The sequence below is a fragment of the Amblyomma maculatum genome, chromosome 1 (assembly GCF_055883805.1).
Source record: "Amblyomma maculatum isolate TAMU_Amacu chromosome 1, ASM5588380v1, whole genome shotgun sequence".
In the NCBI taxonomy this organism is placed as follows: domain Eukaryota; kingdom Metazoa; phylum Arthropoda; class Arachnida; order Ixodida; family Ixodidae; genus Amblyomma; species Amblyomma maculatum.
Window position 1 is genome coordinate 434,673,536 of NC_139344.1, and position 72,089 is coordinate 434,745,624.

The following is a 72,089-nucleotide window of genomic DNA, read 5'->3' on the forward strand; positions in this document are numbered from 1 at the left end:
AAAAAGCATCAAAGTATTCTCTGTCGCCTTAAAAAGAAATTTGCAGCTAACTTCCTGAATACGTTGTGGACAAGTGTGAGTTCCTAAGTGTCGACCGGCATTATTGGGTCTTGAAGAAATTAATATCACACATCTCTCTCCTATGCAGTGCTTCAATATGTCACATTTCTGTTGTTATTACTAGTGTGTTTTAGAGCTTTTCAGTGACTTTTCATTAGTAAGTAAGGAAATTTGTTTTCAATTTTATTCCTTTCATTGTTTAAACTTGATTCTCCCTAATTTATCCCCCACCCCACTTTTTGTAAAATGGCTTAGGAGAGGTTTCTAAGGCAGAAATAAATTATGAAAGTGATGGGGAGTGCTCCACTCCAGCCAGGCTCATGTCAGTCCTCTTCTCTCCAGTGGCATCATTCATGGGCCGTGGCCACGGTCTGTATCAGCGGAGACTTGATTGCGCCTCTGCTGCCGCATCTCCCCCAGAAGTCATCGAGATCGATGTCATAAACGGCCACGGGCACGAATCCCATGTCGTCCTCATAAGATGCATTTACACGCTGCTGCAAGGCCGGCACGTCCGCGAAGGTCGCCACCTGGGTAGTAACGATTACCACCGGCGTAAGACGACAGTATGATGAAAGATCGACATTTTAGGGACTTACTGCGAGGATATCATGGAAATCGTTGCGATACCTGCCTATGACACCGAATGAAAATTTAAAGGACGGCCCTCAACGACGCCAATATAAGAAATCAGTGAGCTCATGGCAGTAGGCGGCAGCAAAACCGTCGTGCCGAAACCGTGCCGAAGAAAATGAGACGAGCTTAGACAGTAGTCCACGAACGTCACGAAAGCCGCCTCATACACACTGTCTCGTTGTTTTCATCTCGTGTTTTTTGTTGTTGAGTGACCTGAACGTTAATGATTGCCAACCTGGTGTCTCTTTATGGTGCCCATATTAGGATGCAGTTAAAATGGCAGTCTCCTTCACGCACGCACGCACGCACGCACGCACGCCCCCCCCCCACACACACACGCACGCACGTTCACGTATTACTAATATCTGTGATTATCCAAGTAAACATTAAAAAAAAGACATAAAGTACCATCCCCAACGCTTTCCTTGGCCTCGCCGACTGTTGGCTTCTTGCCTTCATATATATATATATATATATAACCTATGAGTCGCATCCTATCGACACCCTCCTATGGAGCAGTTCAAATTTGAAGGCTAGCACAAAAATGTTCTACCTAAACTGGAAAAAACGGAGAATGCTATGCAACTGGAAATTGTAGCTGTAACGTTAAGAGTAGGGAAGTAAAAGTTCCAGAAATTTTAAGGCTACCTAAAAGGGAAGAACAATGTTTCGCCAGAAAACAGGTGTTTTTAGGAAATGTTGGAAAGTTTTGAAAAATAACAATTGTTGCATGTAACCATGATGTATATTTGCACTGAAACCATTAACAGTCCTTTTTCCTAGCATTTCTCTACTCGAGAAAATGCTGCGCCACTTTCACTTGGTGAAAGGGACTGGTCAAAGTTAGGCTCTGTGCCCACCAAGAGCAGACAGAGGCTTAAAGGAGACAGAGGACAAATTCAGTGAAACTTTGAGCTTAAAGTGTTTAGTTTGATTAGTAGTCAGGAATGATAAAACGATTCAGAATAATGCGAGTGAGCAGAGTTCTGGCCCTGTTTTCGTGCCTCCTCTCCCTAGTGCTTTTTGTCTGGCACATACATAATTTTCAGTTGTGATTGGTTTCTCAAAATCAAGGATTAGTCATGTAGAAATAATGTGTCACACGTTCTTGTGTTTTCTGCTTTCTGCTTAATTTCAGTTGTTTATTTTGAAGGTCAAATGTGCTTTTTGATTCGAGGCTGTTCGCTCTACTGTTAGATGGTAATCTCCCTCTTGTTTACATCAAATACGGGAGCAAAATTACAGCCCACGTCTCTGTATGTTCCTCATGTATTATTATCTGTGCTTACTCTTAATTAATTGTGCCCTATATTTTCCACAGATAAAAGATAATAGTCAGCCTATCCACCTAAACGGCGGCTGAGGTCCTTGGACCCGGGCGACGTGTTCGGTCAGTCAGATTTGGCGTTGCTGAATCTCAGGGTGTTGGTTAAATTGAGTGCTGAGCAGCCCAGGGGGCATTCGTTGTTCGACGACCAGCGAGTCCAATACTGCTGTCTGGGCCGCTGATATATATATATATATATATATATATATATATATATATATATATATATATATATATATATATATATATATATATATATATATGTTGCCATGCTACTGACGACGACGAAGGAGTCGGATTGTGTGGCAGAAGAAGAAGAGGCGTTGGCGTTTTGGGGGCTAGTAGGCGTCACCTTGTCCTTCTGCTCCAGCACCGTAGGTAAACACCCCCTTTCTCATAACACCATAACAGGTTAGTGGAGGGTGCTCCGTTCGATCCCTACCTACGGCACTGCCACACAAACTAGAGGTTCGACGTAGTCGCCCCCGTGTTGGACTGCCACCACTCCCGACCATCATGGTTCACTCCTTCTCCAACCGTGGACGCCGCGACGCTGCAAGCCAGGCTGGCGACAGGCCTGCCCCCTCCAGCCCTATTCCGTCCCAGCCCTACCGGGAATCGCGATCGTTTGCAGGAGAAGAAGCTGACGATGTCGAGAAATGGCTAGTTCATTATCAGTGAGTTAGTCGGTACTACCCTGCCACCATGCTAACAAATGTTGTTTTCTTTCTAATTCACACTACGATGACCTCGTTTGACAATAACGAGGACAACCTGACGACTTGAGAACGGTTTGCCACCGACTTAAAAGAGCGTTTTCGCGACTGTGTTCCGAGCAAGAAGTGGGCTGAGCGGAACCTTTGCTCGAAAAGGACAATTTCCCGATGAAACGTGTACAACCTATACAGAAGAGATCCTCAAAGTCTGCAAAAGTGTTAACTCCAAGATGCCTGAGGGCGACAGAGTCGGCTACATTTCGAAGGGTATCGCGGATGACGTGTACAAATTCTCAATCGCCAAATGCAAACTTGACAGTGTCTCCGATATCATTAGACACATCCGCGCGTTTTATCAAAACACGTCCTATTGCACCGAAATTTCGGTGGCTGGCCGACATGCCTACTGTGTCCAGCCTTGATGACTATGCCCAAATCGATCTTCCCTCGACTATCCGGGAAATCGTGCGGGAAGAACTTCCACGGCTTCACCCACTCCCCCCCCCCCCCCCCCACTTGAATCTGATGATGTCTCTGTCCAGAGGGTCACCAGACGGTCAGCTTCACCACCGCTAGCGATTGCAGTCCAGCCTTTCTCCTAAGCACCTGAAGTTACAGCTTCAATTTATTACCCGCCTATGCATTTTCACAACCCAACTGCGTCAATGCTCGATGCCCGAAGGTATGACTTCGCCCCAAATGCACCTCGATCTTCAATTTGATTTACCAGGATTCCTGAGCAATATGCGCATTCGACCAGAACCACGGCGCGCCCTGCTCTTCCTGGCTCTTATCTACAACAGCATTTTCTACCTTCCCCACCGATCTGCTACCCCCGCGGCGTCGAAGGTCACATCGCCAGGTACTGCCGTAGTAGGGGATCAACAGTACCAACATTCGGCAATACAGCCCCGTTTTCCAGCTCCGCATGGATATTACCGAAACATTCCGAACGAGAATCTCCGCGACCATTCGCCAGCATCTGATCAAAGTGGTACTCCTCCACCCGCTTTTCGTACGCGCCGTTCTCCATCACCACGGCGGCGCTCCATGTCACCTCGTCAGGAAAACTAACCAGCGCGACCGATGGGGGTGAGGCCGCTGGCAATGTGTTGTGTGCCAACATTCCTCCTTCAACTGTAATGCTCAGACAAAATTCGGGTGTACATTGATGATGTGTGTACATTAGCTTTGGCAGATGCGGGTGCGACTTTGTTTGTGCTGAGTAATCAGCTTAGGCTCTTGTTAGGACGAAAAGTGCAGTTTGAATGCAACCGCATTTCAACGTTTTGGGGAGTGAGTGGAGAGGCGTCCCCATCTTGTCTCCAGAAGCGTGTCCCAATCTGAGCGCAAAGTTATTCATGAGCAAGTGGAGGCAATGGAATGAAAGAATGTGATACAGGAGTCATTTAGGCCTTGGGCAGCCCCTCCCCGTTGGAAAAACTACAGAACATTTTCTGTTACGACAAAAATTCTGTGCGGTTTTTGACGGCAACCCTGTTGTGACCACAGAACATTCTGTACTAACAGCAGAAATTTCTGTAGTTACGACAGCAAAGTGCTACAGAACTACAGACAACAGAAATATACTACAGAAAAACTACAGAACTACAGAAAAATTTGACGTTTACGACAGAACTACAGAATATTTTGTCGTATTTTAACATGGTTCTGTAGTCTTTTTCGACTGTGCTGTTATTCTCGTACACAAGAAGGCTCGTGGGTGGTGCAATTTTTCAAGCCGAATTCGTCGTCTTACCCCACTTTACGCATGACATTATTTTAGGAATGGACTTTTTGAAGCTTTGGGGCGCTACCATGGACTGCCGAAGTGGAAAGGTTCATTTTGACGGCTCTTATAGGCCGACTCTTTTTGAAAGCGGCAGTATAATGAAGAAACAGTTTTTTGTATTACCTAAGACACAGTAGTTTCACCCTTGCCTGCCATGTTCGTCCCCGTGTCAGCTCCACTTATGTTCATTCAGGCCATTGTGCACCCAGCTCACTTAGCATGCCTGAGGAAAAATGTTATTATTCCTCATTGTCTGATCTCCTTGCATCACGGTAGTGCCTCGTTATGGACAATCAACACGTTGTCCGGCGCCTGCAGGTTTACCAACTGGATTGAAGCTTGCCTCATGTGGATCCGATGCGCCCCGCGTCTTTGCTTTCATCCGATATGCTACGGATGTCACTGTATCTCCGGTCTCTGTTGAATCTTCGATCTTCCACATGATCAGCGTTGATCTGAGCTCACCACAACGCCGTACTCTTGTGGATATTCTTCGGTCCTTCTCGGCTAAGTTTGACGTTTATCAAACAGATGGATCAACCTCTCGCGCTGCCCCTCAGACACATCATACCATGAGCACTGGTTCTGCTCGTTCCATCCGTCAGAGGCAATATCGCGTTTCCCCATCTGAGAGCAACGTTATTCATGAGTAAGTAGAGAACATGCTACAGAAGATGGTGATACAGGAGTCATGTAGGCCTTGGGCAGCCCCTGTTATTCTCGTACACAAGAAAGACGATTCATGGCGATTCTGTGTCAATTACCGACGTCTAAATTCTGTTGCTAAAAAGCACGTCTACCCTGTTTCTAGCATAGATGATGTCCTCGACTTCCTCTCTGGTGCGTCCTATTTTTCGTGTCTTGATCACAGACCTGGCTATTGGAAAACTTCAATGTACCCTGTGGATAAGAAAAAAAAAACAGCCTTTATAACGCCAGATGGCCTTTATGAGTTTAATTGTATGCCATTCGATCGGGCTGTGCAATGCGCCTGACACATTTGAATGATTTATGGACACAGTTCTGCGCGGCTTAAAATGAGACATTTGCCGTTGCTATCTGGACGATGTCGTCATATTTGGGAAGGTCTTACAAGAACACAATAACCTTCTGGTACGCGTCTTGAACGGTCTGCACAATGCCGCCCTAATTCTAACAGCAAAAAAGTGCCGCTTTGGAGAGCGCCAACGGCACGACAAACGAGAGCATGTCATTGCGTACGCAATGTTTGTCGTACCCTGAGCAAGTCTAGGCTTACCACCAGGCAGACATCTCCTGTTGCCATTAAAATATCTCTCCCTCTCTCCCCTGGGCAAGTCAGAGCGAAATTACAGTCACCTAACAGGAATTCCTGGCTGTTGTTTTCGCTCTGCTGCGTTTCCGTTTATATTTGTACGGACAGTCGTTTACTATCGTAACTGACCATCATTCACTTTGTTGGCTGCGCAACCTTCGAGACGCATGTGGTCACCTAGCACGCTAGGCCATCCAGCTTGCCGTGGTGTACAAAAGCGGGAGGCGTCATGCAGACTCAGATTGTCTTTCTAGGGTGCCAGTGGCCACAACCGGATTAGACAGTGACGATTTCGACAATTATATATCCACCCTCGAGATGGCGTTCCCCAACACGATTGTTTTCAAAACGAAACAGCAAAGGGATAGCTGTCTGCAGACTCCCTCTGCCGCCGACCAAGCCATCGCAGCTAAACCCGTTTTTGTGTGCGTGCTGGCCTCCTATGAAAAAAGCTATTCCCCTGTCGGCCAGCGATACCTACTCGTAGCTCCCAAGAAACTTTGCACTTACGTATTGCGTGTCAGGCATGATGATCCGACGTCTGTGCATTTGGGAAAGGTTCGAACACCCCACCATGCTTAAGGAAGGTTTTATTGGCCCAGAATGCGCTTGACGATTGAGCAATACATTGCCAGTTGCAAGCAATGTCAACGCCACAAACGTCCCAATGCAACTCCATCTGGCTTGCTGCACCATAGGAATTCTCCGACAGCTCCGTTCGATCAAATAGGCATTGGCCTCTTAGGTCTTTTTCCGAAGTTCTTGCATGGAAATCGCTGGATTGTAATATGCGTGAAATACCTCACACGTTACTGTAAAACCACCGCTATTCCGTCTGCTACAGCGTATCAAAGCGTCGCTTGTCGTGCTGCACTCAGTCATCTTACGACACGGGCCGCCACGAATTGTCATCACTTATCGCGGTTGACAATTCAATGCTGATGTTGAAGGGCTCATGCGTTTATGTGTCGTAACTTCCCAACACTCGATGCCATACCGTCCTCAGAAAAAAATGGCTTGACTGAGTGCTTTAAGAACGCCTATAAACATGCTAGCCATGTATGTGGATGCCGGGCATAAGAAATGGGACACTATACTACACTTCATCACATATGCATGTAAGACCGCCACGCCTGAGACGACTGGGTACAGCCCATTTTTCCTGCTGTATGCCAGACCGCCACGCTACCCCCTGGATCCTATAGTGCTCTTCTCAAACCGCCAAGATCTCTGCTTGGCTGAGACTTTATGGCTCGCTGAAGAAGCTCGGTGATTCGCCCGCGTACGGTCTGGTGCTCCACAAGAACGTTTCAAAGTACGATACGATGCCAATCACCGGCATGTCACGTACTCTATAGGCAGTTCAGTCTGGCTGTGGCGTCCAATTCGGCGCCGCGGCCTACATCAAAAACTCTTTGCCCACTATGAAGACCCATACGTGGTTGTCAAACGCATCAGTGATTTAACTTAAGCAATAGCGTGCCTCACCGCATCGGGTCGTCGATCTGAAAAAAAAAACGAACTATGTCACGTTGCACGCTTGAAGCCGTGTCAGCCTCACACGACTCAAGAAGACGCCAATAGGGCTTCGCTAAGTACGGGGGAAATGCCACGCTACTGACGACCGTGAAGGATTGTGACTCTATGGGAGAAGATGAAGAGGCGTGGGTGTTTTGGGGGCTAGTAGGCTTCACCTTGTCCTGCTGCCATCATCACATCATCATCGCCATCATCATCAGCCTGACTATACCCACTGCAGGGCGAAGGCCTCTCCCATATTTCTCCACTTAACCCGGTTCTGTGCTAGCTGCATCCACTTGACCCCTGCGAACTTCTTAATCTCATCCACCCACCTGCTACGCTTTCCTTCCCTTGGAATCCAGTTTGTTACCCTAAGCGACCATCGGCTATCCTCTCTGCGCCCTACATGTCCTGTCCATGCCCATTTCTTCTTCTTAATTTCCACTAGAATGTCGGTAGCTTGAGTCATTTCTCTCACCCACTCTGCACGCTTCCTATCTCTTAATGTTACTCCTACCATTTTACGTTCCATAGCCCTCTGGGTTGTCCTCAACTTAAGTAGAACTCTCTTGGTTAGCCTCCACGTTTCAGCCCCATAGGTGAGTACATAAACACCCCCTTTCTTACCAATACTGTAACAATATGTATATATACCATATATATATATATATATATATATATATATATATATATATATATATATATTGTTGTAGGGACTCTGAATGAACCTCAATTTCATCTGTACATATTCACCATCACCAGTCAGCTCGTCCGGCAAAGCTAAAGTGCGGATGCATCCCTGCGGGTTGATAGCTGCTGCATCGGTTTGTCTGGCATTATGTCAGTGAACCTGCCAGCGCACCATCCTGTCTCACAAGTGGTGGAGGTGTCTGTTGGTCCCAGCGTGCTCTACGTGGCACTTATTGGAGCTCCGTTTCAATCGTATTGCTGGCGGCACATCAACTGTCATGGCCGACGCCGATTCACCTCACCCTGCTGTAACTACCGTCTCGGCCCCTGCCACTACCGACATGCATTCTCCAGGTTCTCGCTACCTCTATGAATCTGACGTCCCATGCAACCCTTGGTCCTAAGCCCCTGAGCCAGCCTACTTGGTCAGTAAGCTCCCTTTAGCGCGGCCCCTCTGTTTTCGTAGGTCTTCGAGGCGACGACGTGGATGACTGGCTACAACAGTATGATCGTATGAGCGCATTTATACACAGGGACGCCTAATATGAATTTCATCAACGTAGCATTCTGTCTCAGTAATGTAATCAAGACGTGGGTGCTCAGTCAGCATCCAAGACGTGGTTGCTGTGGCGGTGTGGCTGGACCGATTCTGCCACTAGATAACAAACGATTCACTGACGTGTCATATGACATCAGTCGTTTCTTTAAAGAGGCGATACAAAAGTTACGTATCATGTTGTAGAAATGCAAGGTTCAGAGACATATACCCCACGGATCTCATTGATTTACTAACTCGTAAATTCCGTTAAGCCAACAGTTCCGTTCTTCGTCATTGTCAACTATGTGCAAGAATAGTGCAAAACTATCCCCACTATCTGCGTAGCAGCGGCTTTGAAACCTTTATATGGTGTTTAATGTGGGATGGTCATCATTAAAAAAAAATAGATTTCTGGGTTAGAAGCGCAGTTTTGTTTCATAATAACGTTAAAACCGCACTAGTGCACCGACTGGGAAGGGCATGCTATAACTAGGTCAGGCGAACTGACAGCGAAGAGTTAACGTTTTGACTACATTTGATACGCCTCGACATGTACAGAAATTTATGACCCATCGCAAGTTATATCCTTATCAGATTTGTTTTTCAATTTCGAAAATATCACTTTGTTCATTGCTGGAGCGGTAGCTAAAGCCGGGCTGAGGTGAGATTGAGACCGTGGGCTCGCTGACTGTCTCTAAGCCTAGAGCGCTTGGCTAGTTAGTTTATAGTACAGCTGTGAGACATACCAGCAGCCGTCCTTGTATCTCCTCTATCTTCGCCCGTGTACGTTTTCCGTGCGCCGGAATAATGTCTCACAACTGAGCTGACTGTCGCCGGCTGCCGGGGGCAAAACGCTTGAGTTTACCCTTTCATACTGAGCCAACCTATCCAATATCAGGCTATAAAGGAGATCTGTTTGGTTTAAGATTTCCCTTTCAGTAAATTGCTAACTCATAAGGCGTGTTAACTCATCAAGTGTCACAGGATGCAGTCCGTAGTAAACGACACAATTCATATTGGAAGGGCACAGTGCAAGAAGACACGGGACGAAAGGAAGAAGACGTACACACGTCTTCTTCCTTTCGTCCCGTGTCTTTTTGCGGTGTGCCCTTCCAATATGAATCGATACCAACTCGCCCAATTGGCTATCCTTCTTTAATGCATAAGCGACACAACTCCTAAATATTTGCCGTTTGAGGCTGGTGCTATGAGCCTGGAGATGTAAATAAATATGCGAAGGATCCGTCAGTAAAAGAAAAACATTCATATTTTAGTCATCAAAGCTATTTTATATGCAAGTATAGCGGCGCGGCATGGAATTTCAAACATGCTCGAATCTTGATACTCTCGGCGCTATACTTGTCACGGTCGTTCAAAAGGAACGGGCGTGGGGACAGGGAGGAAAGAAGACGATAGTGTCTTTGCTAGCATGTGAGGCAGCCTTTGCGGTTTGAAGTACTGCACTTCATTGCCTTAACATCGAGGTGAGCGAAAGGGCACTATATTCCGGCGAACAAGTACGAACACGCGGTGTGGGGGCGGTGATTAACAAAAGCGCTTCACGGAAACCTTAAAAGATGACAAGAAGTTAGTTTGAGACAACACACCTAAATCTGGTTGCACTTTCGTGAAATAGAAATTTGTGAAGGGGGAGGGGAACTTTCGGAAGTCAGTTGCGATATGGCGTAGTTATCTCACTTCACGAACAAATCTGTTGTCAATATTACACATTAATTCTAAAATGAAAAGTGATCATGAACTAGGATGTACCCCTCAAGCAAATATGTATATTTGTCGTGTCCTACGCTCTATGATCGATGTGCCCATGCGCTAAAGCTGCAACTGAAGGGAGGTGGTTGCCTATTGTACACCGCCGCGTCTAGCGCTGTAAGACAAAGGTTTGTTAACGCACCTCTACGGTACCATAAGGACCGTTCCTGGATACCATCAGGCAGTGCGGGCGCGACGGTGTTCGGATCACCGGCCTCCGCCTGCAGACAGCAGCGTAGGTCGTTCGTCCGGGCTGTAAGGTATCTGGTTCCCACTGCACTGGACCGTAGCTGGGAGCGCCAAGAACTGCCACAGGGGCTCTGAATGTCTCTGCTCCCGCCTGGAGTCCGCAACAGACACTAAAGATGCGTACACCTACCACAATATTTTAAAGCAATGGAACTATTAGTCCGGTATACATAATGTAAATAAGCAAAACAAAGACGCAGGCAATTAGGGAGCTTAGTTAGAAATTATTCTTATACCGTACCTGCCCTAAAGAAGTCCCAGAATCACGACTGACGTTAGGTGCGCCCCCACGGGAACTTTTGCGAATACGAACCGGTGTCATTGAGCATGTTGCTTTGAAGACTACAGAAATAGTATCAAGTGCCTGATCACTCACGTAGAAAGGATAGCGGTTTTGAGCAATAAGCAAGTGACTATTGGCTCCACATCCAATAAGAACAGCGCCGTGCCTGCTCAGCAATAGCTGCTTGCAGTATCCTATGCCGTGCGTGCGCTGCACTAAAAAGAGTTTTTTTTTTAGGAGTGAATACAGCGGGGTTGTCTCTGAGACGCAATTTGGCGATAAAAAAACGAACAGTGCGACAAAGCAGAGTTGTGCAGACGTGAGAGATTAAATGTTAAGCTGAAGCAGCTGTATACGTCCACAAATTTGATTGCCTCTACAGCTTATATAATAGTGTATCTTTTCAAACGATATACGTAAGAGTGCGCAAGAAATGAAAAAAAAAGAAGAAAGCTGGTCAATAACTACGGTACATGGGGATGCGAAAGGTCGCAGTTCTTTACGTTGGCATATTACTGTCCTGTCGTTATGTACAGTTACGGAGCGCACTTTAGTTTCCACATATGCTCGTTCTTGAAGTTATAATTATTTCTCAGCCCTTGATTGCGATGAAGGAGCCCAGTGGATAGAAAAATGAAGAGATGTATGTCCTACTTGCTGCATCAATGGATCGTTCTGAGAGAAGGTCTGTAGAAGTTTCGCGAGGTCGCAACTGCAGTTGGAGAGTTAAGAGATGAGATCGGGGCTGCTTCGCACATAAGTGGCAGTTAGTTTTTTTTTTTTTTAAATATAGATTGAAGTCTTACATTGCTAATCTTCCTGAGGATCTGACACTGGTTAAAGCGTGGCGCAGAAAGAGTCCGTCTTTGTAGAGCGCGGTAGGAAAGAAGTAACCAGCCACTGCCAACGAGCCAGTTTTCAAATTTGCAGCACAAAGCTAGAAAAGTGCACCGAGCTTAGCAAACAGTTACATGGGTGGTAAATATGCTGACCCTTATGGAGGTAAATGGCTACTCCTGCTACTGTGCTTTGGTACGAGCGAGCGTCCAGCTCTACTTGTACTGTATAATTTCTGCGGGGCACTTCTCAATGATTTTCTGTCACAATGTATTACCGCAGGTTTCCGAGCTCAAAACACGGTAGTTGGAATCCACTAGTTCTGAATTTCGCTGCGAAAGCAACACTACGCCAGCAAGCTCGGCTCGTCGCGTAAGCTCGTATGTCATAGCCGAAAATGGCAGGAACTGCGAGCGGGGGTCTCTCGTTTCACATGGGACGGTTATGTCAGAATCAGCCTTCCAAGACCCTGGTATTCACGTCACCCCTATAGGTCACTAAGGCACGTTCATACGGCGGTTAAAGTGGGCTTTATATGTGAGCTGATAGCCTACGCAATCGCGTCATACCCTTAAAGGCGGAGCTTAAGTGTCCCCATAATTAGATGCACTAAACGCCTTTACCACCACCACCTGAAATGCCGGTGAAATTTGATACGTTCAAGATAATGCTGGTTGTATTCAATGCAATGCTAGGTCGCCCGCAACCAAAGCTTTCGCTCCCCACTCGTATGCCGTAGCCACAAATGGCAGGCGCAACAAAACCCCCAGGAGAAGGCGTGCCGAAGAAATGGATGACGAGCGCCCTGCAGGTCTCGAGAAAAGAAAGAAGAAGGCTTTGGCCGGTTTTATCTTTGAGCCTGGAGGCGTCGAAGGTGGTCGGCACGTAGACTTTGCACAGAGTGGGCGAGCACGATTCCGCCACGCGAGAGTTTCACCGCCGCTTCACGAGAACCCCTTTGGAAGTGTGTGGTCTGTGTACGCCCGGCTGTGGGATAACAATGATCTAACACCGATGAGTGAACTTGTGCAGCCGACTCCTTATTTGGCCACAAGCGTAGCCATGCAGCCGTTGCTTTTGCAATTCAACTAGGGTTAACCAGAGCTAAACCGCAACTACTTTTTTTTTGCATTGCTCTACCGGATATTGATCCAAACGTGTAACAAAAGTTAATGGCATATGTGAGCTTCGGTTGCGTGCACGACGCGATATGATTAAGAAGTCACTTACGGTCTACGTTGCCGTTCATCACACTGAGACAATGTTTCGCATGGCCACTGAGGGTTGCCCGGAGCCCTGTAGTTTTTTGTGCCCCTGGTTGACCTTTGCTACTTTCAACAGGGAAGCTACGTGGTACACCGTGTTTGCGGTACACCTCAGCTTGGCCATTGAGTGGAGGAAGCGATATGGTTAATGGGCCCTCAAGATGCTAGAGCGCTACCGTACACCAGTCTGTCCGAGACGTCTGCATTCCAGATCACCGGAGGTCAAGCAAAATCTTGCGCTCCATATTCGCTAGTACCAGCATTCGTGGATAGTCTCCAGTGGAACCATATGGCTGCCTACCGATTACGCTGACGACGCTCGAGCAAGGAACGGGCTCCTAAGCGCCGCACTCCAAAAACAAAGACGTCAAACAAGAGCACACTTACTATCCGTATCCACAGAAACAACGTCTACGGAATTTGTCCTATAGAATATTGCCGCACATTGCATTTCAGCGACCCTTTAAAGGTATATCGCTAAAGCAGTAACAAACATTTATGACCACAAGATCCTACGTTGAAATCTATGGTGAAGAAAAAGACGACGAAGACGGACAGCAAAAACATGAACAAGTGCGATCATGTTGTTCCTCTCCGTAATCTTCGCCTACTTGCGGCTTTAGATTTCATTATGAACAAGAAGAACTTCGCCCGAGTAGTGATGCCGCCAACTGTCATTACTAGTGCGACACACTTCACCGGTAGATACCGTGATTTTTTAGAAACCGAAAGTGGAGTAAAAACAGGAAAATCTACAACTGTCAGAATTATCTGTTATTGCCACATGCCGGAATACAAACTTACAGGATATTAAGCCATCACATAGTCGCTATGTAATGATAAATCCTAAAATGTTCGTTCCCGTCTGTAGTATTTCACAGTTTATATTTTCACGGCCACCAATGCAGTGTAGTGTAAGTTGTGACAGCGTGTTAGCGCCCCAAAGTTGACGAAGATTAACGGAGCGATTACTTTTGACGTCCCTCACCCCCGATGTCACTTAATGACATTAACCCTCTAATACTGCGTACAATGCCTCTTCCTTCTGATATCGTTTTTGAAGCGGATTGAAAAGCAGGTGTTAGATGCTATCGCTGCAACACACAAAGCTCTTACTTAATCACCAGGTTCAAGCTATGCTTAAGACTTCACATGGTTTACTTAAATGGGTTTAGCTCTACACACCGCTCCTTTTTTGTTTTGTTTTAAGGGGAAAGCCCTTAATGGCTCATCGTTGTCATCAGCAAAAGTGTAAGGCTTTTGCGGCGGCTCTGATACCTAAAAACTAAAATTCATAAACCTTGTCTCCCACAGGAGAATCAAACCTCCATCTCTTCGATCCCCAGCCCAGCGCTTTACCACTGCGCCACGCCCGGATTAGTTTCTTGATTGCCTGGCTTTGGCACACGATATTACACAAAAGGAAACTTCGATGAAAAACATGAAAAAAGACACACAAGGCAATGTACATGAATGAATGTCATGATCAGCCAGAGTTAGACTGGCCTCGTCGTTTTAAAACTTCCACAGCGACAACAAAGGCCCTTAAAAACCATTCGGGATGTTCTGCAGCTACTTTTTGAATGGCAATAAACCACTCAACACTGTCTAGCAAATAAATTCGAGCATGTATGGCATCCCTGTCACAGTGAGCATGCCATTCCGGAGCGCCATATACAGTGGAGGCCTATAAGCGTAATTACGTGAAATGGAACCTCATCCTCATTCTCTATGCTTAAATATTGAATGCCGTGCGAGTCTAGTGAAAAAGCCTTCTTAATAGTCCGTTGTAATACATCCCAAAAATATACCTCTTCCCAACAATGTAGAAAAACATGATCTGTTCTTTCCGGCTGCTTACAGATTAAACAATGCACTCCCCACGGTTACAAAATACACCTTTTCCCCAAAAACTTCCCTAAAAAAAAGGCGCAATATCGGTCACAATTATCTGCGCACACATGTACCATGCCATGAAGGAAGGGAGGAATGTGAAACAGTAGTCACCCTCTTTACTCGAACCATCATTCACCACACCATTCGAAACAAATGTTTAGCAAAATGCGGCACTCAGGCTTTCCCCTTTCGCCACTTTAGTCGCCAAAGTGTCTCGTAATTTTTCTTATGACTTTTCATGCCACGTTTTGTAACTAAGTGCAGCAGGCTGTTCTTCAACGTTTCGCACATGCCTATTCCACTTACAGGTTTTTCCATTCTACTGCCGTATATGAATACGTTGCTCTCTTTTGGCATACTGATGCAGTTCGAATTCATGGACCGTTCAGATTACCTGTCAGTTTTTCTACGTCATCTAAGCGGTAATACGCATTCCAAGCTCAGACGAACACAGATGGCAACTCACTGATATACTGTAGCCCATCTTCCACCAGTCGGTTGCGTTGACGAAGCTCCGCATACTCTTGACAACGTCGACCGCAGCACGATGGTCACCGCTGCACCTTACCACGTTACGCCGCCCCGGGCCCGGCGTGTACGAATGTGTCTTGGCAATGATGTACTCAGCTGCAGAAGCCATCGTGTTCAGATTGTAATGTCTCACCCGGTTTACAACCGGGCTAACGCTGACAATGAAACGGATGTGATGGCGTTGCAATGCTTCTTGCAGCCTCATGATGAAATGACGGGAACGATTAGGATAGCACTTGTCCCCAGGAAAATTCCAGTCCAGGTGTATCCCCTGCAAACCATATTGATGCAGCTTGACGCATTTATTTAGGATTATGGGGCAGAGACGTATTATTCAAGAACAGAAATTATTCGCTTTGAAATATACCCCCTGGTTGACCAAGGCCTGCTGGCTTTACAGCTATGCTGACAGCCAGGCGCTCAAAAAATAGGGGGCGAAAGGAACATGATGTGCGGAGTAGAAAGGGCGGCAAAAAAGAAGGAAGGGCTGTGTTTCAGATTGGATTATCGCGCAGAGCAGCTAGAATAGAAGGACGTCTAACGAGTACGAAATTGGGATATCCGGGAAGATGCATTGATATATTCGGGAAGGCTGGGGTAAACGAAGCGCACACATAGGAGACATGACAGAAAACATACTAGCCGGTTGTCCTAGCATGAGTCCTGTCGTCTCTCTTTCTGTGTGTGTGTTTTTGTGTGTGTGTGTGTGTGTGTGCATGCGTGCTTATGCGTATGAACTTGCGCTATAACGCGCTTGATTAGTGCCTGTGTGTGTGTGTGTGCGCGCGCGTGCGTGTTATTTATACGATAGCCACAATGTGTGAATCTAGTAAATGGCTTTGCGTTTGGATCTGTCGCCACATCAAGCATCTCCATGACTTTAAATAATCATTATTTTGTTAATCAATCTACTAGAAAGAAACCAGGACAGTTGCGGCTCGAGTCCTTGCATTTCGGGCTCGTTCTTTTCCGCTTTCAGCGCACTCCGGTGCGGCCTGAATGGAGTAAAACCTGTCTCCAGGCAGACTAAGTTTGCGGTCTCGAGCCACTTGAGAAAACCAATTAGTCTAGCGTTACTGCCAAAACGCATAAGCAGCCTGTCTGCTGTAATAGCGATGCGTAGAGATCACTGTCACAAGAAAGTATGTGACTTCACTCAGCCGACAGTAAACGCATAGTTCAGCGTATTTCCACAACATATTCTAGACTAGGCGACGTGATGCCCTCCAAAACGAAAAGGGATTACCTGGTGCCTGTTTCACCGCAATGTGCACTTTGTCGTACCGGGCCTTAGCACGTCTTGGTAATGACGACCCAGAGACTTTCAAGGCGCAAAAAATATGTAGCGAGACTTTAGGAAAGCTAATAGTGGGTAAACTGTGTTTACAAAAGTGAGCAAGAGACGCCCCTACAAAATAAAAAAAGGAATACAATACCCCATACTTCGTAGTGTTGTACGCATACATAAAGAAAATGGCATGACGGCAAGCAAATTCTTTTGATCGGATGGTTCATGCACGAACATCGTGATGTTTAGGGCTTGACTGGTGCACTGTGATACGCCATCCGTCTGTTGATGGTGCGGTGTAGAATAGCGCTAGCCTGAACTGCAGATGCGGTGTAATTCGTGCACAACAACGGAAGTGAGCTGTCGCCTGTGATCGCGGAAGATTACGAAATGAGTATGGTGACGAAGGACGTTGTGGTTAAGCAGAAAGTGGGACACTTCGACTGCTTTAAGAAAAACGAGCGCAACAGTTTCCTCAAGTGTATTCGGGTTGTCAACCGTCGCCATAATCTAGCGGCGTCTAGCAGGATGCTTCAGAAACGGACCTATCACGATACTAACTACACATGCAGGTATTTCACATTCGCGTTAGCAAAACTTACAGCTGGTCACTTACCAGCCTCACTATATAACAAGCACGGGGAGGCGCCTAAGAGTGAGGGAGATGTGTGAAAGCAAAGGGAAATGCATTAAAATGTGAAATAATGTCACCGCTAGGGCATTTTTCGAGACTGTACACGAAGGCGAAACCTTATTCCCCCTACATCGATCAATAGTTGAAAACGGCCTTGCAGAATAAGATAAGTCGCATCAAAGAAGGAACAAAAAAATAAATAAAAAAATAATGGCAACGCCCTCGCTAACTCGGCGGTGGCGAAAAGACGTGCAAGATGAATATCGATCATGTGCTATGGTTTCTGAGCTACTGAACTCTTGTCATTTAGTTTTTGGATGATTAAAAGGCGCGTTTTTTCATATCAGACAGATAGGAAGGTGGCCGCAATAAAAGCAGCTTTTGGACAACCTAACAGCGCTCATGGTACGCTGAATGCGCTGCAAACTGGCTGTTTTCGACGCACAATAACATAATTGGGGTTTGAGATAGCGTTTCAAAGCAATCCGATTTCTTCAAGATATAATGAGACAATATACTATTGACTGATAATAACCTGGAGCCTAATTCTTCTTGCGGCATTCTTCATTATTATTAGCCGCTGTCAACGCAGTGCACCCTTCGAAAACTTCACGGTTGATGAGGAAGCCAAATCGTGCGACCCTTGAGTCTGCATTTCCCAAGGCTCGCCTTTACTTAAGCTTGCTTTAGAACTTGCTCATTCCTGCATGAGCCAGCCTTCGCGTCCAATTTACGTGCTGCAAGGGATTAGCATATGGAATCAATCAGCTTGTTCCTTTAACGGTTCGAAATTGTATACTCGGGCTAGAGTTATGATAGAGGAAGGTGATTTCTCCTTTTTGTAGTTTTAGCACCAGCGTTTTGAAGAAAATAGGCTATCGCGTTTTGAACTTCAAGAATTACGTTAACCCTCTGGATTGTTTCTTTTTTATTTCGGTGCCCTGAAGCACCTTCTACCCTGACAATGTTTAGTGGTGTCTCCGGTAGATATCAGGTGAGAGTGTTAGTGCGCATAGCTGTGTCATCATATGCAGTCTACGCGGACGTGGCAGACACATTTACGCGCAGGCTACTCTGCACCGAAATACAGGGGAAAACGGTGAATTCGATAACAAAATAGACGCTCATCGTTGTACATATAGGTGCAATCAATCAAATTCCCAAAATATGTTCAGAAAAATGCATGCTTTTTATGGGAGCTTCTCCGCACCGTATATTAGTACGCTGGTCAAAGTTGTGTTCCTGCATGCGCCGTGCCGTGATGACAAATTTACCTAAAATTAGGTAACGCAGAAGGCTGTCCAAGCTGTCTGTACCTGCCCATAGCCCTACTCTTACACGCAGAGCCCTCTCGGAGCTTTTATCGCTAAAACGACCCGCCCTCCGGGTGGAGTCTGAATACTTTTCATTGTTCTAGGTGCACGGAGGAAGGAAAGCTGAAGAGGCACTTTGCCCGTGAAACGCCCTGTGAGAAAAATGTGGAGGCGATAACGTCAGTTTTCAGGCGTGTAGTCACCTTGTTCGGGTACCAGCTTAACAATGACCTTGCACTGTACTTGCTGTTTACGGACTGGGCGCAGCATCGGACAGCGGCGCACAGAAGCGCCCCCCCCCCCCCCCCCCCCAGCGTGTGCACACTTTCACTAACTGCTCGAGCTGCTGCCTTTGGTTGTTGGCAAATCGCCGACGTTCAATGGGGATTGAAGATGACAAGCTACATTATTCGTCATTTTTCTGAACTTTGCGTATCGGCACGAACCCGGCGCGCACTCGGCGTGCACTCGGCGTCTGCGGTTATGGCAATCGCTAGCGTGTGTTGGCTGTGGAAGCTGTCGCTGTTCACTGAGTGGCCTTCGTGCCCAGGATTCAATATAGTACGCGTTGCAGACTGATCGTTAGCTTTGTGCGTCCGCGTACGCCACCTTGAGCTGCTGGTGCGTTTTTAGGCCGTTTCTGCTCGACGCTACTTCTCTGCGTGTATTCGCAACGCTCAAGTAATCGTATCTGGTCATAGGCATAACAGCCTATGACCACAGCCTGTGACCAGTTTTTATTTTAGTAACCGAAGCTTCGTTTCCGCACAAGCACAGTGCACGTAGTTTGTTCATCTTGTTTTGTATTATTCCAGTTTTGTATGCGCTATTTTTTCGAGCTTTATCGGCATTTGAGGGACGATTGATTCGCGACTATATGATAAACAGGATGTAAGGTTACGCCCCATGGAATTTCTCCCAAACACGTCACATTGAAGCAGCAGGAACGCATATATATATATATATATATATATATATATATATATATATATATATATATATATATATATAAAATAATACAAAAAAGTGAATTGATGTGGTGCTACAAAAACAAAAGACATAAGGATGATATCAATCATTTGATTGCAGCACCCTGTCAATGGAGTCAAGCGATGTGAAGGCAATACTCAGGTAAATCATTCCAGTCATGAATAGTCCGGGAAAAGAGCGAAAATTTGAATAAGTTTGTCCTAGCAAAATATGGTGCAAGAGAAAGGGGGTGGGTATGGCGGGTTATGCGCGTTGCAAGTGGGAAGAGATACGGGTTAGGATCAAGAGCAAGTTTGCGGTTCATTAATAAAAATAAAAATTTCAGACGCACAAACTTGCGTTGGACTGCAGAGTTCTGATACCATCATCATGCATAGGTTTTGAAACAGAGTCAGTGCGACTGTACTTTGAGAAGATAAAACGAACAGATCCTCGCTGAATTTTTTCAAGCGCATCAATGTTTAACTTTGTATGTGGGTCCCAGATGATGCATGCGTACTCGAGTTTGGATCTTATTAAGGCTGTATAAGCTAGTTTTTTATTCTGTAAAGAGGCATCTTTAAGCTTATGTCGCAGTAAACAAAGCCTGAGAAAGGGTCATCATGTGACGGTCTGAGTGACATTCGACGTACCTTATCGCAGGCTATTCACCAGGCGAAAAGTTTTTACTTCAATAAAACTCTGCCTAGTTTTATTCAAAATGACCTCCCAAAATTTTGGACCTTTTTAAGCGACCGAATAAAACAGGTTGAGCGGATTTTAGACAATGGTACTATGATTGACGACCCCGAGCTTATAGCACATCATTTTAATACTCACTTTAGTAGCGCCTTTTATTATTCATCCGATCCTCAACGTGAGAGTTCATCACATGTTCCTGATCTTCATATCTCATATCAGGGCGTATTAAATATGTTTTGCGACTAAAAGTTAAATCGTCGCCAGGGCCTGATAATATTCCGAATGCCCTCCTCCGTCGTTATGCTGAGCCCATAGCCAGATTCCTCATTATCATCTTTCAAGCATCAATAACATCAGCAACATTGCCCCTAGAGTGGAAATTGGCTACTGTCGTATCGGTATTTAAAAAGGGGGACCGCCTTTCTGTTCTTAACTATCGACCAATTTCGATTGTTTCATCTTCCTGCAAGCTCCTGGAGCACATATTGACCAATTACACTAATGACTCTGGAAAGACCCCACATTTTATCCCCATTCTAGCATGGCTTCCGGAAAAGGTATTCTACCGTTACTCAAATAGCTACAGTAACTCATCATATTGCTTCGATTCTCGATAAAGGTGGTCAAGTTGACATGATTTTTCTAGATTTTAGTAAGGCCTTTGACCGCGTTCCGTATGACAAATTAATCTATAAATTAGAAATTATTGATCTTCCTAGTTTCATAATTGCTTGGGTATCTGTATATCTGATTGGCCGTAATCAATATGTTGAGATCTTTGTTGGGTCACACTTCTAACGTCTTACCAGTTACTTCCGGTGTACCCCAAGGTAGTGTGCTTGGCCCCTTACTTTTCCTGATTTTTTTGTAATGATATTGTAAATGCCATTAACGAACCTACTAAAATGCGCTTATTTGCAGACGATTGCATCGTTTTCAACGAGGTACAGAGTATCTCTGACCAATATGCCTTAAGCTCTAATCTTACCATTATTGTAGCCTGGTGTAATGAGTGGGAAATGAAAATTAACACCGAAAAATCTGTCCTACTTCGCGTTACCAACAAGAAAAAATCGTTTATATTTTCTCATTCGATAGAGGGCATGCTGTTAACTGCGGTCACTAAATTTAAGTATCTGGGCGTGACGCTAACGAACAACTGGAAGTGGAATTCCCATATTGGCGACATCTGGGCCCGCTTGCACAAAACAATCTTAAGGCTGTCTTAGCTAAGTCCAGACTTAACTGGAGTCTAAAGAATAGGCCACTAGCATGGACGCTTAAGACTGGAGTTAAGAGTGGGCTTCAGTCCTGACTTGAATAAGTCGCTTGTATGATTACGACTCTAGTGCTGTCTTGGTTAAGACACAAGGACGCCAGGTGTCTAAGTAGAGAAATTAGGGAAATACAGGGATGCGCTGGCACTGTCCCTGCTGTAAGATGTACACATTCCGTCAATTTTGCGTTGTGTAAAATCTGTGCCATTGCTTTTTGCGGCTTAAGATTGTGTTATGAGGAAAAATGCCCCAAGTGGTTGCTGAGGCGGTTTTGGGAAGCCACTCTGGTGAACATGAACCCGAAGCGTTCGACGTCCGGAACACGAGCCGTCTTAAATAAGCTTGGTCTTTCTAAAGACACCATTTAAGTCTGGACTTAGCTCGGACTTTATCGTGCAAGCCGGCCCTGGTCATTCGAGTGGCCTTGTGGTCTTGTGGTAGCGTGGCCTTGTGGTAGAGCATCCGCCTCGTGTTCGGGAGGTGCCAGGTTCGATCCCTGGTGCCGCCGGGTACCCACCGGCTCTTCAATGGGAGCAAGCTTTCCCCCGGCCTTGTGCTCGGCTCTTTGGGGTGAAATGTTTGGGAAGGGGTCATAGGTCTCAAATAGTTGCTCCGATGTGGCAGTGATCAGTTCCGCCATCGGACAACAATAAGCCCACCTTGTGCGGCAAAAGCCCATTATGAGGCCCTTTTTTTTTCCCCAAGAAATCTTGTACCCATTGGAAACCGGTGGGTACCCGGCGGCACTGGGGATCAATATATATATATATATATATAGATACACATTCTCAATTCTACCCTGAAGCAGGTCGGTCTACCCTCCGAAAATGTTGTTAGAATAAAATAGGTCGTCGTCGGGAAAGTTGTGTGACATCCTGTTTGATTTTCCCTGGCTCATTAGTCAGAAGCAAAATATGGTTGAGCAGCAAGCGAATATTTTATGTATAACTCAAAACCGCAGTTTCGATACGCGCCTTCGGCGGATGCCAAATTAAGACCTAGACGGCTGCTTTCCATGAGAGCGAGTACGATACGAAGGCCACCCATACTAATGCAACAACTGAAAGAAGCCGACTTTCTCGCACAAATATTTCGACGTTAATAAACGTTTAAAGGTGAACATCGATCAGAAACCAGATAAGATAGAGTTCATTTTCTGAAATCCTGGGTAGAAAAGCAGATGCTGAATGCGATTCTTTAAGTGTGCATTGAATAGCCTGACATGAAGATGCGTTCTCAGAAGCCCATGCAAGAAAATGGTTGAACTTGTCTGCGACCTCAACCGAATCGCCTGAAAAAAAGGAAAGCGGGGAAATATTTGCAGCGTTGTTGCCACGAAGGTGGTTAATCAGTGACCATGTTTTATCGGCATTCGTCGACCACTGGCGAAATATTTAGAAAAAATACTGGTGCCCAAGAAAATAACAGACCAATAATAATAATAATAATAATAATAATAATAATAATAATAATAATAATAATAATAATAATAATAATAATAATAATAATAATAATAATAATAATAATAATAATAATAATAATAATAATAATAATAATAATAATAATAATAATAATCAATCTTTATTGTGCGCAGCAACAACCATGCGGTCTTCGTGCGTCGAAAGCTACTGGCTACTCGCGACTGTCTTGACACAGCGACTGCCAAGAAAGCTCCAACGAGCAGCACTGCATTCGACGACGCTCAGGAAGGGCTCCCCCGACAAGCGGCAGCGCCTTCTTTTGTAGGCCCCGAAAACAGTTGGAATTTGAACTGTCCACTCCGGAGGCAGGAGTTGCCGGCGGCCCAAGAGGTCCATTAGCGAGTGCGCTGGCCTCCCGCCGTGGTGCGAGAAGGAAGAGGAGGGCGCCATCCAAGCGGCGGATTTTCCGGCGCGTGTTGTGACATGCCCTTTGGTGAGGCTTCTCCTCGGTGCACCAAAGCACAGTGGCGCAACACCTTGGCTTGGAGAGGGGCAACCGGAGCTTGCCGGCATGCGCTCCACTCCAGTCTTCGACCGCTGCAGGAGCCACGGCTATAAGCCCGATCATAACAGCTTGTCCGCCGCCCGAATAGGTCTAGAAAGGGGTCAATGTATTAGTGTACCCTGAAGAGGCCGTATCAGCTGGCTCGTCTCCGGACAGGATCCTGTCCAGAATGGAGACATCTGCAGGCCGAGGGCCTCAGGTAGGGCATCAGTGATGAGGTCTGCACAATATCTCCATCCCCCTCCCGGCCAGGCCTCCACCTCCACCACCTCCTCATAAGCCATGCCAGGCAACTCAACAAAAAGGCTTAAACTATGCTACAAGAATAGCAAAGAAGCTTTACCTGATCTATTCCGCAGCATAATAAACTTTACTACCCTAATTGATAAGCACAGGTGCTATGCCTCCCCTGCAGTTTGTTAAAGCGCTTACTTTTAAGCGCGTCCTTCGGGGTCCCAGCCTGCTTCTTCGTGCTTCCCTATCACAACAACGCGGTGTGGATCCGTTCGCAGGCTGGTAGGTTGCTTCCAAGCACTCTTAAAGCACATGGTTGTTTCTAGCCATTGCGTCACTGGCAGGACGTCTCACGGAGTATGTCATCGCTTGCCTGTTCAGCCGCTATGGCATCCCCATCTACCCTCGTCAGCTCGGGAAAGATGCACGATTGGGAAGGCGATAGAGGTTTCAAATCCCTCACGTAGCGGGGCAGAAAGCGTCTCATGCTCGAAAGCAGCTGTCACATTTTCTACGGGAGTATTCCTTTCACCGGGAGAAAGCTCTTAAGCTTCAAATTAACGTTGTGAGCGGTCCGCGACGTCTGCAGTCGGGTGGACAGAAAGCATCTCGTTCTCAAGATCAGCGTCGCATTGTCTACGTGAGTGTTTCTTTCGCAACCAGCATGCTCTTCACCTTCAAATGAACGTTCTGACTAGTCCGAAATTTCTTCACTCAGCGGTCCAGAAAGCGTTTCCTTCTCGAAAACAGCTGCTGCTGCGTCTACCTGAGCATTGTTTCGCAGGGAGCATTTTTTTCAGGTTTAAGTGAATGTTTCGACTGGTCCGTATTTTCTCGGGCTTCTAAACACGTGTGTGCACAAAGTGGACCCGTACCTCAGTCTCCTTTTCTCCAGCTGAGCCACTGAATGGGTACGAAAAAAGGTAAGGCAACTGCTCTGACAAGGCGACCGACACAGCCGCCTGTGTATGCAGTGCGCCAAACGAAACTTGAATTGTGACGCGTGCGACCGGCAGACAAAACGCTGCCCCTCTCCGCCATCTTTCTGATCCGCACGAACGTGACGGTGAATTTCTGAGGTAAAACAGGTGAAGGGTGCACCATATCCACTGTGGCAGAGGAGTCGCGCAGAACATACACCGTTTCCTCTTCGCTGTCAGTTCGCGTGTGTAAGGCTCCAGGAGCTCATTTTCTCGGCGTCGAGCTTCGACGGTGACGAGTGAAAAAACTACCTTTTTTCTTGGACACCCTGCCGCGATGAGCCCTGGTTTGTTACAGCGGAAACAAATTGCCAATTTCCTTTTTCTTCTGTTTTTTTGTTCATTTTTCCTTTCGCGACGGGCGCCTCACAAAATTTGTGCGGGGGTCTGGACTTCCCGCAAACTCTTTTCCTTCGTCGCGCCTGACCTGAAACTCTTCTGTGAGCTCGGCTTTTCCTTTTCGAGTTTCTTGCGCGTACATCCATATTTACTCACTCGGAGTGTTGTAAAACTGCTCGAGGCTGATTTCTTCTAGAACTTTTCCCGCTGCTCATAGACCTCGGCGGCTTTTATCCACTCCCTATTTGTGACCGCAAGTCTCTTAGAACTTGGTGAAATGTAAGTTTCAAAATAAAATAGACATCTACGACGAACTTTCCCCTCTAGGAAGAACACTATACGTTAAGCCTGGTAAAACGAAAGGAGAGTAGGTGATGCACTCACCCCGGAGCAGGAACCCCACGCAGACTATCCGACCGCTGCCGACCACGTGTCACAATTCTGGTCCGCGTCCGAGTATCATTACCCCGAGTCAGTAATGAGTTGAACGACAGGTGAATTTATGCAGTATTTACAGTCAGCGTACAAGACACAACAATATCGGCACAGGGCCAAATACCGCTTGCTACTCGCGGCTGTCTTCGCACAGCGATGGCCATGAATACACCGCCACCTCCGCTCCAGGCGAGCAGCACTGCACTCGACGACGCTCACGAAGGTCTGCCCCGCCAAGCTGCACGCCTTCTTTATAGGCCCAGAAGATCGCTGGCATTTCAGCTGTCCGCTCCGGAGGCAGGGGATGGCGGCGGCTGAAGAGGTCCAATAGCGAACGCAGTAGTCTCCCGCCGCGACGCGAGGGGGAGAGGTTCTCGGCCCAGACGCCGGATTGTCTGGCGCATGTTGAGACATGCCTGCCAGTAAGGCTTCTCTTCACTGCACCAAAGCGGTGCGCGCAGCCCGTTGGCTTGAAAGTGGCATTTGGAGCTCGCCGTCAACCGCAACCGCAACCGCTCGGCTCCAGTCGTCGACTGTTGCAGGAACCGCGGGAACCGCGGCTAAAAGCCCGATCATAATACTAGTACTTTCGCAGTAATCGTTCTCTAAGTGTCTTCTTGACAATGCCAGGCGTTTTCTCTGTTAAACTGATCAGAGGGAGAAAGCACGGGAAGCTAGTTTCAGGAATATAGTCGTCAGCATATCTGTCTAGACCCAAGTAGCACACATTACGTGGCCTACCTTATGGGCAAGTTGGGCTTGGGTAACCACAATAACACCCATGAGGGCCCCCTTTAGGGATCAAGCGGGCAAGCCCAAATTGGGCTTACCCCCGCGTTTTCCATCTGGGCATCATATAGGCGCGGAAAGGGCTAACTGATTACATATTCCCACATCTGGCCCTCAAGGGTCCCGCTTTGGAAATTTTAGGGCCGATGCAAATAAAATTTGGGCTCTGTGTAGGAAAAGCCTGGGCTAATCTAATTGGGGCTGCCCACTCAAAAGCCGAATAGGTCCCGCATGGGCTGCGGCGGGGCTAAATACGGGTACGCCCGCACATTCCCTGCATGGGACCCTTGAGGGGTACTTGAGGGAAGGTCAGACGAAAATGTGGAATTCATGCAGAAAATTTCTGGGCTGCCCCAAATAGGGCTCCCCACCAAAAACCTAGATAATTTCCGCATGGCCGTTAGCGGGGCAGGCAGTACACTTTCCCGCTTCTGCCCGCATCGGTCTCTTGTGGGGCAATTTAGGGCAGATGCGATGCAAATATGGGCCTAAAGCAAATAGATGACGGGCTAGTCCGATTGGGGCTGCCCACGCAAAAACCGAATAGGTCCCACATAATTTGCGGCCGGGCTGAAAAGCGAGCACACCACCACGCTGCCCACACGGGTATTTCTTGGGGTACTTGCGGGAAAATACAACATATATTCGTAGTCCATGCAGTAAAAATAAGGTCAGCCCAATTGGGGTGGCCCATGAAAGGCCTCAGTGGGCCCCAAATTGGCCGTTTAGCGGGCATACCGCTCTGAAACGTCTCCACCCTGTCTTTAATGCACCATTTTATTTATGTAAATCATGTTATAACGGCCACTAATTGCCTCTTCTGGAGGTTTTACATAACTGTCCTAAGCATATCTATGCAATGAATAAAGACTATGTTTACTCTACAAACTACGTTAATTATGCAGTATCGACAGGAAATATGCAACAGTAATTGTTCCGCCTTACGAGTATGTACTGAACGACCTCCAAATGTTTCCTACGGCATTACTATTCTGCACGCAGCACCGAAATAAATATTCAGACCAACATGTTGGGGTGACGTGGGCCAGCCCGTATTATTGTAGTGTTGGGAATAAATTTCTCTCGTGTTACTGAGTGTAGCATACAAGCAAAACAAACATAGTGCTTAATGTTTCACACTTGATTATTGGAACTTGGGCAACCCTGAAAATGCCCGATTCAACCCATGAGGGCAGCACGTGGGTTAACTGGCTTTCGCAAATCCCGCGCCTGTACAATTCAGGTATTGGAGGGATTAATCGACCTAAAAATTAAAATCTTGATCAATGGATGTCACTGCCTGCACAAACGTGGGACCCATTAATGGTTCTGGTGTCCTGCCCACATTCGTCTACCTGGGCTGAATGCGGGCAGCCCTATTTGGGCTGAATGCAGGCAGCCCCATTTGGGCTGCCCACGCGGATACAGTTTGGGACCGATTGCGGCGAAATAGGGCAGCCCACGCGGGGCCCCTCTGGGTACGTGTTGCAAATCCCGCATGGGGCCCGTGTGGGCTGCCCTCACGGGCCCAACGCGGGCCCCCACGTAATAGCCCACTTTGTGCTACTTGGGGAGCGCTCGAGCGATCTAGAAGGAGCAAACAAGGCGAAGTGTTGGCTTTTCGGCTCTATAAATGGCGCCGTGAACTTCTCACAAAAAAATGGTTCTATGCGTCATTGTTCTGCCTGTCTACAACAGAGCACCTGCTGCAGAATTTCCTTATGTTTGTTCCACAGGGCGGTGTTCGAGCGCTCTAGACATACATGTAACGCCATCAAGCAGCTGCTGCGTCAAATGGTGCTAAGATTAACCGCGGACTCTGCTATCAGCTCCGGTGCAACGGCGTGCTCGATCGCGGAGGCCATGACTTTGTGCGGCCATATGGGAGCCGCCAAAACAAATGTCTTATGTGTTACTGTAATTAAACCTGTTTATAACTGCGGAAAGAACAGGCTGCGATGCCTATGTGGTTAAGATGTTCGGCTACTGGATCCGAGTAGCCAGGTTCGCATCCGACCGGTTCGAACCCAATTTGAGTTTTTATTTGATTAAAAACACATGCTAGAGGCCTTGGTCAGACATTGCTCACTAATCGGCTATATCACTCTCTCTCTCTGCCAGAACAGCAGTTTGGCCTGTTAGGTGATTCCTCCTTAAAGCGCGAAACGTAGACGGCTCGTTGTTTATTGTCTTCTAGTCCAAGTTCTTCTCTTTTATCTTAGGGACACTCTATTTCAGGTTGAATTACCCGGGCGAGGCTACGTGGTTGTGACATCACGAAAAAGCTTAGCCAATAAGAGTGACAGCATATTCTTAGTCGGTGGTTTGATCATGTGTGTGATTTCCTATAAAAATGTCGAGGAGGCACAGTAATGAAGCCTTGATGAAAAGCATCTGTTCCGCCACTGTTTGTTTCCAATAAAAGATATGAGGCTTCAGCAGCTCTAGAAGCACTTTGTAGAAAGCAGTTGCTATTTTCTAAACTTCAAACGTGTGCAACTTCATCACTGTAAATATTGCGTGGTAGGCTCTTATGGTTGTGGCGAGTGCACTGAATACGAAAAGGAGGGTTGGGCATAACTCGATTTGCAGTCATACACACCAAGCCATTAAAATTGTTCCCCCCGCAGCTTTCATTCTGCGCAGGCAACAATGCATTCCAACTTTGTTTTTTCAAGTGCACTAAAATAGAACACCATCCATCGATGTAGTTAATTCGTGGCTCTTACACAGGAAGAGGGCGTACCGAGTGTAATGAGATTACAAGACGCGGTAGTGGAACCTGACTGAGCAGAGTGTCTGAATACACAATAAATGATGGACCCAACATTTACCACGTAAAAATAAAGCTGTATCACGTGCGCATAAACTGTCTCTTAAAAGCAAGGATGCCTAACATGAGATACTTGAGTGATAACACTGGACAGTTGAGGCAAAGCGTCTTGGAATTGCTTTTTCATGGTCATTTAGACAGCCCTAGCATGAAACTGCTTGCCAGAAGGTTTGTATGGGGGGTCTGTAATGATCATGAAATCGACATGTTTGTTTTTTTGAGGAAGTGAATTTGCCGATCCTTCAGCCATTTATGTAAAACCCTATGTGAGGCCTCGTCAAGCCATGAGAAGTGACTAAGCCAATAGAAATACCGTAGTGGAGGGTTCCGTAAATGAAACACCTAGAGATAGCAATGAAACTTGCACTGCCACCGTACATCGCATCGGTGCCTTGCGTTTAGTCTCGATCCAGAAGTGACTGGTGCGGACGGGATTCGATCCCGCATCCTTAGATACAGCAGTCGAGCGCCCTAACGACAGCGACCTCGCGGCGGGTTAGGGCGCAGAATAATGTCCCTAGAACTTGTGAAAGGCAGAACTGAGCTATATATTCAGAATGTTTTTCTTGTTCACATTCTCATTGCGCTTTTGTGTGCACATATCATGCCCTGCTACAGATGCACAAGCCCTTTGGTTCGTTTTCTATCCACAGTTTCTCGCTGAATATTCGTTGTCTTTGTTCAGAATCAAACAAAGTTTTAACGGCAGTATATCTGAGCTCCCATGTTTGGGTTGTCCCTGCGTTGGTCCTTTTGAGCGAAGTATAGCGTCAAAACCAACCCAAATCACCCCTTTTGTAGTACCTAGTTGGTGTAAAGCGTGCCATGCTAGACGAGGCAGAGTGCAGGGCGTATATCCCGTGATGAGGCGGCGCAGTTCATTGGTATAGAAACTACGCACGGGAAAATGTGTGGAAGGAGAAAAGCAATAACTTGCGGGCGCAGCAGCAAGCGGAAATCTGCGTGTGCTTCGATTAGGGATCGCGAATAAACTTTAGTAATGGAGAGCTAGATGGCAGTAAAAAACACGTCACCAATACCGTAGCTTGTGTGTGGAAGTGAAAGAAAAAAAGTGTCGAAGGATGGTGTGAATAAGAGATAGCATGGTAACGAAGGGAGGTTCTTGATTGTTGTGGAAGGGCTTAAATGGATTGAAGGGGTGAGACAGAGGGAAAGATACAGGGAGGACGGAGAGCGGGTACTAGATAATGGAACGTAGGTGCTCTATCGCAGTGAGCTAAGGCGTGTGCAGTTCTCGATCATGATGAGGCTGATCGAGTAGGAAACCGCGCTGGTTGATTCATCTGGATGCCCCGGTGTGTAAGAAGCACATTATTTCTGCTGGAAGAGGACACTTGCAAAGTAATGTTTATTTCAAGGCTCTAAGACGGTTACATCTGGTCAATCTCAGCCTGTAAAATGCAATTAACAGAAATAATGAATTGGCCGTGACTGACAGCGCATCGAGCTTCGTATTTAGCGGGGTGAATAAGGTTCTGGTAGGATGATACAAAAAATAGAGCAGTATTCCGTTAGGCACTGCAGGGTGACATTATGGCTGTGTTGAAAGGTAGGAATAGGATCCGACGAGAATTGCTAAAACGTCGGGCGTCCTTTTCTAACCTTGCAGGGATGTGAAATCAGTTTGCTGCTCACTACTCTGTCTTGTCGCGTCCAGAAGCTGTGAAATCTCGGGTGAGGCTTCGTCATGTCCAGGCGTATTTTAACGAAAAATGTGCTCGTTGCTTCCTGGACCGTCACCACCGAGATTCTAACAAGGCCTTTGCATCACCTTCTCTCCCATCAGCGAACGTCACGACAAGCAGATGAGCGATAAGGTGTCAGCCACTGAATCTGCGCGTACAGGCTTGGGTAAAGGGGCTAGATGACATCATGTGACTAGACTCAGATTCGCGCTCGCACCTTCATTTGCTGGTACTTTATGCCATCCGCCTGTCGTGACGTAGGCTGCTGGGGTGCGCAGGCCTTGTCAAGATCTCGGTGGTGTCGCATGGACCCGTTGCTCGATAAGATACGGTTAGCCTGTGCTAATAGGCACTTTGAAGCAAGCATGATAGCAATATGTAACGTCGGATATGGCATTGGAAAAACTGTATTGAGGGCAGATCGAAGATCAACGTCGTGTTTAGAAGGCCGGGAGGGGATGGGAGGTGGTCGCCTCAATCCCTGTGGAGAGAAACTTCGCAGATTAAAGATAGCGCTTTTTGAGATAAACGTCGCAAGCACATTTTGCCATAATATGAATCAAACCCTTTCTTTACTTACCCTTGCAAAGTACGCAGTTACATTAGTAGCATAGGTAACGTAAAAAAGCACTCAGGGAACTTTTGCTGTCCTAAGTTAATGACAACATTCTTGACAAATATTTCGCCAAGTTTTGGCTCTAGCACTCGGTAGAAAATAAGGTGATAAACGTACAGAAACGATACCAGTAAACTGGCAAAATAGAGAGGCGGACCTGCCACATAGTTCCCATCATGGAGGCCGCATTCCGGGCGAGCCTCTGCCGCTTCCTCACGTCGCGGGCCACTCTGCTCAGGTTTGCGCTGTCCTCACGTTCTCCGCCGATAGTGGCGAACACGTCAATGTTGCGGCTGCTGTGCTTGAGCTCTCCACGTATCTGCATACCTTGTAAGGCGTCCAGGTAGCGTGACGCGCTCGGGTATTTCCACACGAGCGAACCGCGGTCACTGTGCACGCTGAAGCCAGACACAATCAGCACCGTGCAGAAGGCCACCGGCAGCAAGGAAAGCAAGTACGGGTTGTCGACGCGCCAGTATCTGCGCATGCGTCGCGCAGATGGGTCAAGCATCGAAAACGAAAGCCAACCCAGAAATGCATGCATGTCCACCCGCCCGCCTCCCTTGCCCGCTTTGCTCGGCCCCTGCTCCTCCCTTGCCTTACCATACCATACCCTGCTATTCCATGCCTGCCTGCCTGCCTTCAAGGTGAAAAAAATAAATAAAAAGGAAGCACAATATACTGTAGACTACGATAGTCGTCTCTCAATTGCTTTCTGGAGGCTTTATGGGCTATAGACACAATATTTTATACTAGTATGGTGGTTACATCTAGATTGGACACTCTGTTTATAGTAATTAGGTATATTTCTTAGCTATATATTCCAAAACCGGCACCGCTCTTAGAGGATATAAGGGGAGGGCTGGGGGGAGGACAGGAGGCGAGAAAGACACATCGTTAGAGCTTAGATGTGATCTCATCTTAAATTTCGGATAGAAATCAGATTAATGAAATGCAATATTATACCTACATAGTGCCCGTATAGCTCCTTCTATTACGTAATAAGGGATTACCTGGGACAACGCGTAAAATATTTAGCTCAAATTAAAAAAAAATAATTTTCTTCTATTTTGGTCAAGACAAGAGGGAGAGCCGGGTACAATTTGTTTTCGCACCTTGCTGCACTTCGTGCCCCATATTGCCACCTAGCGTTTCCAGGTGGCGCATGATTGAGTGAAGCAGGACGAAGTTGGAAGGACGACGAAGTGTCGCTTGCGCGTTTGCGTTTGTGCTGCTCGCTGCCGTTGTGTCTGGGCTAACCCTTTGCTATTCTTGGTATCCTCAATCACCGTGTACGTGACATTCTGGTGGAGCTGCTGGGTACGATCACCTATGCAAGTCTCCATCTGAAAGACGTCGCGCCAGCCCTGTGCGATTGGACACCCCAGTGCATCGCTCCAGTCGACGGCTCCAGAGATTTTCAACGGAGTTTCAGCCATTAGCCGCCGCCATGACATCCAGTACTTCAGCTCAGCAAGTAACGGGCGCCGCACCGGCCTGAAACTACACCTTGCAGGCCCCTCGGGTACCGAAGTCTTTCCATGGGGACCTCTTTGAGGATGTGGAGGATTGGTTCCTTCAGTTTGAACGTGTCACTGCTTTTAACCAGTGGGATGATGCTGCCAAACTAAGGAATGTCTACTTCAGCCTTGAGGATGGCGCCCGTACCTGGTTCGAGAACCGAGAACAAGTATTAACATCGTGGCGGGAATTCTGTAGTCAACTGCTGGAGGCCTACACTAGCGCGGATCGTCGTGAACATGCAGAGCGTGCTATTCACTCTCGCATCCAGATGCCGAATAAATGTGTCCAAGCGTACGTCGAGGACATGACGCGCCTCTTCAGGTCAGCCGATCCCGCCATGTCCGAGGACAAAAAGGTCAGGCACTTGATGCGGGGATTGAAAAAGCAGCTGTTCGCAGGCCTTATGCGGAACCCACCGTCGACTGTAAACGGATTTCTTGCTTAGGCTACCACAATGGAAAGGGCACTACAACAACGTTCCGTGACTTATAACCGACCTTTCCAGACTGGCACAATCGCGGAATCATTTCCATCTTCCGAGCGGCATCCCGATGCTTTGCGCGAACTGATTCGCAGCGTCGTGCGCGAAGAACTCAGCAAGTTCTGCAACCCCCTGCAGCCATCGCCAACTTCCGTTTCTGCTATAGTGTGGGAGGAGGTGCGACAGGCGCTCAAGAGCCCTCTTTCGCCTGTAGTTACGAGTCCGCCATTGCTGTCGGGGACCGACAACCGTCCCACATATGCGGAAGTTCTACTGAGTCAGGCTCCCCCTTCACCGCTGCCTATTCTCGCGCCGCCTACTGTTCCGCTACCCTCGTTGCAGCCAGCGCAGTATGTCGGCGAACGTCCCCTGCCCCGACGCAAAGCCGACATTTGGCGCACGCCTGACCGCCGTCCGCTCTGCTTCCACTGCGTTGAACCTGGCCATCTCAACCGGGATTCTCCGTGCCGACGCCTCGGTCTTCACGGCATCCGCATCAACTCGCCTCCTCCCTGGTTTGGTCAACGACCCCGAGTTATTGAAGAGTACCTGGCGGAGCAGCGTTCTTCATCTCGTTCGCAGCGTCAGTCCCGCTCCCCTTCACCAAGGCGCTCCTCGACGTCCACCCAAGGCTCCTCGCGAGAGGGGCCTTGAAAACTGAAAACAGCGACCTTCGGGGGCAAGGCCGCTGGTAGTCACTGCGTTGAAGACCTCCCGTCGTTGCCGCTTCGATCCGAACGAGAGCTGCTGGTACGGTCGCCCAGGGAATCCAAAAGCGTTTCTCCGGACATTCCTGTTATTTTAGACGGTCGTATTACAGTCACTGCATAAGTGGACACAGGTGCCAATTATTCGATTTTGAGTGGCTGCACGGCAACTGTTTTGAGAAAAGTGCTCACTGCTTGGCCAGGTGTGTACTTACGAACCGCCGGCTGTCATATAGTTACTTCAAAGGGGATGTGCACGGCTCGCATTCAGATCAACGGATGTGCGTTCGTCGTTAGTTGCGTCGTTTTGAGTGACTGCTCCCGGGACCTTATCCTCGGCATTGACTTTCTGCGACAGTACGGAGTAGTTATCGACCTGCGAAATAGACTCGTCACATTTTCGATGGAACAATCTGCCGAACCAGATAGTAGCAGTCCTTACAATGCCGCACTTCGCGTTTCCGCCGAGAGCGCCTCGCTGCCGCCGCGAAGCAGTGCTCTTGTGGAAGTTACCTGTGACAATTTCCGTGCCGGCGATGCTGTAGCGGAAGCGAACTATTCACTCCTGCTTGCTCAAGGCATCTTCGCTGCTCGAAGTTTATTGTCGCTTCACAATGGCCGGGCTGCACTCCTTGTCACAAATTTTTCTAATGAGCACTGGCGCTTGTTTCCGGGAACTGCTATCGCTTTCGCTGACCCTGTTGCGCACGATCCGGTCTGTTTTGCATCCACGGCAGTCGAAACTAATGAGCCATCTCTTGACAACATCGACATTAACTGCCACTTGTCGAAGGAGAACCGACGGGCCTTAGAGCTACTGTTGCTGAACTTCAAGCACTGTTTTGCTTCTTGCTCGAAGATTCGTCAAACGCCCATCACACAACATCGCATCATTACTTATGAAGAAGCTCGCCCTATACGACAGCAGCATTATCGTGTGTCTGCCAAAGAACGAGAAGTGATCCAGACGCAGGTTCAGGAGATGCTGGATGATGGTGTGCAGCCTTCACAAAGTCCGTGGTCTTCACCAGTAGTCCTGGTCAAGAAGAAAGACGGCAATCTCCGATTTTGCGTCGACTATCGGAAATTGGATAATGTGACAAAGATGTATACCCGTTGCCGCGCATCGATGACTCACTGGACAGATTGCGACGTGCTAAGTATTTTTCATCTATTGATTTCGAAAGCGGCTTTTGGCCAATTGAACTAGACGAAAGAGACCGAGAAAAAACCGCATTTGTCACTCCAGATGGCCTATATGAATTCAAAGTACTCCCATGTGGATTGTGCTCTGCCCCAGCTACATTCCAAAGGATGATGGACACCGCCCTCATTGGCCTCAAGTGGCAGATCTGTCTTGTGTACGGGCGTGAAGTTCAGAGCATGCTCGATTCCATGCTCCCGTGCCCAGATGATGACCAGCTTCCCCCAGATGCCCAGCAGTATGCCATCCGCGCTGAGGAGGCCCGCGAGCTCGCCCGTGTGCACATCGGGTGGCAGCAGACCTCTGACGCCTACCAATACAACCTCCGGCACCACCAGGTTCACTACAAACCTGGGGACCAAGTCTGGGTGTGGACACCAGTTCGCCGTCCAGGCTTGCCAAAGAAACTCCTTTCCCGCTACTTCGGGCCGTACAAAGTGTTGCGTCGTATGAGTGACCTCAGTTATGAAGTTATTCCAGACGGCTCGGACAGCTCAGTTCGGACATTGTGCACATCGTGCGGCTGAAGCCGTACTGCCAACGATAACGTACGGCCACCCCCTGTGACCACTCTTACTTTTCACACCGTTCTTACCGGCCGTCTTCATCCTTTTTTTTCAATTTTTTTTTGGAAGGGGGGTAATGCCACCTAGCGTTGCCAGGTGGCGCATGACTTAGTGAAGGAGGACGGAAGTGTCGCTTGCGCGTTTGCGTTTGTGCTGCTCGCTGCCGTTGTGTCTGGGCTAACCCTTTGCTATTCTTGGTATCCTCAATCACCGTGTACGTGACTATACACGCCAGAAAACCACACTTATGCATTCCTATTAAAATTGCATTCTCGGGTTTTAGTTGAATTGTCGGTATATATGAGCGGATGCAAGCTGGTTTTTTCAATTATCCTGCTTTGATGAACCATAAGCACAATTATCCTTCTAGCAGAGACCATTCATGACCAGTTTTCAAATATCGCGTAACCTTTCGTAGATATTACGCCATTCGTTAGTTCACTATAAATCAAGTCGTCATGATTGAAAATTGTTCTAGTAATCATTGGCATTCATTTTTATTGTCTGCCGTTGCGCATATTCAGTGAAGCATAGCGTTTCGTTATAGCAGTCAGCGCGGTAATTATCTCAGCAGCGCTGAGGCCGACCTTAAATGCGCACGCATGTGGAAATAGAAATTGCGTTTGAAGCCCGAAACTATTATGCGTTATGGTATACAGGCCAAGCGAAGGCCAAATTACTTGTCCCAACATCAGCACTTTTATCCAGCGATATCATTATTCATATTGAATAACGTTATAAACAAGGCACACGGTATGGCTAAAAAAAGGTAGATATTTTGTGAAATTGTGCTCGCTACAGAAGAGATAAATGCCCCAATTCGCCGGTGCGCTGCATCATGCCAGTTAAGGGTTAAAGACAGTGAGCGTGCCATGCCTGTGGGAGCTTGCTCTATGTTGTCAGCAGGCGAGTACATGGGTGGAAGAATCTCAGCGCTTATGATAGTGTCACTATCAGAGGCTCTGTGGCCTGCTTTAGGAACATAGGTGTTCTGACATCCCCTGAGATGTACTAGGATCGCAGGCAGACGTGGCCAGAGGGAAGAAGACTAATGCAGCGTTGTATTCGTCTTCCTCCCTGCGGCCATGTCATTCTGCGCTGCTAGTGCATCTCAGTAGACCAACAAATAGCCCAACAAAGGACTATTCTAATGACGTCCCTGGGCGCTCAAAAAAGAGGCCGGTATCGCGTATACATTCAGAGCCCCCAGATAAACACAGGAGAAGGCTAAAGGGAGACGCGGCTTTGTATAATTGTTACATACGTGAAGCACATTGCATAGTCTGTGCGTCACCGAACCTCTCAATCATCGAAGCTCTCACAGAAAATCTAAAAAGAAATGTGAAACGGCCTAATTTTTTCCCCGGTCCAGTACGTATAAGGATCGGTGAGAGCGCTCACTTGGCATCGAAGACGCAGAGGACTGGTCGGTACTGTGTGGGCTTGAGGTACATGGACGTAATGTAGAGTGGGTGGTCAGGCAGCGGTGTCTTGATCGGAATTCTCACATCCAACTCCATGCTTTTATTGCAGAACTCTTCCTCGCTTAAGCCAGCCGGTAGGACGAAAGGGTCGCGCCGATCGTAGGTCACCCGCGGTGGTCCAGCCTGATTGTTGTATACATGTGAACGCCGTGCAGTTATATTACACATTTACGTCTCTCTTGTAATGTACTCAACGGTGATATATTAATACTCTGGTGCAAAATAAAGCGAATCTTCTTTAAAAATACAGACAAAAATGGCTCGCTTAGCAAGGCTAAGCCCGGTTATGCAAGAGAAATCATTGTTATGTTGTTTTTCTATTCCAGGTTTGACTCGTATGGTCAACCATATGTTTTGCTCGCTTATTCCAGGGTAGTCTTATTAATTCCAGATGATCAGTCTCGCCCTATCATGTACGGAATGAGGATATATATATATATATATATATATATATATATATATATATATTGTGAGCCTTCCGTGGATGCTCTTTCATTTGTACATGCCATGATCTTCCTCTTTCATTTGCACATACCATCATCATCGTCCCACGGCGCCGGCTCCGGCACGCGCCTGGGTTTTGTCACCGGATTAAAACGCTAGACAAGGCATCGCTGGCCTTGCCGTCACGACCTTGCCGTCTCAACCTAGCCTTCTTTCACAAGTGGTGGAGGTCGAATTCGATCCCCTTGCTGCCTCTCGCTGGAGCTACGTTCCGGTCGCCGTTTGGCAACTACCACCATAATCATGTCCACCGAGAGCAATCCCGACCCGGCCGGACCCTCTACCTCAGCTGCACCGATGCCTCCGACTCTGCCCACACGTCAACGCGACCCACCGCTGTTCGCTGGTCGTCGTGACGAAGACGTGGATGACTGGCTTGACACATATGAACGCTGCAGTGCCTATAACCGGTGGGACGATGCTTTAAAATTCCTCAACGTTTCGTTCTATCTAATTGAGGTCGCCAGAAACTGGTTCATTAATCGCGAACCCCACACTACTAACTGGACCACTTTCAAACACTTTCAATTCCGCCAATACTTCGCCGACCCAGCAGTTCGGACTGAGATCGCGAGAAACAAGCTCGCTTCCCGCCGTCAAGGTCCCGATGAATCTTATGCGTCTTACATAGAGGCTGTTCTTGCACTTTGTCGGCGCATTAGTCCCACCATGACGGAACCTGAACGTGTGCACCACGTCTTAAAAGGGATCAATGCTATGGCATATCACACCTTAGTTGCCCAGAATCCTTCAAGTGTTGATTCAATTATTACGACCTGTCAACGCCTCGACCAGCTGCAGTCCTCTCGATTACAGCCCGGCTTCGCAACTGGTCCGACCTCTGCTGACCTTGATCTGCGGGCAATGATTCGAGCAATCACCCGCGAGGAGCTTCAAGCCCTCAATCCTTACTGTCGACATGGCTGCCATCATTCTTCCGCACCTCCTAATGACGCCGTTCTCCGTAGCGTGATTAAAGAAGAGTTAGCTACCATCAGCCGCCCTGTGACATCCGAACCTTCTGCAATCCGCCCAGCGCCGATCTACGCGCACGTCGCTGCATCCCCCTCTTCTTTGGTTCCCCCGCCCCAACCAGCACCAACATACAATCACGTCAATGCAATGACGATGGCTCAACCTACACAACCCAATTACGCACCTTGGCGTCCCCCCCGACCAGTCTGCTATTACTGTGGTATTAGAGGACATATATCCCGCTTCTGTCGTCGCCGCCTTCAGAACGAGCGCCGTGGTTACGACACCTTCGAATGCGACATGCCTTCAACCTCATACTATCAACGCAGGTCTATTCCAAGCCCACCTCGACGATCCTCCACACCTCCAGGATCTTCCTCTGAGCCTCGTGGGAACCATGTATCCCGACGCCGGTCCACATTCCCATACCGCCGCTCAGTTTCCCCACTCCGCCCCGCAACCGTTCTCCCTGTCCGCCATCCGGAAAACTAAGTGTTGCAGTTTCCGGAGGTGAAACTGCACTCTGCGAACTTACTAAAAGTCCTCCTGATCGCCCGTATAACGTGATTACTGTTATCGCTGAAGGTTTACCGGTTGAAGCTTTGATTGATACAGGGGCTGCAATTTCTGTCTTTCACGCTGATTTGTGCTACCGTTTGCGAAAAGTGACAACCCCATATGATGGGCCTGAACTCCGTGGAGCCAATGACGTCCCTTTGCGCCCTTCAGCGAAGTGCACCGTACGAGTTGTTATCGACGGCATCCGTCATCATGTGCAGTTTGCTGTGCTCTCACCTTGTGCGCATCTCATAATTTTCGGATGGGATTTTTTGTGAACCGCTTCAGCGTTAATTTCTTGTGGTGACCGTGTTATCCATATGACCGACAGCGATTTTTCACCTGACTTTTCTGAACATCATCCCCTCGTTGCCGCCGCTGATACTGTTTTGCCTCCTCAGTGCGAAAAACTGCTTACTGTTGTTTCTGACCACATCACTGACGGGGACGTACTCATTGCACCATCATATAGTCATCTTCCACGCGGCATCGCCTTCCCGTCAAGTCTTGCCCGGTTCCACAACGGCTCAGCGACAGTAGTGGCCACTAACACGTCGCGTGAATCCCTCGCGCTCCCAAAAGGAACTTCTCTGAATTGTATGGTGGATGTTCAACCTTTTTCCCTGATGGTGCTCACCGCCCCTCCGCCTCAGCAACGTGTTTCGTCAGACGTCTCTCTTTCTGTTCTCGCAAAGACTATTAATCCTAAACTCCCGCCAAACCAACGCCAAGAACTGCTGACATTGCTTCGACACCACCAAGCCATTTTTGATGCCACTTCCACACCTCTGGGACGGACTAGTGTTGCGCACCATCGCATCATTACTGAAGGTAACTCTATCATTCGCCGACGGCCTTATCGGGTTTCCCTCTCTGAACGAAAAGTAATTGAAGAAAATGTAAATGACATGCTCCATCGCAATATAATTCGTCCTTCAACAAGCCCATGGTCCTCCCCAGTAGTGCTAGTTAAAAAAAAGGACGGCTCGGTACGCTTTTGTGTTGATTACCGCGCACTCAACAAAATTACCCGCAAAGATGTATATCCGATGCCGCGAATTGATGACGCCCTTGACTCCCTCCAAGGCTCTGAATATTTCTCGACCTTGGACCTTCGCTCAGGTTATTGGCAAATACCTATGCACGAGGACGACAAAGAAAAAACCGCTTTCGCAACACCCGATGGCCTTTACGAATTTAATGTTATGCCTTTCGGACTTTGTAACGCACCAGCGACATTTGAAAGAATGATCGACACTGTACTTCGTGGCCTAAAATGGAGAACCTGTTTGTGTTACTTGGACGACATTGTTATCTTTTCGGCAACCTTTAATGACCATCTCACGCGCCTGAATGAAGTCCTCACCTGTCTCGCTTCGGCAGGCCTTCAGCTCAACACCAAAAAGTGCCACTTTGCACAGAAGGAAATTAGAATATTGGGACATCTGGTCAGCCATGACGGCATTCGCCCAGATCCTGAAAAAATAATCGCGATCCTAACTTTGCTCGTCCACAACAGACTACAGATTTGCGCAGTTTCCTCGGCCTCGCGTCCTATTTCCGGCGTTTTATAAGGCATTTTGCAACTATTGCTGCACCACTTCATGAGCTACTAAAAGCACGCAGCCCTTTCGTGTGGACTGAGCAGTGCGAAACTGCTTTTAATGACCTCAAGCACGCCCTCACATCAGATCCTGTTCTTGGCCACTTCAGTGACAGCGCTCCAACTATCCTGCACACCGATGCCAGTGGTCACGGTCTTGGCGCTGTACTTCTGCAGCGTGATGCAACATCGCGTGAGAAAGTGATTGCCTTTGCCAGTCGGACTCTCACTCCAGCTGAGAAAAACTACACCATTACCGAGCAGGAGTGTCTTGCTGTCGTCTGGGCTGTCCAAAAATTTCGCCCTTACCTATACGGTCGGCACTTCACAGTTGTGACCGACCACCATGCTCTGTGCTGGTTGTCTTCACTCAAAAATTTGACAGGCCGACTTGGCCGCTGGATTCTACGCCTGCAAGAATACCATTTCGACGTCACTTATAAATCTGGTCGCCAACACCAAGACGCCGACGCTCTCTCTCGCTGTCCCCTTTCGGAATCCACTTGCTGATTTCCTTCCCAATTTATTTCCACCTCTGACCAGAGCCGACCATCTCTTTGCCCGACTTATATCACAACCGTTTGTTTTGACGACTCTGAGAACAAGCACGCTCTCCGCTCACAGCAATTAGCCGATGCCTACTGCCGTCCTATCATCGACCGCCTTATCGGCGCTTCGGACCCTCCCAATGCTAGGCTTCGCCGACAGTTTCGCAATTTCAAGCTCGAAGATGGCATCTTACTCCGGTACGTGTATTGCCCTGATGGAACTCGCTGGATCCCAGTCGCGCCGCGTGTGCTTCGCCCACGTATACTGGCGGCTCTCCACGATGACGCTACTGCAGGTCACCTTGGTTTTGACAAAACCTACGACCGCGTGAGAAAACGATTCTTTTTGCCTGGCTTATCTTCCACCGTTGCCAAGTACGTCGCATCCTGCCCTCTGTGCCAACGTCGCAAACGGCTGACTTCTTCGCCCGCTGGCCTTCTACAACCTCTTCCTTGTCCCACCACGCCATTCGACGTAGTCGGCATCGACTTATATGGTCCCCTACCTCTCTCCTATGGGGGTAACCACTGGATTATAACAGCTGTCGACCACCTCACACGCTACGCTGAGACAGCACCTGTACCGACTGGTTCCGCTGAAGAAGTAGCAAATTTCTTTTTGCGATCAATTGTATTGCGTCATGGCGCTCCTCGGGTGCTCCTAAGTGACCGCGGTACAGCCTTCTTATCGAATGTCGTTGCCGAAGTTCTTCACGCCTCATCCACCCTTCATAAGACAACCTCAAGCTACCATCCCCAGACTAACGGTCTGACTGAGCGATTTCATCACACCTTGTCGGACATGATATCAATGTACATCACACCAGATCATCGAAATTGGGACACTATTCTACCATTCGTCACATTCGCCTATAATACAGCAGTACAGCGAACTACCGGTTTCTCTCCATGTTTCCTTGTTTACGGCCGTCCTCCCACTACAATTCTCCACGCTTCCTTCTTCTCTACGCCCGACTACTCCACATCAGTACCTACCCATTTTTTATCTCGTGTGGCCAGATGCCGTCATCTTGCCCGCCTCAACACGGCAGCGTGCCAGGAAGTCCGCAAAACTCGCTATGATTCTACACATCGAGTGGTCTCTTTTCGTCCTGGTGACGAAGTACTTCTTTACACACCATTACGCAGCCCTGGCCTTAGTGACAAATTCCACCACCGCTACGTAGGTCCCTATGAGGTCATAAGCCAAACTTCTCCAGTGAACTACAAAGTGGCGCCTGTTGATCCCCCAGCTGATCGACGCCACCGTGTAACTGAAATTGTTCATGTGTCTCGCCTGAAACCGTTTGTGCGCCGCGATGCATCGGTTAGGTAAAAGCGGCCAGGCTGGCCGCTTCCGACCCCCCGGGCAGATTGTGTGAGCCTTCCGTGGATGCTCTTTAATTTGTACATGCCATGATCTTCCTCTTTCATTTGTACATACCATCATCATCGTCCCACGGCGCCGGCTCCAGCACGCGCCTGGGTTTTGTCACCGGATTAAAACGCTAGACAAGGCATCGCTGGCCTTGCCGTCACGATCTTGCCGTCTCAACCTAGTCTTCTTTCACAAAATATAGCAAAAATGACGATCAGCGACTTAAACAATGTACTGACGTTTCAGCTGCAGAACAGCCTTCGTCATGTGATTCTGGCGAAGGCTGATCAAGAGCCGAAACGTCAAGAAATTGTTGCATGCATTGGTCTTCATGTTTACTACAATTGACCGTGCCCAATATTTCTTTTTGCTTTATTATATATATATATAGATACACACACAAAGTATAAAGCCAGGTACAGGCTTCATGAAAGGAAATATCTGATTTCAGTCGAAGTTCCGACCGTCGGAGGACAAGTGTTTTAAAGAGTGGTATGAAAAAGATCGGTCCTCCTTGTAAGGTCAAGTGCGCATGCTTGTTCGTATTTTCTTTTGTGTGTGTGTGTGTGTGCGTGCGCGCGCGCGTGTGCGTGTGTGCGTGTGTGTGTGTGTGTGTCTGTCTGTGCGTGTGTGTTGGTTGTGAAAATATTCCGAGGGTAGAGCGGAATCTACAGTGCAGAACTGCGAAAGCCTAAGCGGTGCTAGTGAGCACGGTGGCTCACGTTTGCTCTCATAATCATTATCAAATAAATTAAACGTCATCGTCATTGCTAATGTCATTATGACTAACTGCAACTTCACTGACATCGCTAGTATTATTCTCAAGGATGACATTGGGCGCCTCCTCCTCTAACGGATACAACTAAATTTTGCGTGTTTAATTTCCTCTTTATCGGTTTAAGGCCGCCACAAATTTTGAGGGAATGCACGATTTTTTCTATTTTATACTATCGTATGTCGGGCAAGTTATGTTTATTGATTGTCTTCGATTGCTGGGCCAGTTCTACCCTGTTTATTGGGCTGAAGGCTTTCATATTTAGGCGCTCATTATTGAAATATTTAGTCTGTTTATATAATATACACTATATCCCCACTAACCGTTATATCGCCTACTTGTACTGCGCACTAAGTAATTCTATCTCTGTAGTTATCTTTCATTGCTTCTACACTGTTGTCGTCTTGATTAGTTAAAGCTGACTATCTATTCTGTAGTGAGATCTTTAATTCTTCTACCTCTTCTGTCATCCCTCCATTCTATTTATTACTTATTATTCCTCAAAAGTCGCTCTTGGGACGACATTAGATGAGTGGTGGGAGTAACATGGCAAAACGTAAGATAGATTGGTAAACATCATGGACAGAGGATTACAATCAAGAATGTGCTTCCTCGGTGGCGGCATTGAATTGCTGGTGGTTGCTGATAATGGCCACCTCTACCGGCAGGTCATTCCAGTCACGGCAAGTTTTTAAGAGGAATGATTGCTGGAATGCGGTAGTAGGAGTTCGTTCAGGGTACATAGCATTGGGGCGGTTATGGTAAGAAATGCGATGCGAGCGTGGGGTGATTTGATTGTCTAGTGGAATAAATGTGAAATAACTTATGAAATAAACCTAAAGTGCTGTTTTACGACGGATGACTAGAGCAAATAATTGAAGTCGCAATTTTAGTCCCGAGATGCTGGTGTTGTAGAATTAGTCGGAGGAGATATATCTTGCGGCACGATTATTCACTGTCTCAAATGCATTAGGTAGGTTAGTCTGATGGAGATTCCAAACAGAGTAGCGTATTCGAGTGTCGGTCTTACGAATGTCTTGTAGGCTGAAAAGTTAAGAGAATTGGGTGCTAGTGCGAGTTTTCGGCGGAGGTACCCAAGGACGCTACTGCCAGAGTTGATAATGTGGGTTATATGGATAGTCTGATTTAAGTCACCAGAAATATTAATGCCTAAGTACTTGTAATTATCTGTGGTAGAAATTGGTGAGTTGTTAATAGTGTGTACAAGTGAGCAGAAGCTGGAATGACGATGGAAGGAAATCTGTGAGGTCTTGGAAGCATTAAGGCATATGAGCCATTTGCTACATCAATTCTACACTTGACAAGTGTCATTTTGAAGAGCGACGTTATCTAGGAGAGTTTTAATAGGGCGATAAATGACACTCTCACCAGCGAACAGTCAGATATCTGAAGAAATGCCATTGGAAGGCCATTAATGCAGGTTAGAAAAAGAAGGGGGTCCAGTACATTGACCTGGGAAACGCCAGACTTCACGCGCCTAAGGGATGGTGAGTGACAGTGAGCATGGACGAACTCTGCAAACAATTCACGGATCCAATCAATGATTAGAGGGTGGAAATTTAGAGGGGCCGTTTATGAAGTATATGGCCATGGAAAACTTTATCAAATGCCTTTTCAAAATTTAGGAAGAGTGAATAACAAATAATTACAAGGAAGTATCAGTGTAAACTATGTATGAAAAGAGCCAGCTGAGTTTCACATTAATGACTTTTGATGGAAACATGCTGGTTAGGCTGCAAAAATATGCAGAGGTTAGAAAGGTATTAACACGCGAATATATAATATGCTCCATGACGTAGCAATAAACGCTTGTGAGTGAAATTGAGCAATAATTGAACAAGGATGAACGGTTAAGTTTTTTGTACAAAAGAAGGACTTCACCAATCCTTCAGTCGCGTGGCAATGACCCTGTTGTGAGTGACTGCAGTAAGATAAATGATAGAATGAGACTGCAGATATTTTTAGTATTCTTAAGCACTTTTTAATAATGCCATCAATAACCAAGGACAAAGTATAGTTAAATAAGTAAATGATTTTTTTGCAATGCCACGGCGCTCAAATGAAGGACAAGAGCTTGGCGCAAGCGGGTGCGCAAGCGGACCTGGATCTCGTAATATAATTTACGAAACCGACTAGACTGAGCACCAGCGGCAGCAAGGATACATGCCCAGTCCTCGCTTTTGTAACGAAACCTAATGACGTTTCTTGGGAAAACACGAACGAGACCCTTGGCAGTGATCCCTTCAGCCTTGTGATATCGTTGACCACTGCGAGGATCAGACGAAAGTTAGAAGTGAAAATAACTCACTGGAATGCGCTTATAGAACATTGCGACAAGAACCAATTGAAGCCATAGAGGCGTGAAGCAAGAGACTCCGCGAGGTGTACGAAAGAGCCACAAATACCTTGAAAAGGACGAACGCAGTCTCTGAAATAGATAACCATCTACTGCGGTTATGGGAAGCTCGTAGGAGTAAAACTAAGAGGTGGAGGAGACAGAAGGGCAACAGGAGGCTTGAACTGAAGATTGCCGAGATCACCGATGAGGAGGAGCAGTATGCGCAAGAGCTCTCTAAACAAAACTGGGGACAATTGTGCGACTCACTCAAAGAGACTCACACTAGGGACAGCCAAGACTTGGGCGTTGCTGAGGAATCTTATCAACCCGGCCAAGCCTAAGGCAGAAACCAGCAACACGTTTCACCGAGTCACCCACAAGTACCTGGCAGACGATGAGAAGTTGCTAGACAAGATTCGAAAACGGTATGTGGGAGGTGGGGGAGGAGGGGGAGGCGGATATCAGCGACTGCACAGGAATGTATCCAGGAATTGAAAATAACGTGGCGGCGGGAGCAGACAACGTCGGCAACGCCACTATAAGAAATCTAGGGGCGGAACTGATTGCGAGCATCTCAAAATTTTTGAATGACCACTGGGAAATGGAGACTGTGCCGGAGGAGTGGCGGCGCGCAGAAATCATTACCAATCCAAGCCAGACAAGAAGCCACGTTTGGAGAATCTGTGGCCTATCTCACTTCCCTCATGCCTAGGAAAACTGTACGAAAGGATTGTTATGATCAAACTTCAGAACTATTTGAAGATAAAGATTTTATGCCAGACACAATATTTGGTTTCCCGCCTAAGCTATTGAAGCAAGACGTCCTCTTCTTCGAAAAAGAGGTTCTTAGCAACGTGCCACAGAATGGAGAGCACGTGATCAAGGACCTCGACCACAAGGGGCGTTCGAAAATGTTAGTCATGAAGCCATACTATCGGGTTTAAGCAACCTACATTGTGGGCGAAATATTCATGGTTACTTCAAGGCCTTCCTTACAGATAGGACCTCGCCTTTAGGATCAGGGATTTGCTAACGAACAAGAATATGGTGCCTAATAATGGTACGCCTTAAGGATCGGTAATCTCGCCCCTTCTCGTTAAAATCGCTATGTTTAGTTAGGCGCAAAGTTGAACGCCATAGGCGGCATTCGGAACGCAATAGAGGCCGATGACATAACGATTTAGACGACGGAGGGCTCGCAAGGTCTCGCACAAAAGAGGCTACCAGCAGCCGCCGACTGGGGCGACTACTACGTGAGGGCTAGGGGACTTTCGTGCTCACCCGAAAAGTTTGAACTTCTCAGAGTATATAGGCCCCGATAGGACAGTAAAGTAGACCTCACCGTTATGCTACCCGGGGCTCGCATACCAGAAGTCCACGTGTTAAAAGTGTTGGGAATGTAGATTCAGTCCAATCAGAGGTCGTACCACATGATCAGATTGCTATCTAGATCCGCGGCCCAGATAACGAGAATGATTGGGTGAGTGACCAATAGAAGAAAGGAAATGAAAAAGGAAAGCACGCTCAAGCTAGTGCGGATGCTTATGGTAAGAAGAGCAATCTTCCCTATCAACACCTGAGCCAGACGGAGAAACGGCAAGTGGAAGGATCCCCAAGCAGGCGTACAAAACAGCGCTGGGGCTGCCAATAAGGATGACAAATGGGAATATAATGCCCTTGGCTTAACACAAACATACGAAGAGCCCAGGGAATCGCATCTTGTCTCTCAGGAGATGGGTTACCACGCACTACGGCGGAACTATCTCTCCTCAGAAGACTGAACTGTCATGACCACATACTGGAGACTAAACGGACGATAAACATACCGAACGCTATCCGGTCTACTTGCAGTACCACCAATTTTCAAGAACACGCATCCTGTCATTCATTAGGGTAGGCGTAGGGCCAGGGCGGAAGCTTTAGCCAAGGCCTATCAGAGCAAGCACACCGTCTATGTAGATGCCGCGATGAACTCAAACGAGAAAAAATTCTATAGTGACGGTCAAATATTTGTAGCTAAAGGAGAAAATCAGCACCTCGCTACAGAGCTGCACCGTGTCTGACGCCGAGGGTGCCGCTGTTGCCCAAGCATTTGCTGAGGGAAATTGGTCCAGCCTTTCGCTGGTAGCTACGACCGATTCGCAAGAGGCTTGCCATGAATTCACCAACAGTAGGATCGGCAAAAAATTGGCCGCTATCTTGAAGGCCGGTGGGATGGTGACGAAAACAGCTCATACTTTGGGCTCCGGGGCATAACGATATTGTCGGAAACATACTGGCCGATCTTATAGCTAGAGGTTATGCAAACCAAGGGAGGTCAGAGGCCGAAGAGACCGAGGCTGTGACCCGCACCTATGCAGACATTTTGGCGCACCTCCAGGGGACCTGAAGACCATATCCTCCGCCCCAAACTGTGTTAAACAGGAATTAGTCAGTGTCTTGGCGGCAGCTGCAAACAAATTCTTAACCATGCTTGTCTTTATACAGCAAGATACATCCGACCGTAGATAGGGACACATGTCCCTGATGTGGACAGAAACCGACATTTTATCCCATTACATCGGCCTGCAAGAAAATACAGTGCCTATACTCTGCAACACCACGCCGGAGCAGCCGCAGGCTACGCTGTCTAGTTCGGAATCAAAAAACCAGCTTTGGCTGATTGTACAGTCCAGCCGGGCAACAAAGGCCCCGGAAATCCTGTAATGAAGACCTAACCATGGGATCTCTACCTTACTTTTTTGCCCTATATAGTCTGTTTTTTCTCTCTCTTTGAAATGAAATGTTTCTCATTATGTATCGCAAACATTTGATGAGAGGAATGTTATCAGCGCATTCATTTGCAAAGACGGAAGAAAATGAAGAGTTAAGCACACTCGCGACAACGAATTCAATAACAGAGTTCCCGGATCCGTCAGAGAGGGTAATGACATTAGGGTCGTTAGGCGTGATAGTGTTCCAAAGTCTCTGGGGTTTCGATGAACTTTTTCATAACTAATTTGTGCCGCATCCTTTTGAAATCCAGAGAAGTTCGATACATTACCATCCTGTTCTCGTTGCATCATATCGCTTTCCGATTACGTCTACATCATGCACAATTCCAAGGTTCGAACACAGAATGAGGTCAATTTCATTTTTTGTCTCCCCGTTTAGGTTTTTCCATGTCCAGTTCAGGAGATAACAGAGGAACAGATTTGTTTGTTTGTGGGGTTTAAAGTCCGAAAGCGAGTCAAGCTGTGAGAGACGGCGTTGTGGAATACTACGGAAGTTGTGGCCACTAGGGATTCTTTAACATGCACTGACATCGCACAGCTCACTGGCGCCTTGCGTTCCCGTCCATCGATAGGCTTCCGCCGAGGCCGGGACTCAATTCCGCATCCTTGGGACCAGTAGTCGAGCGCCGTAACCAATGCGCAACCCCGGCGGGGCTGAGAGAACAAATTAAGGGGATCGGAAGGCATTATGGTATGGTCACATCATACTCTGAGGTGGAGTGTAACTGCCCCCCTATAATATTAGGTTCAATTTCTATAGTTTTGGATTCAGTTCAAAAGTAAGTAAAACGGCTTAATTGTGTACAGTTACGCAACTTTCACGAGAGAAGGGTAAAGGATTTGAGTAATACCAAGAGCAAGAGGTGGGGCTCCAGATCAAAGTATATTTTATCTTACGACCATGTTTAAAAGAACTTTTTTCGTCATACATGGATTTTGAGACAGACAATAGTTGGCCTATTGTTTTTCGAACCATTCGACTGAATTCCTCACTTCCCGCTAGAAAAAAAAAAAAGTGGCGTTATCGATGCGCAGAGTGTAGTAAAAAACGGGAGGACGTACTCCTTAAGGTTGTTTAACTGAGAAGTCCTCGCCAGCTCATGCTGGGGAAAACTGCTAGGGAAAGAGACACACGCTTCGGGCGCCTTTATCTGCTCACTTCTCTTCCACAAAACCGAAGGTCAAGCTTAGCGTATGGTCTGTTGTCGATGCCCTTCGATCTCCCCATCTATCATGCGATAGCGTGACAACGCACCGTGTGTACACGATCATTCACTTTGCTAACTCCGCTCCATCTTCCGCGAGTAAATACGCGCTATGCGTCGCGGTGAGCAGAGCGTGACTCACCGGGCTCCTTGGTAACGTGGCGAGGCTATAAACAGGGCTCCCACCAGGAATGACTGTGGGTGGAGGAGGACGCCGCACGGAGCGGGCGTACGGTATCAGGAACAAGATTAGCGGGAGGAACAGCGTGATGAAGAGCACCGAGCACAGCGTCCACAATATCTTGAACCAAGGATGGCCGACATCTTGCAGATACGCTTCGAGATCGCTCCCCTAGACAGCGTCGACCGACGCACAGAAAGGAGAGGAGAGGACGTAAGCAGCACCGCAGGACCCCCTCTGTCCGTATTACGGCAGAGACCGAGGGCTCCACACCGTTTCAATTGTTTTGCAAGATGCGAGTAAATAAGGTCCTGCGATGCCAGATGTTGGTCTGTCACGAAATGATCTTTTCTTGACAATTAAGGTGTTAGAACGGTACGAAGAAGTGAGGTTCATATATCTTTTTACTTTCACCATTCGCTCAATCTGATCATTGTTCTTCGTGCGGGTCGTGATGAATCCGTATTCAGGTTTTGAATTTTTGTCTTCCATATTACTTGGTTTTATGAAATAGAAGCTAGCTTGATAAAGTGAGGGTGCGCGGCTCTGTCACTTAGAGATGGCTTGAAATCGTCGTACTTCCCAAATATCCGAATACGGAGTAGTTTTGGTCCCAGATAAAGTTTTTTGGTATTGTGATAGTGGTGGCTCCGGGGTGCAGTATATCGACCACCAGGTTCTGCAAATGTTTTTGTGCACACCACTAAATAGATATCGGAGCATATACTTAAGAATCAAAATAATTATTGATGAATATTTCAATACCCAATGTATTGATTGGACCTTGTTCAATTTTGAAGGTCGCGTGAAGGCTATCTGAGGCTCTTTAAAAATATGGCTGTTTCTTTTGATTTAACGCAAATAGTTCGATGCTCAACTCATCGAAACTCTGCCCTTGACCTTGTTTTTGTTAATCAACAGTTAATGCGCTGTGGTTTCGAGCGTGACATACTCGACGGCTTTGTCAGATCACAAGGTTGTTTTCATTGAATGCAGCATGGTATACAGCACGTCAAGCCTACATGAAACTTCATTATAGATTATGACTGTGCTATCGATCGCCCTAGTCTCGAATTGTTGCACTTCTCTTTTGATGACTTCGTCGCATGCAGGAATAAAGATCAGCGTTGATGCTTTGCTAGGGCAGTTTTAATTGCCCCTTAATTATGTAAAAAGTTCTCTATCGTAAAATGTGTGAAATACTAGACGAAGCTCTCGTGGTTTACAAGATACATAATTGGTCGCATAAGTCTCGTCACGCGCATATGCAGACGTAACTGGTCGCTCCATGGAACTCGTGATTTACAGCAGTTTGTACATACGGAGGAACTAAAAGCATAAAAACTTTTATCTTACACAACATTGACAACATTCGTTAATGATAACGCATCTACATTTAGGAAAACGGTAATCCCACTCCCATCACCTCGTGACTCTGTTTCATTATTTATCAATAATTTTGTGACTGATCCTAACACGATCCTTGAAGACTTTAATAACTATTTTCACTCCGTCGCTCATGATGATAACGGTATAAGTCCCCCTTTCATTCATAGCTTGGCGGATGAGTTGCCCTCTTTTGAAGCTAGTTATGCCGGTGCTCACAATTTCTTCTTAAAAAGCGACACGACTGAAGGGGCGGGAACAAATGCTATACTTAACACATTGTTAAAACGACACTCATAATGCATTGTTCATTCTCTTAATTTTTCAATTTAGACGCAGGTCTCGTCATCTGTTCACCAATAAGGAACTACCAATGTCCTAGTTTTTAAATCTGGCAACTGACAAAAATAGGTAATTACAGACCACTCTTTTATTTCCACTTCCTGCAAGCTTCTCGAGCCCATTATTCAACATTGTGCAACACCAATCTTGTAATAACCTTCTGTCGCAATGCTAGCATGGCTTTCGGGCAGTTTTTTCAACTGTCACGCAGCTCATTGAATTTACACTTGACATAGCTTACATATTCAATAGCCACGACCAAACATATGCCATCTTACCCGTTCCTCAAAAGCCCTTGGTATAGTCTGCCATAAGAAGCTTTGAGACACACTGCGGGCAGTTTTTAATGGTACTAAACTACTCGGCTGTATGACAGACTACTTTGACTCAAAATTTCATTTTGTCACATTTACCCCTGCACAGTAGTCGTCAGTCACAGTTACCTCTGGTGTATCTCATGGTTCTGTGCGGGCAACCTAATCATTTATAATTTACAACAGTGATGTAGAAAATGTTATAATGGACATGGTAGTTAATTTACGCCTCTATGCCGATGAGTGTTTTTTACAAAATGCTAGTAACGCTCATGATCAAGAGCAATAAAATAAAGCCTTTTCATTGTTTTGTGAATGAAGTGACACATGGCAAATAGAAATAAATATTGTAGGATGGAGTTTATTTAAAGGTACTGGGACTGGGAATATCAGCGGCGAACACAGCACGTAGACAGTCAGTTCGAACACACGCTGCGATAGCACTGCCACTGACTAATTTTTCCACGGGTACGTCTTTCCCTTTACAATTTCCCCCCGGGACGAAGAGGGCCTATCCTGACGACTAACGGCATAAGCAAGATGGCAGGGCTGTAATAGGCCTTGAGGCGCTGGACGTGAACAGTCTCGCGTCCGCGCCGGCGGAGAACATTGGACAGCGTGAGGGGTTCCACTACATAATTAACAGAACCGGTTCGCTCCAGAAGGCGGTATGGGCCATGCTGTTTGGCAAGAAAGTTTAAGGATAGTTCAGGAGTATTGGATGGTATCAACAGCCACGCAAGAGCGCCAGACGAGGAGTCCGAGGTCGAATATTGGCTGCCATTATGGGATTTATGGCGGTACTGGGCGTTAGTCGAGAGTGCGCGGGTGATTTGTCGACAGTCTTTCGCATGCTAGCCAGCATGAGAAGCAGGAGCATACTCGGATATGTCAGATTGCTGCGGAAATATGGCGTCGATTTTAGCAGAAGGGTAACGGCTGTAGGGGAGGAAAAAGGAGAAAAGCCAGTAGTAGACTGTGTTTAGGTATTGTAAGCATAAGTATAATATGGAAGGACGAGGTCCAAATTTGAGTGCTCAGATGAGACACACATAGAGAGCATGTCGCCAAGGGTATGGTTGAAGCATTCAGGGAAGCCATTAGTCTGGGGATGAGAGGCGGAGGTAGTTCTATGAATTATGCTGCATTTGGTGAGCAGGGTTTTCACAAAGTCATCGAAGAAAGCGTGTCTGTCGCTGAGCAGCTCCCGAGGTGCACCGTAATAAATCGCAGCTGGCTCCTAACACCTCGCCACATGATGAACCGCTACGATATCCCAGCGGTTGCGGTCTGCAGTGAAGGAAAGCTGTCCGCTAAAACCGACGTCGATGGGGTCAAAAGAGCGTGATGGGCAGAACAACGGCGGCAACTCTTCAGGAGAATATTAAGATGGCTTGCAACATTGACAAGTGAGGCATGAGCGCACGTACTTGAGTACGAAGGTGTACATGCCCCGTCAGTAGTAACGCAGCCGGAGACGAGTGCATGTCTTGAATACGCTCGTGTGTCCTAATTGTGGGCCAGCGTGGCAATAGTCTTAGGTTTGCGAGCGTAGCTGCCGGGCAATAACGAGAAACCACTGGCGGCCATCTGGGCTGTAGCTGCGGCTGTAAGATGAGGTTATCACGAATGGCGCAGTGGAAATCTCGCCGGCATAGAGCACGCGACAAAGAAGCAGCCGTAGGGATTGAGAGGAAATCGAGAAGTGATCCAGGAATTGTTTGGCTGCCCTGACGTCATGTCGTCGATGTGAAGCGATGGCAGGGAATTGTCACAAGGGAAAAGGCTCGCGACCTCCGCTGTAAGGGGCAGCGGGAAAGTGCATCGGCGTCATGATGCTTGCGGCCGGAGCGGTAAACAAGGCGGACATCATATTCCTGAAGACGGAGAGCCCATCTTGGCAGTCTGCCGGAAGGGGCATTGAGTGAGGAAATCCAGCAAAGCGTATGGTGGTCCGTCATTATCTCAAAAGGACGGCCATAGAGGTAAGGGCGGAATTTAGTAGGAGCCCAAATAATGGCGAAGCACTTTTGTAGTGACTGAATAGTTTGACACCACCTTTGTGAGCGATCGGCTTGCATAGGCGACTACGTAGTCGGTAAAGCCAGATTTCCAATGAGCGAGTGCAGCGCAGAGACCGACACCATCGATACTACACTAGGGGCCGTAGGGTCGAAGTGACGCAGGACTGATGGTGTCGTGAGGATGCGGTGCAACGTATTGAACGCGTTGTCGCATAACGGTGATCAGAGCGAAACGTCAGAACTACCTGACAGAAGCTGTGTGAAAAGGGCAGCAATGGATGCAACGAAAGTAAGGAACGCAGCCTGAGGAAGCTATGGAAGTCGGTTTGGAAGAGTCTGCTACAACACAATGTTTGGCAGCGTCTGGAGATACACCTTCTTTGGAAGCAACGTGGCCAAGATTGGTGAGCTGGCGTGCGGAAGAACGACTTTTTTTTTCGAATTCAGTTGCAGTGTCGCATCAAAGAAGGCAGGTCGAAACGTGCTTCAGACGGTAAAAGTGGGTGTCAAAGTCGAGGGAAAAGGCGATGAGGTCGTCGAGGTGGCATAGGCATGTCTTCCACTTTAGGCCACGCAATGTGGTATCCATCACCCACTCAAATGTTTTAGGTCCATTACAAAAGCCAAATTGCACAACTGTAAATCCGCAAAGGACGTTGGGAGTTTCAAAGGCGGCTTTGGGGTGATCAGCCAATTTGTAGGAAACAAGTTCCCGGAACGTAAATATAGGGAAGAGAAAAACTCGGCGCCTTGCAAAGAGTAGAGAGCGTCGTCGGTGTTCTGGAGAGGGTAGACGTGCTTGCGCGTAATCTTATTAGGTCGGCGTTAATCGACAAAGAAGCTGATAGACCCATGTTATTTTTAGGAGCATAACAGGCGATGCCGAAGAGCTGCTTGAGGGCTGAATCACACCGTTCTGGAACATTAGATCGACTTGCTCAACAGCCCTGGCGTTCGGTTCAGACACACGATAGGGGCGCTGTCGCAGTGGTGCGTGGGTGCCGGTGTCGATGCGATGAGTGAAATATAGTACATAGGAGTCCAAAGCGGACTTGTCCCGTACAATCAGTGACAGTAGAAGCTTGGCCCAATAACCTTTGAAAAATTTGAACGAGGAGAGAAACTGTTGAAGTAGTTTCAAAAACTGCGTGCGCTGCTCCGGAGGAAGATCGTCGTTGATAGAAAGGAGGAATAGGTGTGTAAAGGAAGGAGAATGGCACGGATGAAGAGGGGCTGTGCGCAGTCATGGTGGGTTTGGGCGCGTCGTCGGGCTCCTCGTAGATTAGAAGAGATGCGATTAACTGAGTATTGCCGAGGTATTCACCATAGCGCCAAGGGAGTAAAACTGGAAAGAGAGCCATAACACGGCAAGGCCAGCGGAAACAGTGGGCACAGCGTAGGGCAACAGAAGGCACTTGCAGCGCAGGAAAGTATCGGCTGGTGTGAAGAGAAGTGTCATCGCTTAGAGAGTCACAAGCTTCCCGAATAAGCACGGAGACAATCCTCAAAAGTAGCAAATAAGACGGTTATCATTTGTACGCAGTGTGTTGTTTGCTCGTGGATGATGATGATGATGATAAACTCTTTATTTACTCCCAAAGAAGGGGAACCAGCCTGAAGTGGAGTCGGCCGATGATATGATGATACCGGCGCTTATACAGGCACTGACATCGCAGGGTAGGTAGGCGGTCGAGAGTTTGCGAAGATTTCGGCTTAAGTCTGTTGAACGGCGATATGTATTGGGGTGACATCATGGTAAGTCACAGGAGCGGTAACAAGTCGCGAGTCGTCGGCGTAAGTCGGCGGAGTGGCGAAAGGTGAAGGCGGATGGGGGACGGGACTGCCTCAGCAGCCTGCTCTTGAGTGGTTTGAGGGTGAGTAGGGGCGAAATAGGGTGGCTGAGCTTGGGGCTAGGGAGAAGTTGAAGCTGACGCGCCACCTCTTTACGAACGAAATCGTATCTGCTGCAGCAAGGAGAGCTTAAGAATGCAGGCGTCAGTCCGGCAAGCGATTCCACTTGCGTTGGGTGCTGACGAGTCAGCGCCTTTGCTTGCGTAGCTCATGGAAGCGCTGGCAGCGCGTGGCTAACGTCTGAAAAGCGTCATCGTCTATACCGTTCGACATGTCCTTTATTTGGTCAGCGTCCGACGTGTTGGTCTCCACCCGCTTGCATAAGTCGATGACATCTTCTTGTAGCCCGTAAAGCTTTCACCCATCTGCTGCGCCCGTTTTCGCAATACTTCTGAGAAAGTCGTTTTGAAGGTTGTTGAACCTCGGATGTCCCCTCGTGTTTCTAGTACCACAAGTTAGCCATGCCGGTAAGATAAAATCTGACGTTGTTCAAATTTTTTTCGCCGTCCCGCTTGTTGTAATGACTCACCAGTTCATAGGAGCTCAGCCAAACCTCTATGTCATGGTCATATGTCCCAATGAATAGAGTTTGGTGCCGCTGGCGAAGGGAGCGGGAACAGATGAGAGCCGGGCCCGCCTGCACGACTTGGTATGTAACGTAATCAGGAATCGTGGGCGTCAGGAGAGTGCGGCTGTGGAGCTCAAAGATTCATGTTATTAACCAGCAACTCCACCAATTGTAGGATGGGGGTTTATTTAAAGGTATGGAGGCTGGGAAGATCAGCAGAGAACGCAGCCCGTAGGTAGTCAGGTCGAACACTACAATGATAGCCCTGCTACTGACTTAAATGTTCCGCACATACTTCTTTCTCTTCACGATATAACAAAACTAGACGTGATTATCCTAATAGCGAAAACCTGCTGCATCAGTTCTCATCATGCACGGCCCATGTCAATGAGCTTGAATACCTTGGCGTTATTTTTCCACATGACGTAAAATTTCAGGCTCATATCAATCGCATTTCTGGAGAGGCACTTCGTAGCCACGGTTATATTAAATCAACTTTAAAATATGCAACTAAGGAATGTGCGATAACCCCTTACATTATATTTAGTTCGGCTTGTACGCGCGCTTGTAATGATTGGTCCCCTCAAAGCGCATGTGACATCGCCCATTTCTAATCAGTTCGAAAACAGCAGTCAGATTCATCTTCGGATAATAGGATCATTACTTCTCACCTTCAACACAAGCTCCACTTTATGAATAGAGTGCAGGCGTGAAGGCATCACTTAGCTGAGCAAAATTGTTAGTCATCTTACATTGAGATAGCCTTCTCGCCTGTACCTCCACTTAGCGGGCGTGCAACTCAACGGAACCAGTCACCACACATTATTCCTTTAAGGCTACTTACGAATTGCTTGAAATATTCTTGTTTTTATTAAACGTTTAAATTTGGAATAACTTTTGACGGATAGCTTCGTGCATTCCCACCTGGTCAGTTCGTCCTGCCATTCTCTGACCATACGACTCATTGATACACTTCCAAACTTGCATAATTATCGACAATATTTTGTTCACTATTACTGTGCCCAGTCCTGCTATGTCTCGCATGTGAGACAGCAGTATTTGTAAACAAATCAATAAATGCTGTCCTCTTCATCAATGTGCAGTAAGGGGACCTGTGTGGGTTGTGGTGCGCTGTATGCTATGTAGCAAAATATTAGGCCCGAGGTCACGCAAGCCGCAACATTCTTGAATACGTCTTGACAGTTTGCAATAATGCATTACCAATAAAATTAGGGATAATATACCGGCAAGGAAGCAGACTGCGGGCTTTTATTTGGCGCACTGGATCTTACTGAAAGATTTCATAAATTGCTGATTGGAGGTGTGAAGGTCTTTAAAGCTCGTTCTATCCAGCTCAAAAAGCAACACAATATCTTTATGGCAAATAGAGGCTTTACAAAAGTTAGCGCCATCTAGTGAAAGTAACAGAAACTGTGCTCGGCGGCCATGCTTTGCTCAGTCCACCCGCGCCTCCCATTGAGTACGCTGTCAACCTGCGCCTTCGTAGAACCCGTGCATGCACCGAAAGGTGCATTGGAATGCTCACAAGCGATCGTTTCATTTTTTAACATCACAGCAGTCGCTGTTAGCTCCAATCTCTATTCGGAATGATGCCAGCATGTTGTTGCGTGCCCTTCTGCAGCTAGCGCACCGTCATAGACGTGCACGGAATCAAGATATACGCGTGTATGCGACCGTTCGTTTGCAGTCCTAATCGGCTTTACAAGGGTCACTTGCATCATGTAAAGCATTACTGCACGTCCCTCTGACTGGGAGCTAGCTCACAGAATGTGCTATTACCTAAACCAGCAAGGTTAATTGTTTTGCGCACTATGGAGCCTTGTGAACTTGAAGGATAAACTTATGCTGCGATGGAGGACACGGGAGAAGGAGCAATGCATGTGTAACGAACGCTATTGTGCAAATACGTTCTTTGAAACATTTTGTACGTAGGTTACATTTACCATTGTATATTTGATTTAAGACACGCGGGCATGATTACTGAAACTACTTTTTACAGTCGTACGAAATGGTAGTGCTTGGTGCAGAGAGCAATACGGTTGTCTAGTGCGCCCGAGGTGAGTGTTTCACGCTGCAAAAGCAAGCGGCTGCCAAACCCGCGGCGTCTAGAAAAGCAGCAAAAGATGACATCCCACTAGTGTGTTGTAACATGCTCACGTACAGCCCGTTTCGACCGGTCCACGTCCAGAGCGTGCAGCTCAGGTTTTATACCTGCCTGCGCGGCCGATAAAATAGCGAAGCGTGCGCTTCACTTTTGTGTATTTTCGAGTCACCCGATGGTTCGCTATTTCACAGCTACCTGAAATTCACTGGAATTTTTAAATATGTCGATTTCTTGTTTATTCCCTCTGTCAGAAAGCAAACATTTGAAGCCGTAATCTCATATGAAAGCGCTGACATTGAAAGCTTCGAGGAACTCGGGGGAGGAAGAACTCGGCTGAAACGAAAAGAAATTTGAAGTCAACTCACATTACTGCGAAGTGTTTGTGCTTTGTGCAACTGGCTGTGTTCATAAAATCAGATTTATATTATATCATATCGTTATAGAAAAATTAGGGGGTCACTTAAGTTCCGCCGTTAAAGGTATAACGCGATAGTGTCTCTCTCTCATACACACACATGCACGATGTTTTTTTTTCTTCGCGTGTTATATCTTAGCTCTTGTATTTATTTATTTATTTTATTTACCAAATACTGCAGGCCCTAACTGGGCCCTAGCAGGAGGGGCGAAAAGAATACAATGCAGTGAAATATGAAGTCATCATCAACGACTCGTAGAGCAATTTGTAACTGCGCTCGGCAGCGCAGCCGGTGGGCCCCGCCACGTCTCGGCTGTCAAAATACGATTCTAGGCGTCTCTAAGAGAAACCGCCAGGGACCGAACAGAGGTCCAAGCACAGCACACTAGGTTAAAACGTGAAAAGCGCGAACAGAACGGCGAGCGCTGACGGACAGACACAAAGCGAACGGATAGAGCGAACAAAATATGGCGGCCAGCGCGGGATCAGGGTGCCGCTCACGGTTGCCAGACGTACTTTTGTAAACCCTCTATTGTCCTAAGCCCTTCGATAAAGCCTCTACTGCGTGTTTTAGAATTCGACAGAGGCTACCAAGGCCGCGGAGACCAGAAAGGCAGGAAAAGAACATGCTAGGTCTTCAGTGTAACAGCGCATGTTTACATCCAACTCGATAAACCCTTATCGCTAGATGCCGGGTGTGGGGTACAGAACAAGCAGAGATCGGAGCTCAGGCGCTGGAGACAATTCTTCTTGCTTCTGTACCACTGTTATAGGAAACTAGTTTGTAACCAGAGTCCCTCAATATGAATATATTAAGGGTCTAAATATTCGTAGTCTCTTATGTTTGCGCCAGCAGACCTCACGGTGGACCTTAGTGGAAACCTCAAAGTCACAGCTAGGGCTGCCACTAGCAATCTAAAGACCTTAAATAAACAACAGCCCTAGCTCTCGGTGGGGCACGCCGAATTTGGAACCACTTATGACGTTTTTCTATAGACAATACGGGGTAGTAAGTTGCGTGAAAGAGCCATGTTGTGCATATATTTGCAAAACCCAAGCCGGAGGGACATATTTACGACGATTATTAAATGCAAGCATATAAAAAGGTAATGGTTGTAATAAACACTATTGCTTTCTTGTTTTAAAATCACACCAAGAAGGTTTTACCGCGTGATGGCCATACATGGTTTCTTATCACGTTGCGGCAGCACCAAGGGCTGCTTTCTCACTGGCTCTTGGATGGTTTAAGGTGAAGGGTAGGTGATCCTATTTGTGCTACATATTCTTTTGACTTTGTGCGCAGAAATAATCGGAGTGTTGCGTGTTTCATTCTTTATGTTTTTCACGTGTGGGGGGGGGGGGGGAGGTTATACTATGCTTATCTCCCAAATGAGCCACGGGCAGCTGCCGAAGCCGTAATACTATGTCAGACAGCTGTACATTCGCGCCTACACTGAGCGTTCTTTACAGAATTGCTAAAAGGAGGCATTGTGGGTATCGTAAACTTGACGCTGCAATTAGTTAGCGAATAAATCTTTGCTGGGACGTAGTGACCGCCTTAGCACATAGCCAGAATGCAAACACAAGATAAACTATGCACCAGACAATTGAACCCATAGTTAATCATTAACTAAGTATGACATACTAATTAACTTGCATGTCTTTAAGCGCGTATAATTGAAAGGTTACGTATCATGTAAATGACAACACATGTGTACGAAAATCCCTGAGTAAATAAAAGCTTTGGCACCGCACTTTATTCCTTGTCCATCAAGTGACTGGTGGCATACATCATTTCACGCACGTTTAAGAAATACCTCTTAGATATACCCTGCCTAATTGTACGCTTGCGCTTCAGCAGTTCTGTTTAGCCCCCCTCCCCCCCAAAAAAAAAAAAAAAAAATGGGCGGTCAATATAGCGCGTACGTTTGCCTGTCGCCGGTGTCTACAGGATGTGCGAGCCACAACCTCATTCGTCATATTGTAAGATGTCAACGTCTCAGAGTTATTTTCAAATCTAATCAACATTCTTTGAGCTTATGGATTCTTTGAACTTATGGAAGATATAAATCAAAGTAAGTTTAACAGAGTTGCACTAAAATCTTCATTCTGCAGAAATTCTGGCACCAGCTTTCGTGATTGTGGTAACAGCACTTTTCAAGGTGGGCTTACCTCATCGGTGTCGAAGCTAGGCTGTCTGGAACCATCCTGCGGCAATGCTGCTTCTTGGACAACGTTTCCAGGATGCAGAGGCGCTTGTTGCGGTGCCTGTAGTGCCATTTGGAGACCATGTTTAGTACCCGGGGGGAATCGCTGTAGCTGATTTTTACCCTAATAAACCGTGTTTATTATCTGCGCACATGCGCAGCTAGGTCACTTAATGCGACGTTACCTATTTATTTTTTTCAATACCATCACGGCCCAAAGCCTTTAAAGGGTACAATGCAAATAATAGAAAACACACAGGAAAGTACAAAAATTCATTGAGTGGGTCCCACGGGATCTGCTGCCTTCCCAAAGTCAAGCTGATTTTGCAACCCGCCTCGTGAACCAAGACGCATCAATCCCACGGCTTCTCGAAGTCGACGACGCTACCCTCCTTTTGTCAAGAAAGGAGCACCTCCGGCGCCGCACACGTGCACTTATCCCTCCGTGTGCGATATCCCTTCCCCGCGGTCTCACCCGTGCAGAGGAGGTTGCGCTTAGGAGGATCCGGGTCGGTGTTGCCCTTACACCAGCTGTAACTAGGACGTGGTCATACTTCCAACACTTATATCCTCGCCCAGGATGCCCGATCTGTAACAACGAAGATGTCGAGGCCGACATCCACCACTTGCTGTGGGACTGCCCAGCACTCAAGCCAACACGGATCCGGCACCTGAGCATAGCTGACCTTTCAGCAACGAATCCTGCCTCATACGTCACTTGGACGCAGGGACCTCATCATCGCTCACTTCTGGACTTCATAAAATCAGCCAACCTTTTTCCATTCATTTAATCATTTATTCATCCTTCATCTCATAACCTACTGATGCCCTGAGGCAATAAATATCGACTAAAAAAAAAGTACAAAAATGCAGATAAGTTAACAACATTGGTGCAATTACAAAAAGTAGTCAATTAGCGTGGCCTTGAAGGATGGTGCGTCCACAACTGAGGCAATGGAGTGGCGAAGGCAGTTTCATTTTGTGCAGGTTTTCAGTAAAAATGAGTTGATAAGAACGTTACTGCTGCTGCTGGGTACGGTGACCTTAAGCCGGTGATCAATGCGAGATGATACATATGAAGGCTGCAAGAGAAGTTCGCTTTTAAGTTACGGACAATGAAAGAAAATTGTATGCAGGAGGAATGTGCGAGATATATTTCTGCGGGAAAGTAGATCTGGATGTCAAAGATTTGATTTCATTACGGAGCCGCTAGCTGTACGATGGTAGTTGGAGGTGATGAAACGAGAGGAACGGCTCTGTATTCAATGCGGTGAGTTAATGTATGTTGAGCAGGATCCCATATTTCCGAAGCATATTCCAGTTTAGGCCTTACCAGAGTTTGATACATAATCAGTTTGAGATGTAAAGGTGCTTCAGCGAAGTTACGGCGCAAATAGCCAAGAGTAAGGTTAGCACTGACAATAATGAAATCGATACGTATGTTAAAAGAGAAGTTATTGGTTATGAGAACTTCGAGATAGCTATAAGAAGATACTTGTTCCAATTTATCGCTGTAATAAAGTAGATGGAACAATCAGGGTTATTATAATGACGCGAGATTCTCATGTGCTTACATTTATGAGTATTTATAGTCATTAACCATTAATCACACGATTTGGAGATAATGTTGCGATCAGATTGAAGGATATGACAGTCATGTGGACTAGAAGTTTAGCAATATAGAAGACAATCATCAGCAAAAATATAATAAAGGAGTTAATGCCGTTAGAAAGATCATTATTACAGATAAGAAATAATAAAGGACCTAAAACAGAGATTTGAGGGACGCCGGATGTTAACTACAAAGAGATGGAGAACATTCATTGGCTAACAGAATGTTGGGAGCGGGGAACATCTCGCATATCCAAAACTGCAACTTCGGGCGCGAGCGTAAGGCTGAACGCGAAAAACTACTTATGCAAAGACACCTGGAGCTGCCTATGTGTGTATAGGCGACAGCTGACTCGCGCGTTACGCGGCCGCGGCGGCTGCATATCCACTTCCACTTGGGACTGGTACCTTAATAGTATTTGTGGATTCTCTGACGGCACCCGTGGCAGAACGTCACGCAGTGTGTTGATGTGACTGAAGAAAACAATTGGAGATACCTACGTCGCCACTTCGAATGCTTACTGCAAAGCAAGATCTAACCTGACTAGCAACTACGTGCTAACTCTGAAGAAAAATGATGTGACGCCAGACACAATGCGGCGGAAACTATTCACGTCAGCAATTTTACACGAAAGAAGATATATATGTCGCCACAGGAAGGTCTGTTATGGGCGCCGTACGCTGACGCTATTTTACTGTTTTCATTTTTCTTCGGAAACAACCTTTTCCAATAAAAAACAATTACGGACGGAGTTTCACGTATTGTGGCAAATAAAGCAAGAGAGGAACATTGAATCAATCGGCTAAAGTACTCCCCGTGATTCGCCAGAGTATCATTCCTCATTTACCAAATAAGACAGGCAGAGTTGAAAAAGTGCTTCGTGCAGGAAGTTCACTTAACACCACAATTTGCTGGCCGTATTGATGAAGCACATTTTTTGACAAAAAGGCAACAGGGCTGCTTTTTCGAACAAGCACACGCGAAGAAAGAAGGGTCGCCGTCTTCGAAAGCATTTATTGACGGGCACGCAAGTTGAATTTATTTTGCAATCAAAGCAGCAGATATAGCAGTATGCTTATCAATCCTTTATGCTTTGCGCTACAGGTCTTCCTCGGAGCTTTGCTGGCAACGTATGAATTGTTTCAAGTGACACGTGCGGACTATCTTCCAGGATTTGGGGCCGTATCAGCCGCACTGCTCTATATACAGTGTCACACCTTAACCTGATCAGCCGTGGCTATCAGCGACTATACCGTTGCCAACATCGGAGACGTCATATCACGTGTCTCATCCAGCGACTCTAAGACCGCCGACAGAATCTTTCTTCTCCAGTGGGCATCGAAGCAGCAGACACAACAGTATGCTGAGCAATCCGTTTCTTTGCTACAGGTTAGGGGCTCCAAATGTAAACATTCTTATCGGAGTTACAATCGCTTTCTAATGCTGCTGCTGTGCCCCTGGATGGTCGGTTCTTTCTGTCTTGTGTTAACACATTATCGAAAAATCTGTTGTCTTGTGGCCACATTGAAGCAAATCGTGATCCAACAGACCACGAAATGCTGTTGAAATTGCTAGCTGGCCAGAGCAAGATTATTTCATCTGAGGAGGGCTTTCAGGCTTCTCAGTCAGGAACTGGAAAACGGAGGCAGGGGAAATAACCTGATTATCTACGGTATAGAGGAGGTCAGCGGGGTTCTATTTTGGTACAGGAAAAAAAAGTTACCGGTGGCGTTTTTCTGGAAAAGCTCGGTTTATCAGTGAATGGAGTAGAAAGACGCGATAGACTAGGCAAAAAAGAAGGAAACAGGGTGAGTACTGTCATTATGAAACTACTTGACTTCTGAAAAAATGTCAATATAATATTGCCAGGGGGCGCTCGGAGCGAAAGACGTTGAAGTGGCGCTCGGAGCAAAAGACGAAGTGAATCGGCTCCGGACTCGCAGGACGTACCTAAAACTTGAACCGTGCAATTCCACCTGTACCGGCTCTGTTAACCTAGCCCCAGTCGCCAATACCATGGCAATATCAATAGCTGAGGACTATTCAAAGTAGGCCCTTGAAATACGTAAACAATTGTGGAAAAGCTGTGAAAGAGAAAGAGCAGACGGAACCAAGGCAAAGCTGATCTTCGATAAATTAAGCGGTAATAGCGTCCCATTTGGTTTGGACGAAACGACAGGATTGCGTTTCAAGCTTAAAACATGAACAAAAACAAAATGACGTCGGACGAAGAGACCTCGGGGACTGAAAATAATAAATGTGAATTGTAGGAGGTCTCAATAAGGCTACTGAGTTGGAGGCCCTTCTACTTTCGCACGATACAGATATAGCTGTTTTTACGAACATTTGGCTTAACGACACAGTGCATGATAGTGAGTTTGTTCCTATTGGTTACAGTGCGTACAGAAATGACAATGATGGTAGCAGAGGATACGTTAGCCTTCTTTTCAAATCATCCTTGAGAATGTTTCCAACGCCTGATGTAAATGATGTAGAATGTATGCTTTGTACAGCGTACCATGAAAATGTTAGATATGTTATTGCTGCAATGCATAGGCCTCCTAGTTCTACCATTGACGTATTAGAGAATCTGAAACAATATCTGTGTAAAAATATAAAATCTATTGAGCATAATATATTATCATGAGATTTTAATTTACCAAATATAGAATGGACAAGGTTGTCACTTAAAAAACATGACCGCCTTGGGAAAGTTATGTTGGACATTGCTATTTCCTTTGATCTCTTTGAGAGTGTAGAACAAAGCACACGAACTCAAGGCAACTCTCAGTCAGTTCTTGACCTTTTTCCTGTTAGCGGTTCTATTACCGACAAAACAATTTGCGAAATATTGACTAAAAAATGGGACCATGAGGCTGTAATACTAACTATTGGAGACACAGTCTCATATACTACCACAAACTATTCACCTTAACTAAACTTTTCTAGAGCCGATGATGTATCAAATATTGACGCACTTTCTCTAAACTTTGATGACTTTTCAAGTAACACGGAAGGTGTACATTCGCTTTGTTGCAGGTGTGAAAATTAGTTTTATTTGCACTGACCGCTTTGTCCCATTGATAAGAAAAAAGAAATGTGATAACCTATGGATTTGTCGTGAGGCTTTGAGGCTTCAAAGGAAATTGAAACGTCTAAAGAAACAAATATTCATAAATCGCAGTCGCTCCAAACCAAGATCGACGTCCTTGCCTCAGAGCTTAGATGTCAAGTCGATACCGATAAACAATGCTACTTTGATGAATCACTACCAAGATTTATAACCACAGCTGCAGAAAACTTTTGGCGTTCTATATCTTCAACATCGAAGGAATGCGATCTATTTCGTGTGATGAGGAGGTCGTTTATGATAGAAAAAAAAATAGCAAGCGCGTTCAACTTACGCTCCAAATCCGTATTTACTAAAGATAATGGTGTAATACCACATTTTGAATTGCCTGTGCCACCTATTCCCGATGCTCAATTGGGTGAATCAGGCATACTAAACATGGTTTTAAATCTTAACGTTAAAATCTTCAGGCCCGGACAATATCCCAAACCCGTTTTTAAAGCGGTATGCTGAATGGACGGCAAAGTAGTTGCACGGTATTTTCACTAGATCATTGTGTGAGGGACAAGTTCAGATATATTGGAGAAATGGCAAAGTGAAGCCGCTGCATAAAACTAAAAACAAAAGTGCGTTCAAGACTACTGTCAAATTTTTTTAACATCCACAGTACGTAAACTTTAGGAACACAGAATGCACTATTATATCGTAGAATTCTTGGGTAAATAGAATATATTAACAGAGCATCAACATGGATTCAGAAACGAATTCTCTACAACTACACAATTAGTTCTAATAGTGCATGATTTTGGGAAGACAATTATCAAAGGGAAGTAAATAAATGCAATGTTAATGGACTTTTCAAAAGCATTCGACAAGGTCTCGCACAAAACCTCCATCACAAAGTAGGGAAGATACTGAAAAAAAAATCGCGCTGATGAACTGGCTTACAGCACATGTTGAAGAAAGAGAACAATTTGTTGTTTTCATGGACCATTACTCTGAAAGACTTTCAGTACACTCTGGCATTCCCCAGGGTTCGGTTCTTGGACCGCTTCTGTTCGTTTTATTTGTAAATGATGTTCTGCAAGTCTAAGCTTAAGCTTTATGCTGATTGTGTATTTTACTCTGAAATAGACAACAAAGCCGACCGGAAGATGTTAAACGATGCTTTTCAAAACGTTGTAGCCTGGTGTGAAGCATGCTAATTAGAGATTAATTTTGACAAAACTGTTTTCATGTCCATTACACATAAAGAGAATAAACTAAAGGTTCCTTACACAGCTAATAATATATTGCTTTCCGATGTAACACAGTAGAAGTATCTGGGACTCTGGATGACTAATAACCTCAACTGGACTAATACCTTTAATATGTAGGAGCTAGTACTAATTGCAAATTGTTCTTCATGAGTAGAAGAGCTTATAAACGTTCTACTCCCGCTGTCCGCTTACTCGCATATAAAAGCCTAATTCTGCCAATACTAGATTATGCACGTGTCATTTGGGACCCTTTCAACAAAACTAGCATTAACAAGATAGAAATGGTGCAAAGCAGGGCAGCTCGCTTCATTTATAGCAGTTATGGACGTACTTCAGTAACACAGCTCCTAACGAAAGCAACAAAAGCAAGCCTACCATCATTAACGCAAAGAAACCGGCTGTCACGTCTTAAATTCCTGTTTCCGCTTATAACGGCCACTATAACATAGATATCACGGAAATACTAGTCTTTTACTTCTGGTTACGCTACTAGGCAGAGACATAGCCTTACAATAACCTAATTTACCGCACGTACCAGCTGTTTAAAGTATTCTGTCTTTGGAATCGCCTTACTGATGACGAAGTGTTGAAATCATCACTGTTTGTTTGTTTCAAGCATTATTTAAAAACAAATTACAGACAGCAATTTTCGAGCTCCGTTGATCTGATCTGTATTAATTTGGTTTCTTTGTTTTCTTTACCTGTGCTACTATTGTGCTCTTTACATATGTACTGTGTCCTGCAGTATTGAAAAATAAATTTTTTACGAGAGTGTCACGTGAACGAATGTGCATTCTAGACATGACTGTATTACTTTGCACATTCAGCAGGGCAGGCAACCCATTACCGTATAGCTTTTAGCAATGTCTATACTGACTTACTCGCAAGAAGATAGAAGTGATAGTGATGCAGGGGTCGCCTATTTGATAAAAACAATCATAATAACGTTTGCGAAAAAATCTTAGTACTTTGATACTCGCGAGTATTTGATCAGTTTGTTTTGTTTCCATCAGTGCAAAAGTGATGATGGGTGAGTAGATTCTCGAATTAGTAGCATATGTTCTGGTATGGCAAATTCGTACAGCGGTAGTTTGAAGAGGCGGAGCCTAGTCTGATCGACGTACGCATTGCCACATAAAAGGGGCACCTCGTTAATCTGATCCACGTACGCTTTCCCACATTAAAGGGGCACCTCGTAGACTGTGCACACCAATGACACACTATACGTACTATTTTATGTATCCTTCCGCCTCCAAGTCATAGTACTTCCGCGCCGATGTTGGAGAATACCTTGGCCAATCTGCATGACACTTCTTTTTTTAGGCTCATTGAACAAAATCCTGTGAGCGAGAGTTGTGAGCGTGATCTGCCATATTCCGCAAGATTGCGCGAGATGTGTTCTTGTCTAGCCTTCCTGCAATCTGCAAATGCTTGTGATCCAGAATCAGAATCTCAAATCGGGTTCCATCCTCAAATTGGAACGGAAGACGGCCTTGCGGTGTTCGCTGCTGATGTACTTAACCATTCTCCACAGAATCATTTGGTTCGTACTGTGATCGCTACAGACATCGCAAAGGCGTATTACAACGTCCTTCACTCTGCATTTCTTAGTACTCTTCAGGATCGCGGTCTCCCGAATCACATTTTTATCCCAATTCACTCCTAGAACCTTTAGTATTCGTGTGCATGGGAAGCCTTTTGGTCACTTTACCTCCAACCGTGGGGTGCGCCAGGCCTCCGTCCTGGGGCCTTTATACGTGGCCTTTATACCTCTTGTCCATGCCCTAGAAAATTGCCTTTGATACGCGTTCTCACGTATGCCGACAATGTGACCTGGTGGTCCTGTCATCCAGATGCGTCCGAACAACAGTCGGTGCTCCAGCCTCCGCTGGATGTTTTAACATCGTGACTTGCGATTTGGGTCGGGCCCTATCGTATGATAAACCAAGTTTAATTCGCATCGGAAACAAATCAGGATTACGGAAAGCAGTCCCTTTTACATCTACGGTAGATAATTCTCAAACTCATCAAGTGGAAAGTGGTTCGTGTTCTAGGTCTTCTTCATACATCTCGGACTGGAACCCTTTGGCTAAACTCTACCGTAAATTGACTCACGCTACACTTGGTCTGATTCGTCGCATATATAGCTATGCGCTCAGGCAGAGCGCGTTCTTATACTGCTCAAAAGCTTGTGCGCTCCATCCTTCAGCCGCCGCCGATATTGTACGCCGTACAGTTTCAGCGCCTCACCAGTCTACAATGGCGGGGACTCCTTCGAAGCTATCAATCGTTAGGCTATGCGCGCCATAACCTATCTCACTTGTCTTAAACCTAAACCTGTTTTGCAAGAGTATGCTGAACTTAATACATTAACTGAACTCATAGACCAACGTGAGATAAGCAGAGCACGGAAAATGTCGCTGCAGCTCCATTGCTTATACGCTCTTCCTCCTTGGTCGTACTGTCAACTCACGGACAATCGCTCCACTGCTTCGCCACCAATATCAGCCGCGCATTTGCCTCCAGGGTGCAGCACAACAGATAGTTACGGCTGTGTATAGTCTTTCCCTTATTCACCTTAACTCTCACGCATTATATAGCGTGGTTACATGCACCCCCCTTGCCTTCGAGCTTCAGGCGATACACGATGCAATTAGTTCCCTCCACCTCGAACCCACATTTGATACTGTTAACATTTACACTGACTCCCTAGCCGCCAATAAGCAGCCTAAAGCTGTTCGGCGAACTTTCAAAATACACAATATATTCACCAGCTCTGCAAAAAATACCCTTGTCCTGTGCGTCTACATTGGATTCGCGGCCATTCTCACAATCTACACAATATCCATGTGGATACAATAACACACCTTGACCTACCAGACATCCCGCCACCCTCCTCTCTTTCTCCAGATCTGTTCCTGTCCCATGTTTCTCAGAAATAATCTTTGCGCCAGCGAACACGCGCTCAAATTTCTCCATGCTCGTACCCTTTCCCCCGTAATCTCACTAGAGAGGAGGAGGTACCTGTACGCCGAATTCGGGCAAGAGCGGCTCTGACCCCATCTGTGCGTCATCGGTGGCGGGACGAATGCTTTCAAGTGACCGAAAAGTGCCCGCATTTTAGTGCTTCACCAGAATTGTGCGATGTGAAGCATCTCTTGTGGACCTGCCCAGCTACGGCATCCGTGAGGCAGCGGTACCTACTAAACGTAGGTATGTGGTGGGAACTTGACTGTGCCCACAGGAGGTGGACGCTGGACAATCGGTTTTATCGGCAATTTATGCGATTACGTAAGAGAGACCTGTTTACACTCTTTTTAGAGTGCAGCTCTTTAGCGCCCGCTCCTGGGTTTCACGTTGTCGTCGCGGAAGATCCAGCTAGCTATCAGCGGATCACGGTGCATGCATCGCAAGCCGAATCGCAGAGCCACGTTGTCTTGACTCGCTAGCGGCGTCTGTCAGTCGCTATCTCCTCTGGTCCCACCATACTAATACCGAAAACTACATACGCATGCCGGTTGAAAACTGTTGGAAGGTACCGTCCGATATCCTTATCTAACGTGGATTATAAGATATTTGCGAAGGTTCTTTCTTCTCGTCTGGAGATTGTCATTAGTCGCTTCGCTGCGCAACGCTCTTATGGGATCACGTGCTGCCTCCCGCAACCTCCTGATAAATTAATTGCTCTCTTCATTTCTCCGACGAAAAAGCTTCCTTCATTACAGTCAAGAACTGTTAGTGAAATGTTTCTTGGAGGAATATGTGTGAAAAATAAAACAGTTGTTTGTAATTGTACATACATGTCTTGCTCGAAATTTTTGCCCCCATCACTTGAAAAAGGTGGAACAGCTGAAGAGCTGCACTCAAATTTTGCATTAGAAAGAAGCGTAATTGTCGGCAAACTTTTTCTTTTTCCTGCTCCCTGCTCTCTTTTCACTATGCCTGGTGGCAAACTTCGCGAATAAAAAGGAAATCTGCGATCTAATCCCTCCTAGACATATTTTATAAGGCGTTGGTCCAAACATTCTCGCCGGAGAAAGCGTGACAGACACTGCTCCTTCCTTTCCTAAAGTAAACCAAATATAATTAAATTTAGCTCTGCAACCAACGCTGATAAGGGACAAGCGATGAGCTGCAAATGATGAGAGAGGAAGGGTAGGCTTTTGCCATTCTTCTCTGGAGAGGCATCTTAGAGTACCCTCTAATTATTTATAGCGCAGCTCTTTGGCGCCCGTTCCTGCGCTTCGCGTCGTCGTCGCCGATGGCGTCGCCATCGCCGTCGGCCTCGTAACCAGCTCCGCCCCCCTCTCAGCCCCCTCTTCCTCCGTGGCACTAACCAGTATAGTGGCTAACTAGTCACTAATCAGTACTAACTAATGATTAACTAGTCCTTAACTACTTCTGATTAGTCATTAGTCATGTATAAATAGTCATGAGCAACGACAGAGGACTGAATATGACATCACCAACGTTACTAGAATAAACTCAGTTTCCCAGCTACACCCGGAGAGGTGTCCCTGGCGGCTGTCGCGTGAACTAACGGCGCTGCAGTCGTCTCTTGCTCCTTGCGCGTCGTCTGCTACA

At 46.7% G+C, this 72,089-nt stretch overlaps 1 protein-coding gene across 1 annotated transcript; it reads right to left on the reverse strand.

The window, feature by feature from the left end:
* Positions 1-31,211: 31,211 nt before the first annotated feature.
* On the reverse strand, positions 31,212-37,508 carry LOC146209437 (uncharacterized). The gene is made up of 2 exons (XM_084580345.1): positions 37,390-37,508; positions 31,212-31,985 (listed from the first exon to the last, which is right to left on the reverse strand). Exons 1-2 carry the CDS (start codon positions 37,506-37,508, stop codon positions 31,589-31,591), a joined length of 516 nt encoding a protein of 171 aa, XP_084436471.1. The 3' UTR covers positions 31,212-31,588.
* Positions 37,509-72,089: the final 34,581 nt, after the last annotated feature.

Excerpts from the sequence above, each read along its gene's own strand:
- LOC146209437 (XM_084580345.1), bottom strand. The coding sequence starts at position 37,508 with ATGGAGTTGGATGTGAGAATTCCGATCAAGACACCGCTGCCTGACCAC. Across the intron at positions 31,986-37,389 it reads CTCTGCGTCTTCGATGCCAA|ATACTGGCGCGTCGACAACC; the intron begins GTGAGCGCTCTC and ends ACGCATGCGCAG.